Raw genomic sequence first — 72,089 nt, 5'->3', positions numbered from 1 at the left:
ATATATTTAATATATAATGTCGTGTTATTATATAAAAGGAGTCTATGACATCTCATTATAATAACGTGATGTGATTATATCAGTATTCTAAAAAGCCCGATTAAGTCCGCTTAAGCGCGCTTAAGCTTGAAACTCGATAAAAACGCCCCGCTTCAGAGAAAAGCGGTCAAACTGTAGTTTGACCGAATTAAACGTAATTAAGGTGTTTAATTAAGCGTGCTTAAGCACAATTAATCGCATCTGTTTATTTTTTAATTTTTTTAATTTTGAAGGTATGTCTTTTTATTTTAAAATAATAAATTAGGTTTATAATTTAGATGTTTATTTTTAAATTTTAATTATGATTAAGCGTGTCTGACAGTGATTTGACAAATATTTAGCATTTTTTAATGTGGTCTAGTTTCAAAAACAAATAAAGATTGTAATTTTGAGATTTTTTTGCTTTTATAAATATGAAAATTAATGCATTAGACTTAAATTTATCATATTTATGTATAATTTTGCCTATTTATTGTTTTGAGATAATTACAATTACACTAAAGATAAAAAANCCGTGATGTGATTATGAGAACATGAATGTTAATGAAAATCACTCAAAATGGCGTCACGAACCACCTACTAAAAAGATATCATGAGAACATGAATGTTAATGAAAATCACTCAAAACTATTTGAAAGTTTCTGTTTTAAATGCGACACCCCAGGACATTGGTCTCGTATTTCTCGAGCCCCCGAGCACCTTTGTAAGCTCTATAAAGAATCAATAAAGGGTAAAGAAAAATAGACCAACTTCACTGAATATAGTGACCGTTTTAGTAATTCAACTCATTTTGATGTTGCAATTTTTTTGAATGATTTCTCTGAAAATGATCAATATATTGGTGGAATAGAAATGTAAAATATTTTATTTTTCATGTTCTCATGTGCTAATGTTTTATTGTATAATTATGATATACATTATATTTTTCAATAAATTACATATGCATTGCCAGTAATTTTTTTCATTGCATATTTTTTTGAAATTCAAATATGGAAAATGTTATGAACAAAGCTAAACAATGAACTAATCCCATTTAATTTTGCATACCTGATAGTGGTACAACACACACTATTCTCGGAGATAAAAGATATTTCTTGGAATTAAAATCAACAAAAACAATGGTGAATACAATATCAAGTCATGTAGACTTGATTAAAGATTGTGGTAAAGTACATTTTTGTTACCTAATGGTACAAAGTTTTTTTTTAATAAATGATGCTTTGTATCTACCACAATCGAAAAAAAATTTGTTGAGTTTTAATGAGATATATTCTCATGGTTATGGTACTCAGACAATAAATGAAAAAAATGATAAATATATGTGTCTTACCACATATAAATCAGGAAAGAAATATGTAATTGAAAAACTATCAATACTCCATACTGGATTGCATTATACACATATAAGTCCAATTGAATCAAATATGGTAGTTGATAATTCTTCAATATTAATCAATTGACATGATCGATTAGGACATCCTGGTTCAACAATGATGCGAAGAATTATAGAAAATACATATGGTTATCCTCTGAAAGACCAGAAGATCTTTCAAAATAATAAGTTTTAATAGAAAGCATGTTCTCTTGGAAAACTTATTATAAGACCATCAACAACTAAAATCCAAACTGAATCACCCATGTTTTTTGAACGTATTCAGGGTGATATTTGTGGGCCAATTCATCCACCTTGTGGATCATTTAGATAATTTATGGTATTGATCTATGCTTTTAGCAGATGGTCACATATATATTTATTATCAACTCGTAATGTGGTATTTGCAAGATTACTTGCTCAAATAATAAAATTGCGGAATCAATTTCCCAATCATACAATAAAAAAAATTAGACTTGATAATGCTGCTGAATTTACTTCCCGGACTTTAAATGATTATTGTATGTCAATAAAATCATTGTTGAGCGTCTTGTTGCTCATGTACATACACAAAATGGATTAGCTGAATCATTGATTTAACATTTACAACTGATTGCTAGACCAATGATTATGAAAACAAAACTCCTTGTTTCTATATGGGGAGATGCAATTTTATATGTTGTTGCATTAATTCGCATCAGACCAAGTGCATATCATAAATATTCTCCATTGCAGCTTGCTTTTGCTAAAGAACTAGACATTTCTCATTTAAGAATTTTTGGATATATTGTATATGTGCCTATTGCACCGCCTCATCGAACAAAAATGAGACCTCAAAGAAAGATCGGAATTTATACCGGTTATGATAGCTCATCAATCATTCGATATCTTGAGCCTCAGACAAGCGACGTGTTTACAACTCGTTTTGTTGATTGTCATTTTAATGAGAAAATCTTCCCAATGTAAGGGAAGAAAAGAAATATATCGAAAATGAAATTACATGGTATACATCATCATTGTAACATCTGGATCCAAGAACTAAACAATGAGAAAAAGATGTACAACAAATTGTGTATTTTCAAAGAATAACAAATCAAATACCAGATGTATTTGCAGACACAAAAGGGATAATTAAATCTTATATACATGTTGTAAATGTCCCTGCTAGAATTGAAATTCCAATGAAAAAAATTTGAAGACACTCATGATGTCATAAAACGATTGAAGCGTGGAAGGCCAATCGGTTTCAAGGATAAAAATCCTCGGAAAAGAAAAAGCATAGAGAAACACGATGATCACAAAATAAAGAATGATATTCCGACAGAAATACATAATGATGAAAATGTTCTGTTAGAACCATAAACTGATGAGAATCGTGAAATCTCTATCAATTATATTAATACTGGAAAAATATGGAACCGAAAAGATATAAAAGAAATTGATGAGATATTTTCTTAAAATGTGGTATTTGACATCATAAATGACAATGAAGATCATGAACCAAAATCTTTTGGTGAATATAAAAATCGACAGGACTGGATAAAATGGAAAGACACCATCTAGGTTGAATTGAATTAACTAAATAAACATAACGTTTTTGGACCTATAGTCCTTACTCCTGAAGGTGTAAAACATGTTGGGTACAAATGGGTTTTTATTCGAAAGCGAAATGAGAAAAATGAAATAGTAAGATATTGATTGGCTCATTATAGTTTATATTTTTATTGTCATATCTCTTATTGTTACAACTATCAACGTGCTTAATTGACACATTTTTGTGTGATTTTATTGTAGAAGAAAGTTTTCTGCCCTTGTCATAAATCTGGGCTAAAAAAGGTGATTTTATATCACAATTAAAGTTGTCGATATGATCTTAGTGGAAGACGTGGAGCAGAAAAATTCAGAAGATGTTTTTGAATAAGGCGTGATCACGCTTTATGACGATTCCTTGGCTGCCTAGTGAGAAATAAAGAATTTTTATATCAAAAAAGATAATATCTTTTATTTTTTAATGATTAGGTTTACCTTTAAATATTTGGGCTTTTATATTCTTTTGGACCCAAAAATAAAAATAATCTCTTTTCTTTCCTACACTATTAAAAAACAAGAGCAAGGCGGGGGCAAAAAGGATTTTCTCCAATCCAATCACCACAACTCACGTGAAGAACAAGAAAAAAGGGCTCAAGGATTTTCTCTTTGATTTTCTCCACGGCTCTAGTACCTTTCTTTTCTTTATTTATTTTCATGGAGATTGTAAACCGAGCCATGCTTGGCTAATTTTCTAGTCTGATTTAAGGGTTGTTTTTTACTGTTTAATTTATCTATTTGAGGTATTTTTTCTTAGATTTAATATGCTTGTTATTCCAAGTATTTGTCGATTTATGATTTAATTATATGAATATTGTATATCGTTTAATCTTACAATTTAATTCGATGTATGATTTTCTACTGCTAACCATAAATTCAGTGATCCGTAATTGTCTTAAATGATTGGTACATGAGTAGCGATAGATTATGTGTGTTGTACTATCATATCATATTTAATCTAAATAAATCAATAAAACTTGATCTATAAATTATAGCTATATCGATTGTTAGATTTTAGGATTAACTTTTTTCACAAAACGAAAATGCTATTTTTAATTAATATGGAACGCTATCGTGCCCAGTTAGTTATTGATAAGTTTTGACGGGATGCTGGGTTCGGTCAATTAATTTAGGAAAACACAAGAATTTTAACGGCTATCCCTATAATTCTAAGGTTAATTGATTGGAACAACTTGAATAAATTATTTGTTAGCCGATGAACAATGATATAATTAAATAGTAGAACTCCATTGAATCAGATTTTTTCTCGTATTAAATTCTTCATTTTATTCTAGTTGATTAATTATCATTTAAATTTATTGTTTTCCGTTCTTGGAGAAATTTAGTTTAGCATTTTATTAAATTAATATCCCAAAATCTCATTTTTATTTACATTTTGCTCGAAATAAATAAATCTCTCGTTCCCTGTGAATTCGACCCTGCTGATCATTACACTAATTTTATTTAGAGAGTAGGAATTTAATTTTGATGGGTCAACGACAGCACACCAGATATAAAGCTCGAATTGTTGCACAAAGTTTTTCTCAAAGACCTGTAATTGATTATGAAGAAACGTATGCTCCTGTTATGGATGCAATTAAGTTTCGTTATTTGATTAGTTTGGTTGTATCTGAAAATTTAGAAATGCGTCTTATGGATGTTGTCACAGCTTACTTATATTTATATGAAAATCCCTGAAAGATTAAAAATGCATGAAGCACAAAGTTCAAAGTAGAAAGAATGTTATTATGTAAAATTGCAAATATCATTATATGGGTTAAAGCAATCCGGTCGAATGTGGTATAATCGGCTAAGTGAACCCTTAATTAAAAAGAATATATGTAAACAACTCAATATGCCCTTGCGTTTTCATTAAGAAAACAACATCCGCATGCGTAATTATTGTTGTATATGTTGATGATTTACATATCATTGGAACGAATAAAGAAATTCAAGAAGTTGTGTTGTATTTGAAGGAAGAATTTGAAATTAAGGACCTTGAAAAAACTAAGTATTGTCTGAGTTTGCAAATTGAACAAAAAGAATGTGGAATATTTTTTCACATGTCAAATTATACAGAAAATGTCCTTAAACGTTTTAATATGGATAAATCAAATCCTTTAAGTACTCCAATGGTTGTTAGATCATTAAACATAGAAATGGATCCATCGTCCATGCGAAGATGATGAAGTTATTCGTGGTCCAGAAGTAATGTATCTAAATGTTATTGGTGCCCTTATGTATCTTGCAAATTGTACAAGACCTGATATATCTTTTGCTGTAAATTTATTGGCAAGATTTAGTTCATATCCAATAAAGAGACACTGGAACAGAATTAAACATATATTTCTTTATCTACGAGAAACGACAGACTTGTGACTTCTGTATTCAAAAGATATCAGTCAAAGTATAATTAGTTATGCTGATGCTGGGTACTTATCTGATCCACACAAGACACGTTCCCAAACTGGATGTGTATTTACTCGTGGAGGCACTGCAATTTCTTGGCGTTCACAGAAACAAACACTCGTAACAACTTCATCAAATCACGACGAGATTATTGCATTACATGAATCAAGTCGTGAATGTCTGTGGCTAAAATCAATCACCCAATATATCCAAATCTCATGTGGATTATCATTCGACAAGAAGTCTGTGACACTATATGAAGATAATGCTGCATGTGTTGCTCAAATGAAAAAGGATACATAAAAAGCGATAGAACTAAACATATTTCTCCTAAGTTCTTCGCATTCAACCAAGNAGCATGTGTTGCTCAAATGAAATAAGGATACATAAAAAGAGATAGAACTAAACATATTTCTCCTAAGTTCTTCGCATTCAACCAAGAGCTTGAGAAGAATAAAGATATTGATATTCGTTACATTCAATCAAGTGAAAACTTATCAGATCTCTTCACAAAGACACTTTTTACGATAATATTCAGAAAGAATATATATAATATTGAGACGTTCAATCTACGAAATTTGTGAAGAATCGTTCGTGTTAACATGAGGGGGAGTTTACGTTACCGCACTCTTTTTTCCTCACTATGGTTTTTATCTCAATGAGTTTTTCCTAGTAAGGTTTTTAACAAGGTAGTATAAAAATACGTAATGAAGACAATCATTGTATCATGATCATCATCACGAGAGGTAGTGTTGAAAATAAGAGTTGAAATTATTGAATGTTGAAACTAAAAGTTGTAAATATTGAAAATTAGTGTGTGATAATGATGTATTTATTTTTGGATTATTTTCAAAGAAATTCTATAAANGGTCTCTCAATTTGTGAAATTTTTTTTATAAAGTGTGTAGTTTAATATATTTTGTGAGTTTGAGATTTTTACTTTTTACCGTAAGTTTTTAATTTTTACCAAAATTAATTAATAATTAAATTTATTTTCAAATTATATTAGTAATATTTAGTAACTATCAAAAGTTAAAATCTATCAATTTTTTTAATTAAAAATAAATTATCAATTTTTATTCAATTAATAATTGATAAAAAAATGTCAATCTTAAAATATGATAAAATAAAATTATAATTAAAATATTTATTATTAAATATAAGAAAAATTATAATTTTATTGGGTCAAGCCAAACTCGAGATCCGCTCCGCAATCGATTGGGACCCTAGACCCGCCCAGCCGTGATGGGTTTATTACTTAAATTCGGCACATTATCATCTCTAGATGCAAGTAAAATCTCAACATGGAAATGCTTGAGCAGCCGAACTCCTAGCAGAATTTACTGAGCCGAGCTCCTATCGGAGTTTACTGAGCCGAGCTCCTATCAGAGTTTACCTAGCCGAGCTTCTGACAACGTTTGTCGATTAACCGAACTGAAAGTACACTACCTGAACTCAAAACAATATGGCGGTGAATAAATTCTTATCCATATAAAACTATTGAATAAATCTTGTGATAAGGAAAGAATCTTAAGGAAATCGGTATATAACATTCAAATTTATAAATCACGAGGGAGCTCGACCAACTCAATTCATCAAGGAGTATTTTATTTGGCTCACCAGACCGAACCCAAGGTACGTAAATTTTTTATATCATTAATTGGCTTCGTCTGTGAGAACTTGAAGAAAAAAGATAAGATGGTATCAAAAAGAAACTGGAAAGATGGTTCATCGTCAAAGAGAACTTAGAAAATGATAATCGTGAGGATAAACACCACGAAGAGGAATACCATGAATAACATCTTCGTGAGAACCGAATCAGTCGAACAACTCATCCTGCTCTTCCACATAAGAGCAAATTCTGGAGTTCTTTGCAAGAGCTCATCTTAATAATCTTTGTAAGATCCGATCCTCTCCTATTTAGAAGAGCTAATTTTTATAATCTTTGGAAGAGCTCATCATGGTCGTCTTTGTAAGAGTCAATCCTGGTCATCCTTGGAAGAGCTAATTTTTGTCATCCTCGGAAAAGCTGATCATGGTCATCCTTAGAAGATTCAATTCGGGTCATCCTCGGAAGAGCTCGACCTGGTCTTCCTCCAAAAAACTCCTGCTCATCCACATAAGAGCATATTCTAGTCATCTTTGTAAGAGCCGATCTTGGACATATCCAGAAGAGCTAATTTTTGTAATCTCGTCATAGTCATCTTTGTAAAAGCCGATACTGGTCATCCTTGGAAGAGATAATTTTTGTCATCTTCGAAAAAGTTGATAATGGTCCTCCTTAGAAGATCCAATTCAGGTCATCCTTGGAAGAGTCGATTCTGGTAATACTTGGAAGAGCTCGCTCTGGTCTTCCTCCGAACAACTCCTTTGCTCTTCCACGTAAGAGCCTATTCTGGTCATCTTTGTAGGACCTGATCCTGGTGATCATCTTTGTAAGATCCGATCCTGGTCATAATCAAAAAAGATAATTTTTGTAATCTTTGTAAAAGTTCATCATATTCATATTTGTAAGAGCCGATCCTGCTAATCTTTGTAAGAACTCATCACGTCTTCTTTGGAAGAGAAGATTCTGGTCATGTCTGGAAGAGCTGATTCTGGTCATTCTCAAAAGATCTCATCATGGTCATTATCAAAATATTCAATTATTGTATTTATCAGAAGAGCACTTCCTGATTTTTCTCGGAAGAGAACATCCTGGTCTTCCACATAAGAGCACAACCTGAACTTCTTCGGAAGAGTACATCATGATCTTCCACGTGATAGCACATTCTTGACTTACTCAGAAGAGCATATCCTGGTCTTCCACATAAGAGCACATCATGCTCTTCCATGCAAGAGAACTTGCTAGTCTTCATCGCAAAAGCACATCCTTGTCTTTCTCGAAAGAGCTCATCATAGTCTCCTACATAATAGCAAATTATGGACTTCCTCGGAGGCTCACATCTTGGTCTTCTACATAAGAACACATTCTGCACTTCATCGGAATATCACATCCTGATTTTCCACGCAAGAGAACATCATCTTCGTCTACATAATAGCACATTCTGGACTTCCTCGGAAAAGAAAACATTGCTTTTCCATGCTATAGCACATTCTGGTCTTTCTCGCTAGAGGACATCCTGCTCTTCTACATAAAAGCACATTCTGGGCTTACTTGGAAGAGCATATCCTGGTCTTTCTCGAAAGAGCTCATCATGCCCATATTTGGAAGATCCGATCGAGGTAATTTTTAGAAGAGCTAATAGTAATCATCATTGGAATAACTCTTTGTGGTAGTCCTCGAAAGTGCTTTTCATGGTCATCCATGGAAGAGCCATCTTTGTCATATTTGGAAAAGCTGATCCTGATAATTCTCAAAAGATGCTGCTCCTAGGGAGCTCTTCTTTTATCAAGTTCGTCACTCTTGTTATATTTTTTAATTTGCATGAATTTTTTAAATTCTCCTCTTATTTATCTTCTACTATTATTTATCTTAACATACTTCCACTACAAGAAATTTTGCATACAACGTACATATGACAACGGTTTTTTAACAACGGTTTTATCGAAAACCGTTGTCTTTTGGGGGGCAAAGATAGCGGTTTTTAAAAACCGTTGTCTTTGGGGGGACAAAGACAACGGTTTTTAAAAATCGTTGTCTTTTTGGGGTCAAAAACAACGGTTTTTGGGATCATTACCGTCGCCAATAGCGACGTTTAACCAAAACCCGTCACAAACTGTCTATAAATATCTCCATTTTCGATCTATTTTCCTCCCCAACACTTCACAACACTTAAAAATTTTTCTTTTTTACACCATTTTATCACTTCACACAACACTTAAAATTTTTCTCACCACTTCACAACACTTAAAATTTTTCTCTCTTACACCATTTTATCACTTCACACAACACTTAAAATTTTTCTCTCTTACACAATTTTATCACTTCACACAACATTTAAAATTTTTCTCTCTTACAAAAATTTATCACTTTCACACAACACGTAAAATTTTTCTAACCACTTCATAACACTTAAAATTTTTCTCTTTTACACGATTTTACTACTTCACAACACTTAAAATTTTTTTCTTTTACACGATTTTAGTTTGGATTATTAGTTTCTTTTAGATTTATTAAATTATTAAAAGTATTTTTTTTATTTTTCGAAACAAATTAGCGACGGAAATCTTGATTACTGATCGTCGCTAATATTAGCGACGGACTTCATTGCTACCCGTCGCTAATTTAAGTCCGTCGCTAATTTAAATTAACGACGGTCGACTAAACCGTCGCTAATTTGAACTAGCGACTTGAATTAGCGACGGTTTTATTCAAACCCGTCGCTATTTTTATTTGCGACGGTTTTTAAAATCCGTCGCAAATTTGATCTACCACAACGGATAAAAACTGTTGTCGTTGAACGGACTTTCAACAACACCCTCAGTTACAACAGTTTTAAAATGGCTACGACAACGGATTTTATCCGTTGTCGTTTGCCGTTTTTGTAGTAGTGTTCCTGTTATTTTAATTGGGTCAGCAGTACACTTATTACATTGATCAGATAGATATTCGACAATATCTCTTAAATATCTGATGTAGTAAAGTTATTCAATACAACAGAATATAAGCCCAATGCTTGTTGACCATATCACAAAAACGCCTCAAGGCAGAAAACTTATACAAAATCCCGACCAACACAGCAACATAAAGTCCCCTGAAAAATTACTTAAATACCACAGAGCTGGGCAAAATTACTTAAGTCAAACGGAGCTTAGCAAAATTCCAAAGCCTAACCAGCTCGACAACCTAAAGCCCATCATAGCCTGAAAAAATTATTCAATTCCCACATAGCTGGACAAAATTACTTAAGTCCAAAGGAGTTTAACAAAATTACAAAGCCCGATCAGCTCGACATCCTAAAGCCCATCATAGTCTGACAAATTACTTAAGTCCCACAGAGCTGGGCAAAATTACTTATATCCAACGGAGCTAAGAAAAATTACAAAGCCCGACCATCTCGGCACTTTAAACATATCACAGTCTGACACATTACTTAAGCTTAGTTGAGCTTGGAAAATTACAAAAGCTCGACCAGTTCTGTACCCAAAATCCAAGCACAGCCTGACACATTACTTGAGTCCCACAAAACTTGGAAAATTACAAAAGCTCAACCAGCTCGACACTATAAAATCCAGCTCTGCTTGGCTGGTTATAAATCTCAGCTTTCTCTAGACGGTTACAAAGTCCATCACAGTCTGGCCGGTTTTAAAGTCCAGCATACCCTGACCAGTTATTCAAAGTCCAGAACAGTGTGGCCGATTATTCAAAGTCTAGTTCTATCTAGCTGATTTTAAAGTCCAGCACATCCTGGTCGATTTCAAAGTCTAGCACAGCCTGGTTATTTCAAAGTTCAGTACAAATTGGCTGATTATTCAAAGTTCAGCTTTGTCTAGCCGGATTCAAAGTCCATCATCATGGGAAGAGCAACATCATGGTAAGAGCAGAAGAGCCACACCATGGAAAAAACAGATCTAAGGAAAACAGAGACATAGCCGAGCATAATCATGGATAGCCGAGCCGAACCCATGTGAATCTGCGGTAAATATAGATAATAAACGTAAAGCACATGTAATACCTTCAATATAGCCAACCCGACCTGGTCCCACCCGAACTATTCTAGACCCGAGCCCATCTACAGAAATGTACTGCTCACAACTGATATAAGTAAACCAAATAGCCTAACAACTTGCACATAGTCTAGGCTATTCTTTACTTGGGAAAATGTCTGAAAATAGAAATGCCTGAGCATCCGAACTCCTAGCAGAGTTTACTGAGCCGAGCTCCTAATATAGTTTAACGAGTTGAGCTCCTGACAGCGTTTGTCGAATAATCGAACTGAAAATACACCGACTCGAATACAAAACAAATATGGCGGTGAATAAAATCGTATCCATATAAAACTTTTGAATAAATCTTGTCATAAGGAAAGAATCCCAAGAAAGTCAGGATATACTATTAAAATTTATAAATTACTAAAGATAAGATAAGATAATAAAAAATATTGTATTTTAGGAAACTTGCCTAACTAAAGTTCATTCCGTACAAGATATCTAGCTTCTCTCTCTATAAATTTGAGGTATGCTCTATGGTTTTACACATTCATATACGGCTATCACTAGCACTATTATTATCGCACCCTTAACTTTGATCCCAGTACTTACTTAAACATCGGAGGGGCTATTCCGGAAACACTACCCGTGCCCTCTAACCTCTGTTCTTCTGTGAAGATCCACACTGAATTTCTGCCCGACTCATACCTGACCAGGGCCAAGTCAATTCAGGAAGGAGTATTGTATACGGCTCACTAGATCGAACCCAAAATACGTGAAATTTTTGTTATCATCAAACTCTTTAGGCTAAAAGTACATATAATATGTATGTAACATTACAACATGAACAACTCCTAAATGTGTTTTTATAATGACAAAGTACTTGGAAGATCTCGCTCCTACGCTCTAACGCATATAAAGTCAGATCATTAAGTACTTGGCCTTCCCTCGATATTCTAATATGTTGAGTGTGTATATTAATACTGATATATATCCAACAATAATATGATCCATGAAAAATTATTGAAGGTGCTTCTCTCTATATTTCTATTGAAGATCAATGAGGAGTCAAAGCAAGAGAAAGCATTGTGTTAATATCTGAATCTCCTCCCTTCATGCAAGCCTTTTGATCCTTGCCATTATTTGTACTCAGGCTTAAACTTAGTTGTAAATCTGATCCTGCAGGCAACCTGTCTGTCCCCTTATTTCTCTTCTCCTCGTTCGTCTGTAAAAACAAAATTATACGTAGCTTATTTATCATAATCATACTATATTTCATCACAAAATCATGCACTTAATTCTCGTGTTATCTTTTTGGCAACAGATTATGCGTGTCGAGTTACATTGTTATAATATTATGTTATTTAAAACCAACTTACACTCCATAATTTTTCCAATGGACTAGGCTTATTTACACATGCAAAACGAGAGCTAGAGCAATTATTTTAAGAAAATAATTAATACAAATTGATAAAAGAATCCATTATCTAGTATAAGTGCATAACAAACCTTCTCATATATCTCCTATATATAGATTAAAAGACAGTGTGGGATATGAATCTTTAAACATAGGCATGATTGAATTACCTCATTAATTGGGAAGGAATGATCAAGATTACGAAACGGTAGCCTGGACTTTTCAGATACGAAGCTTGATTTCTGCTGGCAAATCCTAGTGCTGCTGTCAATGCAATTCCAGCTAGGTTGCGGTTTAAAATTTTGCGAAGCAGTACCAGCCCAAATGCTAGGGGTCTTTTGCTCTTTATATTGGGTTTTGAGGATCTCTTCTCGCTGAGGCCACCTTCTATCTTCAAGAAATTTGTTTGGCCTGAGTGGACCAGTTCGGTACCTTTCTTCCGTTGATTGAAGAATTGACTTATCCTGATTATTTACCTCCGAAATAACTCCAGAATTTATCCGGACTTTGGGTTCTTGATTATCGGAAGACCAGCGCTGGAATCTGCACCAATTGTCAATTAGAAGAACTACATCAGGCTGCGTTTTAATCAAGAAACAGTTTTTCTTTAATTTTCTTGATATGGCATTTATACTCCAATTACCTGGAAGCGAGGGATTTGATTTCAAGTGGATAGTAGGATTGTGAATTGTGGGAAAAATTCCTCGGGCGATCTCCCTGACTGGTTGTATCATGGGAAAGAACAATGCCACCATTCTCCAATCTCAAATGATGATAAAGAGGGCTGAATTTTCCGAATGTTGTTCCAGAAAGGTGGTATCTTCTTCCTGGAATACTGTAAAATCTATTTGGTTGACCTATCACTGCATGTCACATGGAACTAATTACTAGCAAAGCCCTAGCTAGGAAAAGTAGAAACTTAAGCAAGATATTTCTGGGAAGATTATAATTACCTTTCCCTGATTCATCTAGTTTCTTGCCCCGATACATCTGAAATGATCCAAGTAAATTAATAAGAGAAATGTAAAAAAAAAAAAACCTCTTTGTAAGATACATAACTAGAGCTAACATATTAATTTATACTTATAGTTTAAATGACCTGTAAGTGACTTTTGACATGAGAGATGCTGAGTCCTCTCACGTTCATCAATTGAAGCACTGATTTAGGTGTGGCCCCTGAAAGACAAGGCTAGCTAATTCATGTTCACAAGAAAATTGATCGCATGAAGATAACCTCTAAAAAATGATTAACTGAATTTATTAGAATTAAGTAATCGCCAACAAACTCATGTTAGGGCAACTAATTAAGTACATAGACTTACTTTCCTGCCCTCCAAGCCTTTCAATAGCATGGATGAATGAGAGATGAAGATCAGGAGTCCACCGTAGTCTAGGCATTTTGGTTCGAATATACTGCCTAACCGTACTCTTCATCTTCTCATCCCCTTCTGCTGATTTCAAGCTATCTTCATGTTTGATCTCTTGATCACCGTTGCTGGAAAACTCGATAGCTTGATCAATCGTGTTGCTTCCAGCTTCTTCATTTAAATCGATGGACGAAATATTTTCTGATGAATCAGATGATAACGTGTTTTGTTCCATTTCCATATTATCATCTCTTGATCCCGTGTTCATCTTTTCGTCAGCCATTAATGCCTTTGCTTATTGCTTACACCTAAAAATTGAAAATAGAAATTTTATTGTGAACCATGGTTAATATACTTTGTTTGCTAAAAGAATTTGATCATGGAAGATGAATTATCAAACTTGAAATCATCAGAAAAGAGAAGGGTTTACATCATATTGCAAAATAATCCAAGTTCAAGATTTTTAAGAAAAATAAGCTTTATGGTTCATTAAAGTTTCACTTTCATTCTGGGGACGTCACAATTAGCAAGAACGTAACCATATTTGTAAACACACACATGTATATTTCTGTGTGTGGGGTGTATGTATATTTAACATACACATGCTATCGTTAATATATAATAACTAATACAGATACACATTATTAATTTCAACTGCTGGGCTGTGGGATTTTAGTATTGATGCATCCTAACTGTATAAATTAACTGCTGAAGGCACACAATTTGGTGTTCATATATTTATAATTCTTTATATAAACTTTATCATATGATGATATTTTAAATGTATAATTGAGGTGGTTTCCATTTAAAGAACTCAAAACTGGGAAATACTAAAATTTCAAATAATTATTAATCATTTAATAATTAAAAACGAGTACATAAAAATAAGTAAATATATAAAAAAAATTGATGCTCAAAATTTTCTTCCCTTCCCTTACTTGATAAATAACAAATAAAGAAAACAATATGAAAGTTCAATGATAAAAATAATTAAATGATTGAAGCTGTGTGTTTTTTGAAAAGGAAAAAAAAGAAGCTTTACCTGCAGGGGAAAAAAAGGAAATCTTGTTATTGTAAACTAAACATATCCAAGTGGATCATCTTTCCAAATCAGACTCTTTTTGCAGATTTTTTTTTTTGCAAAAAGAAAAGTTAGTTAGATATAAAGAGTGGCATGTCCAAGTGTAGCAACACATAAACCCTAAAAAAAAGAAAAAAAAGTGTACCTGGAGAGTAGACATGCAACGATCATAAAAAACTGAACCTAAAAGATCTGATCCTTGAAATAATTTTCCATCCTTGATGAAAAAAACTTTAATTCATCTGGTTATTTTGAAGTTCGATTGGATTCAATATGTGCCGGTTTAGAACATCAAAAAACCACCGATCAATCAAGACCATCTCAATCAATACTTCTCAAAAAGATGGCAAAAAGAGAAGTTTCAAGTTTCAAGATGCTATACGGTTCATTCAAATTTACTTCAAAGGAAAGTAGAAGTGATCAAGGGCCATGATGGGGGTGAAACTAAAACTATAAAAAAAAATGAAGAATATATATAAATCGGATCTTGTAAGAATTGGATAAAGTAGTGACGGCTAGCTTTGATCACAGATACGAACCGCGGAAGTATACATTTCAAAGCCCTTGAATCATATATATCGAAAACGAATCGTCGTTTCTCACCTTGCATCCCTTCCGAGTAATCACCATGATCAAGTCTTGCAAACTGCAGGGATGAAGAAGATGGGAGGATAAAAAAAGAAGCTAAGGGAAGAGGAGGAAGAAAAGAAGGCTTCTCTTAATTTTGTGTCTTTTGATTGATTTTGAGAGGGTATTTTTTTCATTCATTCAACAGAGGAATTAAATCCCAATGCGATTATTCGTCAGGATCAGATTTTTACCAAGACTTTCATGCAGTTGGTTGCACTTTCTTAATTAGAAAATATAGAAATTCAAGGCGGTCGGGCAATCCACTTGTTCTTTTTCGTAATAATGCAATAATTCTTGAATTATAGATACAGATGAGCCTGGCCCCATTGGCTGTTGAAAATCATGTGACTTCCCAAACTTTCCTCTCTCTTTTTCCCCTTTAAAACCCTTTCCTTTGACAGTTGTCCCGGTAAAATTTGTGGTACTAAACTGTAATTAAAGTATGATAATTATGTATATACAATTATTCATTTATTTTGACCAAAAATTGGATCTTTAAATATGATTCTCTGCGGGTAACTTTTTTAGCCGAATGTTGAGTCCTGTAGGCTTCTCAAAATTTCTTTATCTTCTTAATATTAAAGTATCATACATATATATAATATTGTTTATCTTAATTATATAATTTGACCTCTGCCACAGACTCTTCCGACTTTATAAGTTATGCGTTATTAAAAAATTATCCTGAAATAACATTGAAAAAAGGGTTCCTTTCGGACAACTTATACCACCTAAACAAAGACTTTCTTAGTTCATAATAAATTAATGGGAGACTCCAGAATTTAGTTGTTAGCTAATGAAATGATTTAATTAATATATGTTTAAAATGTACTAAACTTACATATTTAAAAGGCATTATTCTTTCATTAAAGGGTTGCTTATATCATTTTATTTGGAGATGTCGCGTAAATTTGATTATCCATCCCAAATGATTTGTTTTATTAATTTATCATGTGCTTATTGAAATGTTGTTAATTCGTGTTCAATTAGGCGGGTCACCCTACCAGTTTATTAAGTAAAAATAGGAGATTATGGCTCTCCAAAAGTACCATGAAGGCAGTGAATTCTGGTTAAGGTTGAGTTTGTGAGATTTTTTGGTCTCAAGTTCGAGTCCCGTTGACTTTAGGTAGTTTTTCTAATTTCTTTAGGTAGATTTAGTTTTTTATTTATATTTTCTTTGTCCGAGATAAACAAGTTTTGGGTCCACACACAAGTCTCGTCAGTAACGCGGGTAATTACATATATTATATCTTTGTAGTCTGAAATAATATCATATTTGTACTATAAAAAATAAGGTGAATTCGAATATAAGATAAATCCAATCTGCTAGGACAAAAAAAGGTTTAAAAAAATATACTCGATTCAATGACACGGACTAATAGAATTTTTGGCGTTGAGTAGGAGTGCATTTCATTGCTGATGGACTCTGATAATAAAAAAAAATATATACAAAGTCAATTTTGGTGGGAATTTTTGCATTCAAATCACTATAAGTTAAATTCTTTACGTTACTCTACCATGATAAGCAATTTTGTCCTCGTTCGTTCGGCAACTTTCTTTCCATAATACTGTTTTCACGACAATATATATANACACTAGTTTTTAAATTTTTTTTACAACTGCAGACATAATGCAAGATACATTAACATGTTCTGCTGACATACATCACCTCGGTGAAAAGTACTAAAAGCCAAAAAAAAAAAAAGTTCAAAATTATTAAATTAAAACCAAACTTTGAAAAATTAATTGGATATCAAAACCCAAAATATAGTTCAAGTTCATGGACAAAAGACGACTCCTAAACAACTTCCTTGATATTGTCGAATTCCTGTTCAATGTACCTTGTAAAAAAAATATGGATTAAGAAATTTAATTAATTTCAATCAATATTTTCATGTTCTTGGAAAGAAGAGCCGTATATTTTCAAAGAAGTAGGTGGCATAAAAGGACATCCGCAACTGGCTCTACATGGATAAATAGTTATAAATATGTTCATATTCACATAACCACGGATTTAATATACTGAATTTTCGGATGGCACGCAGAGAATTTTATTTTAATGAGAATTTTCTGTACAGTATGACTATTGGACTTAAGCCACTTATAAAATTTTAAATTGTAATTATAATAATTTTTTAGGCAAATTTTTTTTTAATCAGAAATGTGAAACCCTACAAGAATATATAAACAAGATTATTTCTTGTCTTCTATTTTGCATGGATAGTTGACATTCCCTGAATTGAGGTCATCGGATTCTTTCAGGAATTATTATTATTTTAAACAGCATATTATTTTTTCCCCGGATGTTGACGTGCAACCTAGCTAAGCATATATACAATATTATATATATATAAAAATACAATAAAATTCATGCAATTTATTTATGGTAGGTAAATAGAACGAGTCAATGACCATATTCAATTACAGATATATAATAATATAAATTTAAACTAGCTAAATAACACATGAATATCTTGCATGTACAGTGTATACTATATCAACAAAAAAAATTACAAACAAAGTTTCATAACTTTTAATTAAATATTTTTAATAAGTGATGTAAAACTCACTTGGCAGAAATGTATGGTACGGTGTTCAAGAAGCTGTTAGGATCATGGTAAGACACTTACTGGAGCAGAGATGGATAATTGAAACTAATTCAATTACGGTTGTTAATGTAATCCATAACTATAAGAACTCCTCTTATGCTCTTGAAGCACCACCGGTATCCGAAACTCGCTATGCTATCGAGCAAGGACAGATGATAAGATTCAACATTGCTATCGAGCTGCGACAGCCATTGGTACACGCATTGGAAAAAGAAGGATGATGATGAGCGGGTAAATCGGGTGAGTTGGGTGAGCGATTCACCGGGCTCGGTAAGTTCTCCTTGGACACATTGGAGACCGGACAGATGGTACTCGGGCTGAAGAATATGCACACTTTAAAAGCAAAGAACGTTAGTGGGGCGCCAGAAAGTTTTCCGGACTGGCCACCTCGACGTTCAAGTCAGTCAAGGGTTTTTCACAAAGAAAAATGCAATATAGAGAATGCATATTGAGTACTTGTGCAAAAATGTTAAGTGAATTGATTGTTTTATGATCAAGTAAACCTGAGTATTTATAGGTGAGAAGTCAATAATGATATTGTTTTTAATGTCCTGTTACTCCGCATGGCAGGAAGATTGCACATGTCCTGCCCCTGACACTGTTAAAACTGATAACTCATATTGTTTCTGGTCTTGTCACATCACCCCTACATGCGTTGAATGATATGCTAATGATTTCGAAATATGGTCCTCCATACCTGTGGGCCCAGGATTGACGCATGTTACGAAGTGCTTGGGAAGTGATCTCAGAAAGAAATATTATATATATATATATATGCATCTCTCTCACTTGTTAAGGGCGTTAGCTTTTATTTGTTCACTGGTATTTATTTTTGGAAACTGCTAAGTTTTCAAGTGAATCATTTTGCACTGAGGTATCGTACAAATATAAATACTTGTGAATGATATATTATTCTTATTTTATTCATTAAAGTTTATTTGTATGTTTAATTAATATATTTCATTGCATGTTGTGAATAGGTGTTACAACACCTGTACATAAATCTGATACACACAGTATTAGTATTTTTGTACTTTTATGTTAAACAATTCTTTCAATTGGCATCAAGAACGACAGTTGACATTTACTAAGTGAGATTCTGTGTTTTTTTGTTAAACATGTAAAAGTACAATGGATGTGTTATCTGTCAACATTGCTCACTACAAGAAAAATTAAAATCAACAAAGCACCTACGACAACGGTTTTAGTAAAAACCGTTGTCGTATGCTTTTTAACAACGGTTTTAGTGAAAACCGTTGTCGTAGGTGCGTTTTTTAAGCAAAAGACAACGGTTTTATGAAAACCGTTGTTTTGGGGGGGTCAAAGACAACGGTTTTTAAGGTCAATGACAATGGTTCTATAAAACCGTTGTCTTTGAGCGTTTTTTAGGGTTAAAGACAACGGTTTATAGAACTGTTGTCTATTAGCGTGTTTTTTTTGACAATCGACAACGTTTTTAAAAAACCGTTGTTGAAAGGTGTGATTTACAACGTATTTAGCGACGGGTTTGATGAAATCGTCGCTAAATGTTTTTTTAACACTGTCGCTAATTTAAATATAGCGACGATTTAGCTTGAAACTGTCGCTAAATTTAGCGACGATATATTATCTGTCGCTTTATATAGCGACGATTTTGCTTAAATCCGTCGCACGTTTTAAATTTCGCGACGGTTTGTTAAAATCATCGCTAAATTTAGTGACGGTAGTATCAAACCCGTCGCTACATATAGCGACGGTTATAAAAAGCTGTCGCAAATTTTAAAAATGCGACGGTGCTTGGTTGAACTGTCACTAGTAGCGACGGTTTATTTAAAAACCGTCGCAAATTATCTATAAATACCTCTCATTCGGTCCATTTTAGCACACACCATTTCAAAACACTTAAAATCTTTCTTCTTACACGATTTTATTTTCGATTTAAGGTAAATATTTTCGCTTTATTTTTTGAAATTTTTTTAAGTTTTAGTTAAGATCATGAATATTGTTATTCTATTCAAATTATAAGTTTTTTTAAATTTATTAAATTATTAAAAGTAAATTTTTTTATTTTACTAAAAATATTAGCGACGGAAATTATGAAATAACCGTAGCTAAAATTAGCGACGGAATTCATGAACTAACTGTCGCGAATATTAGTGACGATTTTTTAAACTGTCGCTAACTAGCGACGGTTTTACACAAATCCGTCGCTAAATTTATTTGCGACGGTTTTTGAAAAACCGTCGCAAAATGTGGCTACAAAAACGGATAAAAACCGTTGTCTTTGAGCACCTTTTAACCACAAGAGCTCTAACAGCGTTTTTAAAATGGATACAACAACGGTTTTTAACCGTTGTCGTTTGGATTTTTTTTTTAGTGGCTTTTCGACCACCGATTTTGGATGGATCCAATTATGCTCTTTGGAAAGTCAAGATGAGGGTTTACATCAAATCCATCGAAGAAAGAGAATGACAACATGTTTTGGATGGTTGGTCTCCTCCAAGAACTGCGGATACAGATGGTGACAGTCGCATCAAACCAGAGAGTGCATGGACAACTGATGAAGTTCAAACCTCGAATTTCAACTGAAAAGCACTCAATGAAATTTTCACTTCGGTCGACATCTACATGTTTAGTTTGATAACTAATTACATTTCTGCCAAATATGCATGAGAAATTATTCAAAAACGCTGTAAAGAATATGAGAGTGTGTGCAGAACCAAGCTAAGGATGCTAACCTCTAAATTTGAAAGCTTGATGATAGAATAAAATGAGACAATCGTTGAATATGATCATAGGCTGCGTGATATTGCAAATGAAGCTTTTTGTCTTGGAAACTCAATATCAAATGAAATACTGGTCAGCAAGAGCTTAAGAACGCTTCCAAAACGGTTCAACATCAAGATATGTGCTATTGATGAAGCTAAAGACACTTCCACGCTTAGTTCGGAGGATTTGATAAGCCTTCATAACTTTTGAGATGAATCTGGTTTACAGAATAAGGACAAAGGGAAGACTATTGCGCTGCAATTTTCTGATGACTCCTTCAATGACTTAATTCAAATGTGTCAGGAAGTTAACGAGTCTGATTTATGTGAAGATTCCATCTCGTTGATTACAAAGAAATTTGGTGATTATCTAAAAAGGATGAGAGACAAGAAGAAATTCGTTCAACCACCGAAACTACCACCTTTTGTCCCTGAGAAACATAAAAGTTTTGCACTTATTCAAGGACGATTTAGACCAATGAATGAATTGATGATTCAACAAGATGTCAAAAAATTAGAATCGATTCAGTGCAGAGAATGTTTTGGATTCAGTCACTATGCGAATGAATGTGTCAACAGACTTCAAAGGAACAAAAGTATGTCAGTCTCCATAAGTGATGAAGAATAGAGGGAATCCAACAAAAGAGAAAATCACACCTCTCTACTGCTTTGAAAAAAAATACTGGTTGCAAGTCAATCCACTAGGTGTTACCTCTGGTGTTGCAAACCTAGTCACAACATCTCTTCGTGTGGCTCAATGCAAAAACTCTCGGTGATTCGAGTAATCTAGAAAACCAAGAAGTCGATGAAGATGAAATCACCCTACAGAAAATGCAGACAGCGTATGAAGAATTATACTAGGATTGGATTCAAAGAAACAAGATACATTCAATCTTCTCAAAAGATAATAAAGAACTGAAAGAGTGTGTGTCAAGACTTGAAGTAATTTTGAGCAAGAAGGACCTTGAATTGTACAAAGTCAAAGATGATCTCGAAAGGGAATCAAAGATACTGACAAAGTTTAACTCGAGCTCAACAAAACTTGACTCAATTTTAATGATGAGAAAAGACAGTGAGTCTAGTCTAGGATTCAAAATAGTGTGTTTGAGTGAGAGATTCTTCTGAGTGAGAGATTTTTCTACTCCGGGTCACAACCTGCTGTTTTTGTGAATGAAAGCAAAGATACTTCAAATTTTTCAAGAGACACTTTTTCTGTCAAAGTTTCACTAACCAAGAAGCAAGATTCCGCTCAAATGCCAATGCAAAGAAAACGACGTTTCATTTGTCACTAATGTTGTAAGTCGTGCCACATCAAACATTTTTGCTTCAAGCTGAGAGATTATTATATGAGCTTAGAAGCAAACCAGATGTTTCACAAGGTGTTATCCAACACCAAGTGCAACGTTGTCAACAGGAAACCTCCAGTAAATAAATTTTGTGTACCTTAGGCTGAAATTTGATGTACTCTTATTTAAACATCCTTGAAAACTAACATTCAGGTATTTGGTATTTCGACAGCAGGAGCTTGTGCCACATGATAGGGTCTCGGAACCACCTCGTTGACTATGTTGAATTAAGAAGTAGATGTGTGACTTTTGGAGGTGGTGCAAAAGGGACAATTGTTGGTAAAAGGACTTTGAATGTAGATAAACTTCATAATGTGCTCTATGTTGAGGGACTCGACTCAAACTTAATAAGCATTAGCCAACTTTGTGATGATGATTTGCATGTTAAGTTTAATAAAAATAATTGTGAAGTTTTTGACAAAGCTAATGTCTGTGTCATGTCACGTACAAGATATGCTAATAATTGCTATTAATTGGGTGAAGATCATGCTTGCCGACATACAAAAGTAAGTGAATTGGACTTGTGGAACATACTACTGATGATAAGTCAGAATATAGTGATGGTGAAGAAAGTGATTCTATTGATGATGTCACTGATGTTGTTGATGTTGCTACCGATGTTGAGACTGATGTGGTCAACGCCAAAGACAACATTGACTTTGTGGACTATGATGTGAGCAAGTCCTTCTTAACGAAGTTATACTCTGAAGCTGCTTTAGTTTTGTCACCACTGTACATCAATAAGGAATTATTGATGAAAATAATATTGATATGGATGCCTACGGATAGCAGAATCTGACTGTTTTATTCAAAGATCAAATAATGTTTGCTATTGTGAGCTCTGTGACTCCCTATGCCAGAAGACCTATTCTAAAATTTTACTGCAACCTCCCATCTAGTGTTGGAGATGAAAGATCAGTGAAGTTTGGCAGGGTGTTTGCACATGACATAATTTTCAAATCTAACTCAGGGGGAGTTATTATACAAGCGGAGATAATGCGTATCAGAAAGATAATACTATTTTTGGATGTTTTGTCCAGAAAGACAAAAAAGTGAAGATTGAGAGGAATATTTTATTCCTTAATTAATTTTTCCTTGTTGATAATATTATGATATTAACATATGCAATTTTCTTTTTATAGACTAAGATTTTTTGAGAATATTGATATCTATGATAATATTTTCTAGAACATTGATATTTATAATTCTTGTTTCCATATTTGTGTAGGACTTTTATACAAATAATAAAATCTAGGGTAAATGAAGTATATAAATAAAATATCGTTGATGTTGTGCTTGTGTGATTTTTGGAGTTGAAGGAGAGCAATGAAACGCCGCAGGAAGAGCAATGAATTACATCAGTGAATTAATAAAGAGCTCAAGCCAAGATATTGAAGTGCTATCATGAAGTATCGAGAACATTCGATTATAACACGTAATCACTATTTTGATTATTGTGCCGTTTATTCGGGAACTTTGGCTTCACGTTTGTTGCATCACTAGTTTTGATTATACGGTTTGAAATATATTTGGATGTACTTTGCTCCCTTACTTATTAATGGAGTTAGATTTTATTTGTTCACTAGTATTGATTTTTGTAAACTAACAAGTTTTCTAATTAATCGTTTTTCCTGAGGCACGACACAAGTATTTATACTTGTGCATTATTTATTCTGTCTTATTTATTAATTAACATTTATTTGTGTGCTTAATTAATATATTATGCTTCATGTTATGAATAAGTATTACAACACTTGAATACATCTAAGTATGATACACAATATTAGTATTTTTATACTTTTATATTAAACAATTTTTTCAATCTCGATGTGAGGATACAGACAAAGTCCCTGATTCACTAATTCTTCTTATAATATTCGAGCTAGGCTGAGAGGTCGGCTCAGGCTTGTTTGTGATCAGCTTCCCTGATTGTTGCGAACCAAATGATGACTTATAAAAGAGACACTCCTTCTCCCGAGTTGATTCTTATCCCGACTTCTCTTGTCTTTTTGATTCATACCTGAACCGAGTCTAGAATGATATGAGGGTCCCGGGGTATCACCAAAGGACTTTATAATGGCATTACTGTTTCTTTTACAGACTTTCTTTTTATGTATGTCAGTTCTTTTGTAAAACATGATATGTGAAGTCAATTGAATGTTGAATTTAAAAAAAAAATTATTTACCAAATTATTCCTTCGTACACATATAATATGAAAAATTATAAAAATAATTATGAAAATTAACATGGTTTGATTTGGTCCCTTAAGAAAATAAAATTTGTCCTTATTTCAATAAATTAGTGTTTTTGTTCGTTTTTAGTTATTTTTTCATTGTAATGATGTGTCGTACCAAATATGCGAGCAATGTTCATGTTAACAATTTACAACGCCTTAACAACAATGTTCAATATCATATTAGTAACATTCGACGTAGCTATGTCGGCATTCTGGCCAAGAAAATAATAAAAGCAGGAAACTCAACTAATTGGATTGAAATTAAATTTTGACTAAAATGTTTTTGCATACATAAAATATTTTAAATAATGATAGGATCGGTTATTAAAGATGATGAATAAATAGCTATGAATTTGATGTATTTTAAAAATTATTTCAGTATATATATCCATTCGATGCCTTTTATTTGCAAAGAGACGTCTCTGTATCTATATATTTATTTATTATTAATTTTGAAAGAAGTACCGCTTTAATTTTGGTCCCCTCCTATTCGCACTAGTTCACTTATGAAACATGAATTCGAACCAGCGAACTTTTGGCTCATGATAACCGGCCTAAGATTAAAATATATTAATATTTCACGTCCGTTAAATTAAATTTTTGACAGTTGTATATATAGATTTAGACAATTCTCTCTTATTGAGCTAGCTTTGAAGATTGAATTAAGTACAAGTATCAATCTTAACATGATATCAGAGCACAAACCCACTGTTATGTGTTGAACTGTTCTATGGCCATCGGATAATATCTCGTAATTCACGCTCTAGATGTCAATTCCTGGGCGTGAGGAGAGTTCGTCAAGTGTCCCACATCGGTTGCATTAAATCGTTGAGAGTTGTATATATGAACTTGGACATTTTTCTGTTGTGCTAACTTTTGAGGTTGAGTTAGGTCTAAATCCCAATCTTAACATGGTATTAGAACATAAGCCCACCATTATATGTTGAAGTACTATCTTATGAAGCACCACATAATGTCTTGTAAACTTCACGCTCAATAGCTCTAGTTATTCATTTCAGGCCGTGAGGATGTGTGTTAAATGTCTAACGTTGGTTAGATTAATTCATTAAGAGTTGTATATATGGACTTAGATAATCATGTCCCTTTAACTAGCTTTAACGTTAAATTAAGTTCAAGTCTCAATCTTAACGAGAAATATATAAACTAATAATTTTCAGTTGAATTCGAATATAGAAATGATAAGTGCTAATTAAAGTATAATTTTACTGATCGGTTAAAACTAATATTTAATAATATTATTACATTTGTATGATATATTTAAATTTCATTCTCATATATATCATTTCAATTTTTATTGTTACATATAAATTCTTGTTTATAATACTATATATTAAAATAAGATGTCTAAATAAAACAAAACTACTTACTTTTTTTCATTGTTGAATATACATTGGAGATCAATAGCTAGAAGGTATAATTATAATTATACATTTAAATTATATATAATGCATTATTAACAAAATTGAATATACATCGGAGATGTCAATTCCTGGGCGTGAGGAGAGTTCGTCAAATTGTAATAACTAATTTGGATATGGTGATATATTTTTTATAACAAAAAATATTATCTTTATCTTTACTTTTTAAACTTTTAAATCATCGTATCATTCATAAGATAAGAAAATTAATATATGTTGGGTGCAATAATTATCCCTTCTTGGTAGAGCGATCGAACCGTGGTGTTTGAGCTGCTGTGCAGTTTAAAAGATTTTAGTTGCACCATTACCACCAGCTATAGCTTTTAGTAAAGCGGTAAGCACTCGGTACTTTAATATAAAAAAAACATTTCATATTTAATAAAAATAAATAAATTTTAAATTAAATGTGAAGAAATCATCACATTTTCACAATCACAAATGTACAAATAGCTGATTAAAAATTCCAAGCTTCAGTCAAGCAATCATTGTCTTAAAATCAAATAATTAGTAAATTATTGTTGTTGACCGTCTGAAGAGGCTGAAGTCAAACAATTGATAAAATATGCTTAATTACCTCTCTATTTTAATAGGGTAAGATAATAATATCTCTACTCTATATTAAATGTTCACTATAGGCCTTGTAATTGGCTCGTCATCAGCACTTCACAGGTCTATATATGTAATTACCAAGCTATTCATAAAAAAAGCAAAAAAAATTCTAAACTACGCTTATATATACACACATATATATGGCAGTCGAAAAATATTTTATTTTATATTATATCCTCTATTATTCACATATGTAATTGGATATTTTTATTGTATTTCTTGTATAAATTATGCAAAAAAAAAAATCTATTTTTAATATGATATATGCTTTCCGAAAATTAAATTATTAAATGAAAAAATTATATATATAAGTACTAGCTGTAAAACTATAGGTTTGATTTTTTAGTTAATGATTAATTTATCAAACCCTATCTTCATCACGTACAGGGGAAATTTTGGGAAAAAAATGTTATTTTGATATGTAGATTTAATGTCTGTCACTTTATCTAAAGTTATAATAAATTGTAATAGTAAAATTCTAAATTTAAAACTGTACAGCAATCCAAGTGCACGAGTCGACCACTTTCGTAAAATTATTGCACCAAATAATTTGCACTCTTTGCAATACATGAGAATTGAACACGCGAACTTTACTATGATATCAATTGTAAGATGAAGTGATTGGTGCTTTACCAAAAGCTGTAAGGTATCATTAGTATCGGTGCAACTATAATATTTTAAATTGTACAAAAGCTCAAGCGTCATATATCGATCGCTTTACTAATATGGACAATTATTGCTGCCTAAATTCACAACTTGTCATCCGAAGATTTTTTATTTGAGAACAGACTCTCTTTTGTGCCAAAGGGAGTTAGAATGCGCTTTGGTTCACATGTTGGGTGTTTGCTTGCTTGTTTCATGTTCTATCATAAAGTTGGGTCGAATTTGACAAATCTTCCAATAGTTAACCAAAATCATCATTAATTGAAATAGAGTACGAAGCAATAGAAACACACTCCGTGTTCCAAGCAATAAAAATCTCGTTTAAATCACAATCGTAGAGACTGAGAAGAAGTAAAAACTAATAGACAAACAAGGATTGAACGTGTCTCTCTTAAATAGTTGTACAAATAAAATAACTCATTTATACATAATGTTAGGCATATATGTCGAATAGATTCACAATAAACGATCATCAAACCCGATTGAAAAAAAAAAAAAAGAAAAAGAAAAGGTGGCTTACAGGTGTTGAATAGAAATACAAACATTGATAATTTTGTCATAATCCAATTGTTTTCGAATGAATCCATTTAACTATATAAAATATCAGAATGTCATAAAAGAATCAATTAGGAAGGAAAAAAGAGAAAATTGATCCTAATCCGAGAGAACTATGACATTTTTTTTATATTGAAAATACAATAAATGGGCTTGTTATGATAATATTTTTCCTACATCATGTAGCATATGGGTAAGTTTGATGCTACCCTGGCACATTGTCTTACGGTACATTTAATGATAGACATTTATTATCATGTATGGGAGTAGAGTAAAAAAAAGAAAATATAATCAATAAATTACAAGATTAAAATGAGAAACAACTATATTTTTGTCGGTTTTTTTCTAAAATTTATTTTTATATCTCACAATATGATCATGTTTTCACTTCAATTTTTTGTCTCTCTAAAAAAATACCAAATATTTTATTCTATTGTTATATGACATATTATTTTTTTTTACAACATTTAACTATTCTTATAATTTTTAAAAATCAATTACCAGATAAAATAATTTACACTACTAGATCACTATGATAATTTAATTTTTTTAAAAAAGTTCAAGTAAATCATGTTTTTAAACAAATCTTCGTAAATGCTGGAAAAAAAAACAAAATATTTTATTGTAGTGACCGGACACCACTATCCCGCGATCATTACTCATATGACTTCTTCAGCCCAGACACTGGAGTTTTTACCTTTCCAAGATTCGAACCTAAGACCTCCTCGACATATAGGTCTTGCCAAAGCAATCATGGATTCTTCTTAAATATTTGTCACAAATGTGTGAGACTGACTTAGACGACAGATTATGGCCCAAATAAAAAATGTTATCAGCCCAAATATCTTTAGCCAGGCCCAACATATTTCATTTGTTTGAAGTGAATCCGATCTGGTATAATCACACGACCTAAATCTAGGTTATAAATATATATATATTGATCCGATTTTACGATACGAATTAATTTTTACGAAAATATCATATTTATTTATATAAATAATATTTTTTCATTTAATTTACTCGTAACTACAATATCTAATACACTTTAAAAAATTCACATATTATCTCTATAAATCATATATTTAATATAATTGTTATTCTTATGCAAATAAAAATTAAAAATAATAACAAAATTTTATAAATCAACTCAATTTATTAATTATCATAATTATTCATATATGTAATAACTATTATTTTATGATTTGCAATTAGAGTCAAGATTGAATTTGATTTGCAGTAATATCAAAATATTTGAGATTTTAAGATTATTCAAGCATGAACGAAGATTGAATTGAATTCGAATACGAGCTAAAAAAATTGATATAAATGAAAGACAATGGAATGACTGATTGTTGTTTAATTTTTTTTATATTTTTGACATACTATAACAAGATAGAATATTAACTTGATTAATATTATAAATTAGAAAATAAATATATATTATATCTTGAATTCATGTTCAACTCGAAGTACGTGAGCGCAAAAACTTAAGAATTGCTCCCTCCAGCTTAAAGTACCAAGTTTGAAGTTTCCCCATATTTCTAAATCAGAAAAACTATGATGAGAAAATCTCAAGAGTCAATTTTGTGATATATATATTTTAAAGTCACTTATGAAAAATATTAGTTTCTATATCAAAAACATTACTTCTTATTATAAATATAAATATAATTGATCTATTTCATGAATAAAGATTCATATGATCATCTCACAAGACATCGATTTCTCAATCCAATTCCAAGCAATCAAATTTTTTTTTTCAATTTTTATGTTACTACACAAATTATTACATTTTAAAGTTGGTGACTGACAATGATTTAATTTAAGGGGGAAAAAACACCATTTTATGGTATCTAAAAAATTAATGATAGAGGATAACAGGCATGCACGAAGCAGAGAAAGAGTGGGACCCAGTCAACGGATGTGAGAGCGCCCGTTTAGTACGGATCGGAGGCTTCGGGCCACCCCATTTCAAGAACCGCTGCATGCACACCTCGCCGGCGGCGTACCGTTGCCAAATCCTTGGGGGGTTAACATATTGTTTTAGTATGTCTTTGAAATATTTTTCCTTCTTTTTGTCAAAATAAAACTAGCGATCTTTGTTTTATGTGCCGTAAAAAATAATAGAAAAAATAAAGGGAAAAAAAACAAGAGAAAGAGGCGCCTAGAAGGCCCCCGAGAGTTTTTTCCCCCTCTTTCCCTTCTTTCAGAGAGAGATGGTCGAAGAGAGTTTCCACCTCTGAGATCATCCCGAAAAGGGCAGTCAAAAAATTCTAATAGGAATTCTTCTACATTTAAACGTTTATCAGTTATTAACCATTCTTTTATCTGTTAACGGTTTCCAAGCTGCCATTTTGAATCCCAAAGAGCAAATTTTTCATATAATTTTTCAACGTTATTACCACCGTGTGTGACCCTTTTTCCTGCTCTCTGCATTTTCTTGGGAACAATCTGTCTAACTGTATCATAATTGAATGTCCTTTTGTTCCTCCTTATCATATTGGTGAGTTTTTACCTTGCATTGCTTTACGTTTTCATGTTTTGCTTTCTCAAGAGATTGCTTATTACAAAGGTTATTCTTTTCTGGCTCTTATTTACTTTTGTACTTTAGGCCTTTGTTGCTTTCTGTTATTCTGTAAAGGGTTATGGAATACTCTTGTTTCTGTGCCATTTAACCCCTTTTAAGAACCGATATTTTGTGATATTTGACATTTTTTTTGGCATTCTCCAGTTGAGATTTGATTCTTGGAGATAGTTCGTTCGGGCAGATTCTGCAATTCTTCATGAAAGCGGAAGTACTTTAGCGAAAACTACGAGATAGTTGAAGATGAGAGACCCCAATTCGGTTGATTGGTTCAAGAGGGCTAATGGAGATTCTTTTATTTGTTATGTTGTTTGTGTCTGCTAGGGAATCTGTGTACATACGTATCTGAATTCTGTGCTGTATTGTTGGTAGTTTGTCCGAGTAATCGTATATTGCTCGGAGGGTTATTTACACCATAAAGCTGGCGATATTGTGTCGCATGGTGTCTAGAGTCCTGGCTGTTGGTGTAAATCCAAACCGCCTCCGCCACTGTGACGAATGGTTCGACGAGAGATGGATGTTAGTTGGACTGTTTATGGGACTCAATTGGCATCTTTAGCGTTTTTTGTTCTTCTTTTGGAAATTCATGGATGTTGGTCCCTCGATTCTGAAGGTAATAAAGGATTATTCATATTGAATTCTCTGTAGTAGCTGGTTTTGAGTTTGTTGCTTGTTTTGACTTTGTTTACTTGGGTAAACGGAAATTCAGGATTAGCATTGTTGCAATTTCGAGCAAAGGTGGAGTTTGACCCGTTTGGAGTTTTGACAAATTGGAATCCTGATGACTGTGACCCGTGCATGTGGTCAGGCGTTCATTGTCTCGATGGGAAAGTGTTTACATTGTGAGTCATTGATGTACTCTAAACTTTCATGATAATGAAGTGCGAGTCTGAGGGAATTTAGTCACATTATGGTGAAATTTTTTAATGTTGATTGAAGTTCTTGTACGTTCTTTAATTCATTAAAGATTACTTGTTGCATAGAGATCTCAATGGGCATGACTTGAAGGGCGTGTTGGGACCAGAGCTTGGAAGTCTTACTAATTTAAGATTTCTGTGAGTTTTGATTCTGTTTCTATACTGTTATTCCAATCTTGGAGTTCATATTTGCATGTGTGAACTATGGTGACTTCATTTAATCTCTTTTGCTTCTTACAGACCAAGTTACCTGTTAACTTGACATTTTTTAATCTTTAATTGGTTCTGCATGTTACTATGATTTTAGTAGATCAATATGTTGTGCATTACATTTCTATAAAAGTTTTGCTTTCAAACTCTGTGATATCCTTGGTTAATTTTTTCCAACTGCGTCACCAGTGGCCTATCCAAGAACCGTTTCTCTGGCACAGTCCCGCATGAGTTTGGAAGGCTTATGGATCTCGAAATTTTGGACTTGAGGCATAATAACTTGACTGGAACCATTCCTGCAGAATTAGGAGGGTTACATAAACTAAGAAGCTTGTAAGCATAATCTTTTGATTTCATTTCATCTTCGGCCTCCTCAACATAATTAATTATCTCAAGTTTTCGGCAAACTTCACTTCATTGTTCTAGGTTGTTATGTGATAATAAATTTGAAGGAAGCATTCCTGTGGAGATTGGGAAGCTTAGTTTGCTTACTGATGTACAATTTGACGAAAACCTTACAATTGATGCTTCTGGAATTGGATGTATTAACAGAAAAATCGGGCTCTGGTGAGATATTTACTACAACATTGTCACCCTAACATATCATCGTCTGTTATGTGATGTATTGTCCCCTGTTTTCGAACTGTATTTCTGATGTATAAGTAGAATGATAACTATATTATTAACTCATATGTGATTCCAGTCCAATTTATGGACCCCATTCTTTTTAATGGTTTTTTTAGGAGTCTTTTGAATGTTTTCTTGATAACATTTTGGTGCACATATTGAGCAGCATGTGGCAGAGTGTTGCAAAACACTTGCATGAATCAGATTCCTTCCAGCTACAAATTAAAGGGACCATTATACGTTACCTCAATCAGTTCCCACTGTAAGCAGTCATCTTTTGTGGTCATTATGCTATTTTTTCCTAATTCTTTTTGCATCTTATTAACGGAGAAGTATTGCCATTTATCAAGGTTCAAGTTCAGAAGCGAGCGGCTCGATCATGCTGATGACAGTTGTGACGATCTAACAAGTAAGTGACAGTGTTTTTTCTTACTCGGCATTAGCAATTCCCCAATGAAACATGTTCATATTTGTTCTTTTGTTTTCTAGGTTCATGTAAGTCAGGTGTAGTCCATAATTTCAAGGGCCAGGAAAATAATATACGTCGAAGACTAGCCGAACAGCCAAGTAATCTTGCTGCTATTCCACCCAATATTGGAACACCAGCCTTTTTGGACCCAGGCATTACTCTCCCGAGCAGAAGTAGTGGGTCGTTTCCAGCTATTCCAAATAGGAAGAAACTTTCTCCTCCTCCCACATCCTCACCAACTGTACGTCAAGAACACGCGCCGTCCGACCCAATTAATCCTAGTGCTGTTAGTCAATCAACCAACAAAAAGTCTTCAACTGATGGAAAATTCGAAACTTCATTTAAGCTTCTGATTGGAATTTCATGCGCTGTTTTTTTGCTCATGGTGGTTGTGGCCTTATTTTTCATCTGCAAAAGCAGAGCAGCAAGAAATATTGGTCCTTGGAAGACTGGATTGAGTGGGCAATTGCAGAAAGCTTTCATTACAGGTATGCTTATCCAGTTTAGATTTGCTGATTTTAAGATTCAGTAATACTTTTATGTATTATAGTTGGAAGTGATAACCATTGTTTAAAATCCATTATTTCTATCAACTTTAGTGTGCATTCAAGTGAATTTTCTTCATTTTTAGGGGTCCCTAAGCTGAACAGAGCTGAGCTTGAAACTGCATGTGAAGATTTCAGCAACATCATTATTACTTATGAAGGAAGCGCAATTATATATAAGGGTACACTCTCCAGTGGGGTGGAAATTGCTGTTGTTTCGACTGTTATACAATCTTTAAAAGACTGGTCGAAGCATTCAGAATTGGCATTCAGAAAGAAGGTCATTTACATTTTATTGCATTAATACGACAGTTATCAGTGTTAAACTGTGACTATCATCTTCAATTCATTACTGTCCTAAATTATTCGGTGTTTTTTTAATTTGTTTCGCCATGACTACAAGATCGATAGCTCGTCACGAGTGAACCACAAGAATTTCGTTAATCTAATCGGGTACTGTGAGGAGGACGAACCCTTTACTAGAATGATGGTCTTCGAGTATGCTCCAAATGGCAGGCTTTTCGAGCATCTGCATGGTAATACTAGTCTTCTGCATATGTATTTTACCTTATATCACAAGCAGTTCTGAACTTGTACTTTCTTTAATCAGTTGAAGAAGTAGAACACCTCGACTGGAATACGAGGATGCGAGTAATCATGGGGACTGCGTATTGCCTTCAGTACATGCACGACCTCAAACCACCAATAGTTCATTACAACCTGAATTCGAGTGAAATACTTTTGACAGATGATTATGCAGCTAAAGTATGTTTCATTCTTTTCAAATCATATGCATTATTCTTGAGATAGTACAAGCAAGCAGCATTTGAACGTGAAACCAATTCGTTTCTTAACCAGAAAAGAAAATCTAATTGTGGCAGATTGCCGATATCAGTTTCTGGGCAGAACTTGTAGCCAAGTCGATGAACCATGACGAAAATGAAACGGAGCATTCCCTACTGCCACCACCTGCCGATGTGGGAACAAACATACAAAGTTTTGGAATCTTATTGCTCGAAATAATATCTGGGAAGCTCCCTCACTCTGAAGAGCAAGGACATCTTGAAAACTGGGTTAGTAGTATCTTTATAACTCTGTTAGTGTCTCTTATCCAACTCCATGCAGATCTAAAGCCTCCCTGAAATCATCCCTCCACTAAATTCCAACTGCATTTCTATATATATCTCTTCCCCTATGCCGTTTTGTTGGATTTTTATATCAATAGAAACACATTGTTTTAGTAGTTCAGCAAAGAAGGTCCAGATCTATAAAGCAGTGCCTTCGTCCAGAGCTAAAACTATGTTAATCTTTCTTGGTTCAGATTACAAACAATCGCAACCCTTCATATAGATGAAAATATGTAGAGACTAAAATGATAGGACTATTTATCCTAAAATAAATCATCATTAAACGATATTAAAAGTAGGGAAAATTGCAATTTTAGTAAGGTGGTCTAATTTGGTTTTAGATCCTGCAATTTGTGAAAGTTTGGTTTTATTCACTAACTCTAATTTTATTTTACTTTATTTTTTTATTAGAAACCACTAACTCCGTTGACATTGATTCTCTTCAACGAGTCTTATGTGACAAGAATAAAAACATATCAAGCACGTAAACAAAAATTATTGGAGACAACAAATTTTTTTCTCATTTTTAATTATTTTTCTCATGTATGTGTCATCAGTACAAATTAAACCTCCAGTAGTTTCGGGGGGGAAAAAGAATAAAACAATAAAAAATTAAATTATTGTATGAAAACTTAACTTTAACATATTATACGACTAAAACCCAAAACACGCCAACTTTCAAGACTAAAATTACCTTTTTTTTCTTGTAAATATATCATAAGCAATACTTAATAACAATAATCTGATCTCTTATGTTCTTATATTTCTTTAACTTCGATATTTTGCATAAAAATGTTTTCAGGCTGCTCAATACTTGAACGACAAGAAAACAATCAGCTACTTGATCGATCCAACCCTGAAGGCATTCAAAGATGAGGAGCTCAATGTCGTGTGCGAAGTAATACAAAGCTGCATCCAACAAGATTCGAGGGAACGACCTTGTATGAAAGAACTGATTCAGAAACTGCGACAAGCAATCGATATATCACCGGAAGCAGCAACTCCAAGGCTTTCTCCTCTTTGGTGGGCTGAGCTTGAGATTTTATCTGCAGAAGCAGCTTGATTTCACACATGGATTATTTTAATTTACAGCATTCATTTGTGTGTGTGTGTGTATTTACAATTTACAGTGTCTTGGTTGCTTCAGATAAGGGGTCTAGTAAAGAAAAATATTCCATTCCTACGATTGTTCTTTGCGATTCATATTAGTTTTTCTTTGACAGAAATGGTTATAAATGTCCATTTATACTATTTCTTTGGAATCTTCGAAGTTTTTTCAGGTACTGTTTCTTTTATTCTTATATTTCCAGAAACGTACGTGTGTCGTGTAATTGTGTTATCCATTTCAAATATATCGCTGTTGTAATATTTTACGATGTATACTTTGTTATTTATTAAATATTAAAGATATATACTTCTGTCAATTAAAATTGTGAATTAAATTATATAAATTGATTTGAACACTTTTTGAGTCATATAGAATTGAGAATTGTGCGTGGAAATGAAAAAGAGAATCCATGCAGATTTTGAAATTGGTGAAAACGGTTTTACTCCTAATTTCAATTGGGAAACGTCTACTCGAAAATTAAGAGAATGTAATGAAAAATCCGAATAGAATGATACGACGTACAAATTTCCAATAAATGGAATATATTTTTTCTTTTGAAATGCTTTATTATTAACCAGTATTCCAAAAAATTTGTGTGTAAATTAGTTGAAGAAATATATATTTTAACGAAAATAAAATAAAATTATGAATATTGGATTATTATAAATAATTTTAAAAATAATTAATAATTTTCCGTCCTTAATAATGGAATGGATGTTTCNGTTAGTTGAGAAAAAATAAAAATAAATTGATAAAAAAAAATGTTGAAATTAAAAACAAGACTAAAAAATGAAATCTTTCATATCAAATGTAATATTCGGGCAAAATCACGTGATACGTACATATAGATTAGAGCATTTTTATATTAAACTAGGATAACATATATATAAATTGATGAGGGATATTATGCTAATTTGTGAACTTGGCCACGCCATATTGTGACATGCATCAATTGTCTGTCTCATGGTCTAAGCTTTAATATATTACCAATTCAGAGAACGATTAAAAAATGTCATGACCCAAAGTATTGTCTCTGTCGTACTCAAATGTTATAATATGTGCATAAAAATTTAAATTTTTAGAATATATAGTTTTGCTAGTAGTTATTGAATAAAACTATATAAATAATATTATCACAGATTTATTGGTTCACATTATATTATATTATTAAACTTGAAAGCTAAATATTCCATAGACTGTTAATATTCCATAGCAACGGTAGAGCACTAAACCTATGCTTATTGAGTCCAACGTAACTACCACCTATCATCGCACATAACTAAACTCTCCTTCTTTATCCCCCATTTCCTCGTCTGGATCTGAAGCATGGACATAGCAGCCAAAAGATCTACGCACTGCCTCGGGGTCAACACGTCCAAAACCCCTTTCAGTGTCTTCAGCCTCACGCAATCAGCCATTTTCATCACCTTTTCCAGCCCCTCCAGCATCCCTTTCAGCGCTAACTCCACCAACTCATTCACCTTTTCCACTGCCTCCACGCCACCATTCTTCTTGGCCTGAATCTCTAGCTTCACCAGCTCCACCATCTTCCTGTCTGCCACCGAAACCTGCTGCCTCTCCATCTCCCTTTCCACCCTCTCTTCCTCCACCCCGATCTTAACCCTTAAATCCTCGACCATCTTTAACTGATCATCCGTCATCCCATGTAAACTCCCCGCAGACTGTCGCTCCGCCTTACGTAGAGTGTCAACTAAACGAAAAGCCATCGAAGGCTTCCACCCGGTGATCCATAGATATGCATTCTCAAGTGGGCTCAACCAAACTGGATTGAAGAAAGCCAGTACATCTTCGTGAGCCAGCGCCCATTTGATCATGTAGAGTTCCTTGTGGTGTGCCGTAAATTTATTCACTATAGCTTCATAACCTGTTTCTTGATGACGGTCCCTCGACACCAGAAGAAGAATTTTTAGGTCATCTTCAAGTTGGCGCATCCATTTCTCGTAGTAATCTGAGAACTTATTTGCAACCTGGATACTCATCTTCTGATTAAAACGACGCACGTAGACAATACGATACGGAGTAGAAGCTAGGAAAGTTTTATCGTTTCGTTTGTCGTTCGGTTCAAGTGTATATGTATCTTTACACAAAGGTGCGTTGTTCGGGGAATAGAGTAACCAGATGTAGCGTGGAGAATTAAGCCACGACGCAAATGAGTAGCTTTGCAGGTTGGCGTGGCTTGTGCATGGCTGACGCTCACTAATTAATTAAACCAACGTCCCTTCACAAACACGAAGGGTTACGTGATTTGCAATAAATAACTTGTCATTAATTCGAACAGCCGAACAGGGACAGATAATAATAACTAGTTATTTTTGGTATTTTTTTATAATTAATTTGATTTATTATTTAAATAAAAATAATATGTATAAATTAATGAATAAGATACTATAATTTAAAATAATTATATATTGTAATTTGCATAAATTTTTATATTTAAATAAGACTCACATTGTCATTTTAAAAATTAATGAGAGATTAAATTATAATTTTAATATGATAAAAAAAAACAAAAGAAAATAAACAAAATAAATCATGACACTGATTGTTCAGTCTCTATTGTATCCACACATAATACTAATAATAATTGTATAAGTATATAATAAAATATGAGAAGTTGATATTTATATTTCATTTTTTTTATTATTTGTACTTCATTTATTAATAAATTTGAATACATTTTATATATTAAATAGAGTGTAAATAACATAAAATAGAATGTAAATATCAATTCTTTAAATTATATTGCATTATATCATGTGTTGTGTGTGTTAATATGTTATATGATTGGTTAATATATTTAAAACAGTTCTATTCCATTAAAATAGAGATTCTTATCATAATAATTTTTCATAAAAATTAATATTTTAATATTGATCACGTCACCTATATTAATATAGATACTAAATCTGGATAAGATAATTTGGACCGAAACAGATGATAATATTTGTATGACAACATAATATATAATATTCGACACTAAGGCCATCCCCCAACGTATCATCATATTTTGATGTAAATTTTGCATCAAATATTAAAAGGTAGTATTCGTGTTTGGATGACATTTAAAGATCAACTTCATGAAAATCTTATATTCATTGAAGAGGTTCTACCACGTGGACACGCTTTTTAATGGAACTTTAACTGTAGCGGTTTGTGATCATATAGAACCATCTCTTTATCTTATTTTTCTATCACTGTTAAGAAAAAATATGGCGCATTAACTGAACGAGCCCAATGCAAAAAAAAATGCATGTTTGGTCCATGAATGATAAATCATAGATCGAACCATAGAATCGAAAAAAATTGGATACTATCATATAGCTTTGTATCGGCTACGTTCATGTTGGAGACCAACGAACTCGATCCGCTGACATCCGTAGCAGCGTAAACCACCGCCTCTCGTGCCCCCGTCTGATTTTACCATAGAGGCCAACGATAGACAGTAACTCCCCACCGAACATAGCTTACTTTTCATCGTATTGTGCTCTCCAAAAAATCCGATTCGTGCAAATTCTTTCCCCGACTAACGAAGAGATCTTGGTAGAAGTCTCTTGTAAGACGGTCTTACGGCTCTTTATTCGCTATACAGGTAACTCTTCCTATATTTACAATAAAAAGTAATACTTTTGATATAAAAATAAAATATTTCATGAGTGACCCAAATAGAATATTTATCTCCCAAAATTGACTGTGAGACCGTATCACATGAGTTTTTATACAAGTACAATAATCATCTCTAATTCATTTACTTAAATATTACTTTTGGTTAACAGTAGTTTTTATCATTTATTGTATATTTATTTATAGATTTAATAACATAATTGCCATTAAATTTTTTATAAATATCATATTATTAAAAATATAATTATAATGATCTTTAAATGGTTTATTTAAATTCTATATCATACTAATTAATACACATAAAATTTTCAATTGTGTGTGAATGTATAAATATTTTTTGATAAATTTGTATGTTTGAATGTTTAATGAGAAATTTTTTAATTAGGATATAATAAAATAAATGTTGAGTTTTTACGACAAACCAAAACATTTATCTAAAATACCCTTATTATATAGTTTAACATAATGTTTAAGTACATGTAGAAGTGGGTCTTTTTTTTAAAATAATATAATTTTAAAAAGTATATAATAAAATATTGCAAATCTGGTAGGTTAGTAAAAATATGACAATCCGCGACTCAAAAATCCAGATTCAAATTTTTTTAAAATAAATTAATAAAGTCACTGAATTGTGTCACGGATTCTCACGGATTCAGAATCCGTGACAGTCTGTCACGGATTCTCATATTCTTAGAATCCGTGACTTCCTTCTTCTATAAATTGAACTGAGCTTACATTTCGAATTGCACCGAGCTTACCTTTCGAACTCTTCGGCATTTCTTCTAATTCATTAGGGCAACATTTGATTTTTTGTTTCGCTTCGTTTTTTCGCGACATTTTCTGTTAGCTATATTTCTTCTGGTCGGACGTTTTGTTCATAATTTTTTTGTTATGGAGAATTGTCAGGTATTAATTTATTTTATTATTATTATTTAATTAATGTTGTTTTATATTATATTTTTTATATGAATGTTTTAACATTGACAGATTATTATATTGTTCGTTGATTTTATCATTTATTTCGTATGAGGGAATCTTAAGAGGTAACATTATTTTTTTTTGTTAATTATTTTTATTATTGTTCGTTGATTTATTGAACTAAATTTGATTGACTGAATTTTATTATTGAAACAATTAATATTATGAAAATTAGCTTAATTTAATAATAACAACATATTTTGTACTAAAAAAATCCATCGGAGCATCCTTCATCACTCATTCATCCTTAACATACGTTTTTATTAAAAATTTACATTAGTAATAATAATGACAGTAATTTAAATATTTTTATTTATAGTTATTAAATTTAGATAATAAGATAGTAATATTATTAATTGTGTACTAATTTTTGCATCCACGCTTAAACAAATTTAGAATTCAACGGAGAATATTAATGTATTATGATATTAATGATTTCACTAATCATTTTTTTAGATTAATAATGGTCTTAAATCTTCCTTCAAAAAAAAATAATAATGGTCTTAAATCATAGTAGTTTTAAATAATAACAATAGTAATAATAATAACTATAATTATTTTAATTACAATAATTATAATAATTACAATATTAATTGTAATATTAGAATTAAAATATTTATAGTTATTATTATTACTATTGTTATTATTATAATTCTTGTAATTAAAATGTGTTGAACTTTGCACATCTGTGAAATAAATTCGCGGGTAAGCGGAGTGAACTAACTCGTTTGTCCCAAATTTTGGAATTTTTTAATAAAAAAATAATCTTTTTTAAAAAAAATTATTTTAAATAAAAAATAAATATTATTCAATCAATATCAAATCCGGGAAATGGTGATGCGGATTCTGTAGAATCCGCAGCAGCATTCTACAGATTGTAGTAATTTTACAAAAATTTTCAACTTGTGATATTTTTATAATTATTTTATTTTTTTTATATTATTTAAAAAAAACAGGTATTTTTGAAACCTCCCAAGATTTTTGTAAATGCATTTTTAAACTTTACTCACGTTTTAAAGTGTTCTTGTAATATATAATATACATAGCATATCAAAAAATACAAGCTGGAGCAATTATTTTTTGTACATTTTCCTATGAGAGAGTACTCAACATTTGCTGTCTGTACGTGTATCATTAATTTATACAATGAAAATATAATTAATTTTTACACATTAATTTCTTATATTAACAATTTTAACAATTAAGCACTTTGAAATAATTATTGCAACTCATTTGTAATATTATAATTATTTTATTTTTAAAAGGTAAATGCTGCATTGTCTTTTTTTTAAAAAAAAAATATTTAAGCCAATTTTGTACACATAATACGTCGGTTTCAATTTCATTTTACTTTTAATTTTTCTATTAGAAAAATATAAAATATAATAATGCGTTAGAAATTATTAATATTGTAATTTTTTTAACTTTTAATATATATGTGTACGTTTCGTCATTACACTGACCGAGACGTCAAGTTTTTTTTTTCCAAATATAGCAAACTCATGTCTTAGATTTTGAAACTATACGTGACGTCATTCAAGAGTTGTATGGCTCAGGGGTGAGGCCAATCAACCAACCAGAGTTTCAGAAACCGAAAAAGACACAGGAGCTAGGTGCTAATTTTCCATTCAGGAGCAAAGAGCTGGACTTTAAAGATGACAAGAGAAACAATATGTTAATGGTCGGACAAATGGATTTGATTATAAGAAGAGTCAGTACTTAGGTTAAAAAATTCTACAAAATCAAAATCATTAGGGATATCTGTTGAAGACCTACAAATGTGAGTTAATGTCAATGAAAGGACTTTGCTTATTGTTGAGAGCTTAATAAGTATTAAAGAAATACCTAGGAGCATAAATAAGTGAGACATCCATAGGAGAAACAAAGGTCTGCTTAGACACCGAGAATCAAGATCACTAGTCATTCCCACAATAAACGGAGAATAAGGCAAATGCTGAACTAAGTCATGAATTTCATATCCTAATTGCATCGATGGAATTATGTTATCATGGAAAATGTAGCAAAGTTTGTTCATAAATTCACTACATGGCAGTCAAGACAACAAGTTTAAACACGTGATTCAATCAATTTCAATGGAAGAGTCCAAAGTCTACCTATTTGTGGGAAGTTTGCAACCAAAGAGGAAGAAGCTGAGGTGTGATTGTCTCGAGCAAGAATAGTGTTTTTGATTTCCCAATTGATGGGGTGAGCTGCGATGATTAGAAGCAAATATGGAGAACAAAGAAGACCAAGGGAGTTTCGGACCAGAGGAACTTACGACATGCAACCACGGGAAACCATCGAAGTAAACTTACAGCAGGTTGATCAAATAAAATGAGGGACGAAATTAAAATAAATAATATACTACTATTACTTTATTTATTAAGAATCTCTGGTGCCATTGTGATTTTTTGTTTTTTGTTTTTTTTATTTAAATTGCAATTTAATCTCATATTAACTTTTACAGTTATAGTATGATCCATATTAACCTTGAACTTAGTTGGGAGTCGGCTTAGATTTGGAAAATCGCTAGATATTTGTTTATTTTAATTAAAAGTGGAATTCGTATATAAATCACAAAAAGAAGAATTGAAATGCATAGCCATGGCGGTGGTGGTGTATGAAACCAGATCAAAGAGAACGTGTCAGCTATGCGACCTCTACTGTTGGTGTTTGCTTCATCCACCAACGATCTCAACATGCTCAGTTTGTGTTTATATAATATTATAATATTGTTGAGGTGATGTTCACCTAGTAAACGTTATGAAATATATCAAAATTTTACATTCATTAAGTGAGTATCACATCAACGATAGAGACCGATAGATATAGTTGGTAGAAATCATAAAAAAATTGTGTGTGTGTGTGTATATATATATTGAAATGATCCATGTTTGATAATTTGTGACTAGTTAATTTCATATATATTGAAATGATCCATGTTTGATATTTGTGACTAGTTAATTTCATCCTCGTGTATTTATGTTCAAGATTAGTATATATTAATTATTTTAATTATGCTTCCCAATTTAAGGTCCACATTTGAAATATGAAATAAATTGTTGAGTCCAAAGTCTATAGAGCTCAAATTTTGCAAAGCCTTTGGTAAAAGAAGTCTATTAAATGTGATAACTCAATTTTACAAGTTTGTAAAGAAGTCAGTTGGTTTGCACGATCGAAAGAGTTGATCGACGATCCATGATTGATGATCGTGGAAGGCGACTGCAACTGTTCGGAGGAATTGAACAAAAACCAACAGCAAGGATCAGAAAAAGCCTCTTGCAAACTCATCATCAAAAAGCTATAACAACGAAGCTCTGCAAATTTTCTTAATTAATTGTTTGCTTATTTCCATTTTCAGTTGTTGAATTCTTTGAGTTTTTCAGCATGGTCATCTAGTTTTCTTGTAAAAATATTTCTCAAATTCATAATAGAATAATTAAATTTGATGTTTTTCATGGACCATTTCTGCAATTTTCACTATATTCCTTGGCCAAATTCTTAGCTTTGAAGTCATATCGAAGGAATTGTAACGAATGGTCGAATTGGGAAACACAAAGTTTGATCATAGAAGTCAGATTATCACAAATTTGGCACGATCACGTTCTTGACACGCCCCATAATTTTTTGTGCAAACAGATTTTGGCACGTACGGTGGGACCGAATACCTTCAAATTGTACTGAAAAGCATGAAAAAATTCCCCAGTCTCGGGAGAAGGACCATCGTTCGCAAGTAGAAGATACTGATGGTGACGGAAGATCAATCAAGCAACTTGTACACAAGTTCAAGTAGGAAGATGTGAAAGAAGGAGTTACATCTTCTGTTAACCAGAAAATTCTCGAGAATATTATGATGTCTCTGGAGAAAAACATACACAGGGAACTTAGAGGAATTACTTATGCTTTTACTACTATGATGACAAAAATTTTATGGTAGAGATGGGATAGTGGAAGGGATCCCGAGAGGAAGAGGATAAATCATCAGTGGATGACAAACTAAAATACGTTGATGCTAAGCAGTTCGTGGATCAGGGTCTGGTATACTCTTCCCCACAAGAGAGAGGATGAGTCGTGGACAAGGCACCAAAACCTCAATATTGATAAACAAACGATCAGTCAAGTTTTTGTTGTGACATATCCTAATATGCATCCTGAAATGTATGAAGATATAAGAATGCGAGGAATGTTAGTGCCGAATTCGAGGATTAATAGCAGGATATCCTCTACATCCACTAAGGCACTCATGTCTTAGATTTTGAAATTGTATGTGGCGTCATTCAAGAGTTGTATGGCCCATGGGTGAGGTCAATCAAGCAACCAGAGTTTCACGAATCGATAAAGACTCGAATTTAGAGTACTCTACGAGAGATGCTACTTTGCGATTCAGGAGCAAACAGATGGACTTTAAAGATGACAAGTGAAACAATATGTTAATAGTTGGACAAAAGGATTTGATTATAAGAAGAGTCGATACTTAATTTTTTTTTTATAAAATCAAAATTATCAAGGATATCTGAGGAAGACCTGCAAATGTGAGCTAATATCAATAAAAGGACTTTGTTTATTGTCGAGAGCTAAATAAATATTAAAGACACACGTAGGAGTAGAAATAAGTGTGGCAGCCATAGGGAAACAAAGGTCTGATTGGGAATAGAGACATCGAGAATGAGGATCACTAGTCATTCCTACAATAAACGTAGAATAAGTTGTAAAAATTCAGACAAGGTGATTTAGCAAGCCAAATAATAGATATTAAGTAAGAAACATCACGCAAATAACTAGCCATTGAGCATATTTTATCTTTCATACCAATAAGATACCTTGTGGTTTCCAAAATCTACACAAAAATGACCTTAATACAAAAGCAAAAACCACATGGCACGAGGATCACATGAAATGGCCAACAAAAGGTCATGGAATGCCAAATTTCAGGTCAAATTTGACCCATGATTAGAGCTTTGTGTGAATGTGAGTCTACAAAGAACACAAATATAACTGCAATGGAACAAAAGGCGAATGGCCGAACTAAGTCATGAATTTCACATCATAATCGCATCAATGGAATTATGCATGGACTATGTAGCAAAGTTTGTCCACAGATTCACCACATGGCAGTCAAGACAACAAGTTTAAACACATGATTCAATCAATTTCAATGGAAGAGGCTGAATTCTACCTATATGTGGGAAGTTTATGACCAAATAGGAAGAAGATGAGGTGGTTGTCTTGAGCAAGAATAGTGGTTTGATTGCCCAGTTGATGGGGTGAGCTGCGGTGATTGGGAGCATAGATGCTGAACGAAGAAGAGCAAAATTACGGCAAAAAACCACGAGAAACCATCAGAGTAAACAATGGGTAAGATGGAGACGGCGCGACGAGGGACGTGGGTAATATATTTCCGAAACAGCAGGAGTCTGTGTTGGTGCTAAGGTCAAGGAAGGTGGTACAATGTAAGTTAAGGTGCTTAAACACTGAAAGCCATTGTAATGGAGACGCAATAGCATTGCCGGTGAATCGGACGATGGTCGAGCGTGAGGATAATGGAGTGTAGGGTTAAGGAATTTTTTGAGGATAACAGAGTTTTTGGGGTAAGATGAAGAATTTGAAAATGTGATTGTGAAAAACAAGGATTCTCACAGCAAATAGGTTGCACTGATGAACCTTAGGTTGAGAAAAACTAGAAGAAACAAGATGATTAGGAATCACACGTTTTAATTTAATATTTTGAGATGGAGGAACATATGTCTCAGTGATCAATTCCTCCCCATGTTTGTAGAACAACTCCTCCCAACCATCAAAATTTACCATGAACCTCATTTGTGGATCACTGGGAAATTGAACATAGGCTTACATATACCCAAATTGCTACAAAGCCAACCAACAATAGAAGTTCATTAACTGTGAGAACCCAATTTCACAAACCCGTAAAAAAGTCAGTTGGTTTTTACGATCGAATGAGTTGATCCACGATCCATGATTGATGATCGTGGAAGGTGACTGGAACTACTTGGAGGAGTTGAACAAAAACCAACAGCAAAGATCAGAAGAAGCCTATCGCAAACTCATCATAAAAAAACTACAACAACAAAGCTCTGCAAATTTTCTCAATTAATTGTTCATTTATTTCCATTTTTAGTAGTTGAATTCTTTGAGCTTTTTCAACATAATCTTCTAGCTTTCTTGTAAAAATGTTGCTCAAATTCATAATAGCATATTTAAATTTGATGTTGTTCATAGATATTTTATGCAATTTTCACAATATTCATCAGCCAAATTTTTAACTTAATTTGAAGTCTTACTTAAGAAACTATAACGAACGATCAAATCATGACACACAGTGTTTGATCATAAAAGTTAGATTAATCGCAAACTTTGTACGATTACGTGCCTAGAACCCCCACAATTTTTTGTGCAAACACTAACCAAAGAATTATTGTGTGCTCAGTGATTTTTATATTTTCTTCCTCAGAGAAAGAACAAAAATAAGTAATTAATAAAAGAGAAAATGGTAATTAATATTTTATTTTTGTCTTTTTGTGATTTCGATGTTCTACTTTGATAAATTTCAGTTTTACTTGTGTTTTTTTTTAAAAAAAAAAATTTGGAAATTCTAGTCCATAGTATTTATATAACACCTAATAGATAAACATCACATTAGTGTCATGTCAGTATCAAGCGAAAAAAAATAAAATAGCAAAACATGAATTGCATTATACTAAAATTAAAATTTAATAATATATAAAACCGAAATCGTAAGGATGCAAGCAAATACATTGACCAAACATTGCAGTTTTATACACCAGGGCAGTATCCGTTCAAAGGAAAATCAGTAAATATTGGGCTGGTTTCCAACCTAAACTAGCCCACAAATAGAAATTGAAGCACATCAAACAAGCCCAAATATTTTGGACATTTTGAAACGAGGCCCTTCTCGCGCGAATTTTCCACAATTGAGGGTGGATGCATTTTAATTAGGGTTTAACAGATTTGTGATCGCTGTAAATATTCTTTCGGTGATTTCCATTTTTGTTTCGACAATTCGGTAAACACACTTTGCTTTCTGTTCTTGCTCAAATTTTACGTTTATATCTTTGGAATTGTGGACCGAATTATGCAACTTTAATTCAACATATTGTCAAGATTTTGCCTTGTAATGCGACAGATGAATCGTTTTTCTTGATTGATTACGATCCCTCTGAGCTCCTCGTTTCCATAATTGAACATGCATGATTGTTTTAAATTAAACGCTTTACGTTCTTAGGTGCTTGCTTTCCTTTGGCCGCGGAGGTTTCTTGTTTTCTTGGGGGAAAAATGTTTTGCTTTTGAAGTACCGATGTTAAGCATTTGTCAGATGCGATGCTAGTATATTTATTGCGAACTCTTGCGTCTCTGCAATTATAGGTTTACTAATCCCAAATTTTGATCCCTCTCTTGTAGATTTTGATTATCCTGTTGATAAATGATGGAAAACAGCCATGTTCCAGAAAAATCTCTCTCTGAAGGAGAGAATGCACCCAAATCTTGTGTGATTAGTATACTAAGCAACGATATATCAGGCAAGGTAGTGATTAATGATGGTAGCACGATGAATTATATGAATGATGTGAAGCAAGTTCCTGATGAGGGACATTACATTGGGAAGTACCAGCATGATGAAGAGGAAGAAGATGACGAAGAAGATGGTGATGATTTTTCAGAAGAAGAACTGTTGGCTCAGATGGGCTATAGTAAATCGGAACCTGAGAAATTGATAAAGGAGGAACACCAAAAGCAATATTATGATGATGACGACGACAACGAAGAGTATGAAAATATATTAGAAGAATCGTTATTAGAACAAATGGGCTATCTAAAGAGAGAACCGCCGAAACATGAACCAGACGCTACACCAACTGCTGCTTTGAAACTTGTTTCTGCCTTGAAAGGGAGTCGTGAGAAAGAAGGCAAGCAAACTGGGGAATGCCGCGTTTCGTGGGCACCGGATGTGTATGATCCTCCATCCGCTGAGCATTTTTCTACAACCAGCAATCAGAGGCATAAGAATGAATATAAGGTGAAAGGTCTAGCTGGGAAAAACAGGCAAAAAATGGGTGGCAAAGGGACGGTAGGACTTGAAGATGGAGGAGGGGGAGGGGGAGGCAGCGGCAGCAAGGGGAGTAAAGTTGGAGGAAGCAAAGGGACTGTGGGAGGAGGGGGGAAGGCGGAGGTGAAATATAAAGATAGGAAACAGGTTAAGAAGAAACATGGTGGAAGAGCTAGCAAGTATTCTAGTCTTGATGACTGTTGATTCTTGTTTTTTTTTTTTTTTAATCCTCACAACGTGATCCTATACAGTTTTTCAAATCCTCTTGAAGTGACTCGAACTCTTAGCTGTGAGATCGTGTGTATGACAGATTTTTACCAACATACACTACATTATCCTTGTGTATTTGTCTTGGGATATATTTGGTCTTGTGGTAGAATTCGTTGCGTTCTCTTTAGGATCATGTGTAACTTGTACAAACATGTGATTAAGAAAGGTTAATCTTTGTTTTGTTGGTTTGTTTTTCCAACATTGTTACCCAAAACCTCGCATTTATCACCAAGCTATGATTTCCTACAATTGGTTTATAAACATATGAATTGACTGTTTTCGGAATTGAATGCCATGAATATCCTTTAATGGGACAAAATGGACTAAAGGTTTCTCCTAGGAAAAACCATTTATTTGTATCGGAAACCACAGCAAAAGAGCGACAAATGACGCAACTCTGATGTCAATTGTGCTGAGAGAGAGAATTGAACCATGGGCGGACTGTCAAGAGTTTTGTATCGCAAGTTGGGTTAGCATGATATGTTACGTGTGAAGACCCTGTAAAATCCATGCAATTCCATAACATAACTCATATTTGTAACAACAAAGCAATCAGTAATAATGGAGTGCAACAGACAAATAATTGATGTTAATGGCTGATATCTCAGATTTTTCAACCCTATAAATATATATCTGAAATTCCTGAGAGAGATTCAAAAAGCTAGAAAATTATTGTTCAAGCAGCTGGTGGCAGCAGACTAGATCCAGCTGAAGAAATTCTCATTCCAAACAGATTCGAAACTATCGAAATTATTTAAGCTTTCATCGGTAAATGAGCGTATTGCTTTAAAAGCAACAGATGTTCCAACCTTATTTCTAGGAGGGTTAATTCTAGACAACTGAAATCTATAGTCATGAAGAACTTAGAGGATTTGTTAGCCCCGAACCCGGGTCACGACATCGAGAACATCTTCAAAATTTGTGGTTAAACTTTTGAAAACATTTAAGCCTCAAAGGTATAAAAATTCTAGAAAATGGGTATATTTTATTACAAAATTTATGTCTTTACAATAACATAAGAAGCATCATGTAATAGAAATAAGCTAAATAAAATGTAACGAAAAACCTGAAGTCATCTCGACAGAATTCTACCATCTCCGAAACTTCGTTTGTTCATGATCTTTTTCTTCGCTCTCTCTTTTATTCTATAGAAGTGAATGATTGGATGACTGATATAGTCGTCATTCAGCAAGTGAGAATAAAATCATGTCTTGTAATTTAAAAAATATATATTTTACATTAATACCGAAATATTAATGTATGAACAACAATCTAATAATAAACATAGATGATAGCTTATATCAAATATCAAGTGCATTGAACTAGATTATGTTCCTCGTGGCTTAACTTATATAAGTTATCATTGTCCCAGTTTGATTTCGAACATGTCCTGCCGGGGCCGGAGCCAATGGAAGAACTTACTGAGCCGCAAGTAGAAGTAGAAGTTCCCACTTACCCAATCACCAATCTGGCCGTTGAACATGATGGATGATGATATCTCTCCTCAAACATTGACCGGTAAAGAACTGGCGATTCAAACTGTTTCTCTAGAGCCCCAGCCAGTACCTCTCCGAGACTTAAGCTACTTCTTCTCAGTCTCCTCATAATTTGTCTGAGCCAGATGACCTCGCTGAAGAATATTTTTTGTTGTAACAATGTAATTTTATTCGCTCAATAAAATACATTATTTTCTCACTATGTTTGATATTGAACTGCTAATATGTATCTGTTGTACTTAGTCTAGCAGCAGTTTTGTAGCCGTGTCAAAAATAAAACCGACCTGTCAACCTGACCCGAAAAATCAGATTAGGGTGGGAGATTTTTGGGTTTGGGTCAAATTAGATTGGACCTGAAATCTGACTAGAAATCTAAGAACATAATTATTTATGAATAATATACTGTTTAAAATTTATATATCACGAAATTTGTTATTTTTGAATTTTTATTTAGAAGCACCGGTTGGGATGACATTATCAAAACATATTTAATTGTAGTATTTAATTAACAATTCCACATCCAACACAAATTTAAATAATTATAAGTTCAGGTTATTTTTTAAATAAAAAAAATCCAGAAAATGGTTTAAGAAGAAAAAGGCATTTTGCCTTTATCCACTCCAGTCTAATCTCAGTGATCAGCACGGGGGTTTCAAATCTCCGCAGAAAAGGTTTGATTGAAGATTCTGTCTTCTTTGTAGTGAGAACATAAATTTGTTCCATTTTGTGAGCTTTCTGATTTTAGATTTCTTCGCGAACAAGACTTTAACTACTTGGTTTATAAACAGGGGAAAATGATTTTTTTTATATTAATTTTTAAAATTTTGGGTTTTAGTTCATTAAGTTTTAGGATTGATATATTAATTTTTATTTTCTAATAATTTTTTTCTGTTTTTTGTTGACAATTTTTTTTATGTCAAAACAACATTTACAGAATATTTTAATACTCCGGTAAAATAAAGTTGATAAAAACTTGTGTGAGATGGTTTCACGGGTCGTATTTGTGAACGGATCTATTATTTGGGTCATCCATGAAAAAAAATTACTTTTTATGCTAAGAGTATAACTTTTTAATGTGAATATCGGTAGGATTGACCCGTCTCACAGATAAAGATTCGTGAAATCGTCTCACAATAGACCTACTCAAATAAGTTTGAGTTCAAAAAATTAAAAAAAATGTACTAAATCAAAATTTAAAAATCTTATAGATCAAATTCAAAATAAGCAAAATTGAAACACCGAACAGATTTATTTTTCCTTTATAAATAAGATACAACCGCATCCACATTTAAATACATCAGCTCAAATTGCAGAACTAAACTCCATTTCATCAATGGCAACAAGTGATCAAAACAAAGAAGCTTGCTTCTACCAAGAATGGATGACTCTCCAAGAACAAGAACTTTCGGAACTCAACCAAGTCATTGCCCAGACCACAAACGGCGCTACTAATGCTGAATTAAGCCAATTGATCGAGAAAATCATGGATAATTTCCAAGATTACAACCACAAACGAAGCCTCATGGCGCGAGCCGACGTCTCCCCCTATTTCGCTCCGACCTGGTGTACTTCTCTGGAGAGATCACTCCTATGGATAGGCGGCTGCAGACCCTCATCTTATATCCGACTGATTTATGCGTTATGCGGCCTGGAAATCGAATCCCAATTGGCCGAGTTCCTCAGGGGCGCAAGAATCGGGAACCTGGGTGAGCTGTCGGCCAGGCAAATATCCATGGTGGACAAGCTGCAAAGAAACACGATCGGTGAAGAAAGAAAGCTATCGAGCCGTCTGGCGAGTTTGCAGGAAGATGTTCTGGACCAGCCGCTGGCGGCAATAGCTGTGAAATCAGGCTGCCAGTACAATAGCAAGGTGGACGAGGCGCTGGATAAGCATGGCAGCGCTATGGCGGGTATATTGGAGGAAGCTGATCATTTGAGACTCAACACAATGAGGGAGCTAGTCAGGATACTCACGCCGAGACAGGGAGTGGATTTTCTTGCTGCTGGGAAGAAGCTTCGTCTATGCATGCAGGATTGGGGTAAGAAGAGAGATCTTGATCATGGTAGGAATTAAATAACTCGAGAAAATTAATGAGAAGTCTGTTTCCGTGAAAAGTTTGTGGATCGTGAAATCAGGTTTGATTTCTCAGTTTGTATAAACTCGGGCATGATTTTAGTTTCGTACGTTTTTTTTATTTCTGGAAATCAGCAACATAGAGACCGGGTGAATGTTTGCGCCCGACTATTATGTTAATGACGTTGATTTTTTTAATCAATCTGTTCCTCACGTTCCGTGAATAACCGAGACATTGAAAAATATCCAAAAAAAACATTTCGAAAATCAATCTGATTTTATCTCTGTTCCGTTGCCAAGATATATAATTTATATCACAATAATATTATTATTATTACACCTTTAGCTTTTGTACTAAAAACCACACGTAATAAGCATAAGTTTGAACTAACTCAAGAATGAGTTTATGCTCATAGGAACACTTCTTCTTTATTTTAATATATCTTTTAATAGGCTTCATATTTTTTAATGTAGATAATCGATTTAATATAATGTTTAAAATATAAAAAGAATATTATTCCAACCACATTAAATGGTATAATAAAATAATGAAACATGCATTTGTCCCTACCTTATAACCAGTAATTGACTTTGCCTCTCAGATAGTGATAACCATGAGCAAGGTTTACCCTAATTGTTTCAAAACAATATATATTTTTGTGTGTGATTTAATTTTTTATATTTTTCAGATTTATATACAGAACATAAATTGTTTCAAGACAGTAGATTAATATATGTTTGATTTTAATTAAAACAATCTTAACATAATATTTTTTCTAATATTTATGTTTTCTAAAAGTATGAGGAAAGTTTATAAAAAATAAAATATATTTAATATAATATAATAATAATAATTTATTTCCAGGAGTTATAAAAATTTAAATTGAAAACGATGAGTTTATTAAAAAATGTAAATACAAGTTTTAAATAAAGAAGAAAAAATATATCATGAGATGGTATTGATGTTGGCATTTTTACAAATTATATAAGGACAAAAAATAAAATAACCAAGGTATTTATTTACCGATGAAATTAAATAGGTACAGTTTCTGAGGCAATCGAAGTGGTGAGCTAAATTGGATGTTTACATATGTTAAATTCTTCTTTTGTTTTTTTCTGGGATATTTTCCTCGACAATTCTTTTATTTCCAGATCATTAATTACTTACAAGCTATTGTTTAATTTATATCCTGATAATTGCATCGATCGTCGTAACCTATGAAAGACATTTTAATATGGTGATAAGTTTTTAGATTATTTTATTAAAGTTTATAAAATAATTTAATTCTGATTAAGATGGTGATTTATCGTATGTCAATAATTATTATAAGATTTGAATATCAAGTTTCTTTATGATAGTCGGGGAACAACTATAAATAACGACATACAAGTTCTTTAAATCAATGAAGTTATACAATTGCACAAATGTTTAAAATATTCATGTTATTTATGTGTTCGTTAAATATCTTGTAAGATGGAGTCTCAATTTTCAACATCAATGGCTAGATATTAGAATTTGTTTATATCATTATTTTTTCGCATATAAATCTTTATGCGTTATGTTGTGCTTTCAATAAACAAATAGAGTGAGTCTCATGTGAGACCGTCTCACGGATCTTAATATGTGAGACGGGTCAACCCTACCAATATTCACAATAAAAAGTAATACTCTTAGCATAAAAAGTAATACTTTTTCATGGGTAACCCAAATAAAGATCCGTCTCACAAAATACGACCTGTGAGATCGTCTCACACAAGTTTTTGCCAAATAACAATTAGTGCCTCACACTAACTCCAATAGTTTAATTTGTGAGATAAATGAAAAGATGAAAATATCATAATTATTTTTAACTCTTAAAAGAAACTTGTGTTTTGTTTTGCAAGATATAAATTTATTATTATTATTTTTTCGAATTGATAAGATTTTATTTATTAGTTTTGTTTTTATGAGACTATTGACTAATTAAAAGAGTTGCTCTTATATGTTAAAAATAATTGATTTTCTTTAATCAAACAATAATAATAAATGATTTCCTAATAAAATGTTCTGATTCCTATCAATGCTATAACACCTCTATATATATACATGTGAAATATTGCTGCACACGAGACGAGAATATACTTGTGTATAATTATTTATGAAATATTTTAATTAAATTAATTATTTGTGTATTTTATTATTTTAATGCGTGATGGGTGTTGTCATAAGTTGTTATGATATCTGAGACCAGGGGCGGAGCCATATGTTTGTTAGTCCGGGTGTCTTATTTTTTTTAAAAAAAAATTATATGTAAATTTTGTATAATTTTGGAATAATATGATATTAGTTTGGGTAAATCAATTTAAAATATTAAAAGATTTTAGATTTTAAAATTTCAGTACGAACAAAACTATATTTCTGGCTCCGCCACTGTCTGAGACAACATTTATAATATGATACACACAATTATATTAGCACGTTCATGTTAAACAGGATACTTTCAAGCTCCAATTATTATAAAACTTTAATCGGCCTGTACATTGAATCTCATCTTGTTGCATCAATGGAATCCAACAATCGGTTCACCGATGGAATCCGGGTGGTTCAACAAGAACTGAAAAAGAAACAGTAAATATAGCATTCCTTCGCATAATCAACGGATAAAAGTGTTCATAATTTGGAACAACACATAATTAACAGGATAGTATGATTAAGCAAATTGAAACACTGACACAGATCCTGGAATCCATATCCATGGCCATAAGAAACATATATCACACATAAAACTAGTTGAAATTTATTGACATCATATCCTAAATTCAGTGCCTTCCATGCTCATGATCCCTCATCCTACCCCATTCATGAAGACAAAGATGAAGCTTCTTCCCCGCGGCAAGAAATACCACAGCCTGAGACGGTGTCAGTATGCTGATCACTTCCTTCATCGTACTCAACCTTAGATTATCGGCTTCTTCCAGCAAATTCAACATCGACTCGTCGTGCTTATTCAACGCTCCATTCACCTCCCTGTTCGGTACCCCATCGGCGTAGGATTCCTGGGCCATTGAAGCAATCGGCTGATCCGCCATATCTTCTTGCAAACTTGCCAATTCGCTGGACAGCTTATCCTCTACACTAACTGTCTTGAGATGTAAACTGTTTATCGACCGAATCTGACTCGCTGATAAATCAAGCCCACCATTAATTCTCCTGCCTTGAAGATATTCGCGAAGATTCAACTCGAATTCTCTCCCGGAGAGGGCATAAACAAGCCTGATGAAGATAGATGGCCTGCAGCCTCCCACCCACAACATGGATCCCTCCAACGATGAGCACCAGGACGGCGAAAAGTAAGAAGATACGTCTTCCCGGGCCAGGCTATGGCGCATGGTTGCGTATTCTTGAAAGTGCATTACGTTCTTTTCTGCAAGATGCTTTAGTTCTACTGTATGATGATCACCTCCATCTGCGTTTAGATCAAGTGCTTGTTGGAGCTCCAAGAGGTCTTCTTGTTGGAGATCCATCCATTGGCGAAAGCAACTGGATTGAGAACCCCGGTCATTATTTTCCATTGTGTGGTAATGCTCTCCGTTTTTTAACAATATATATTTTCAGAATGCAATTTATATGAGAAATATTAATAAGAACTCGAGCTCACGTTAATCAAGGGGATCGAAGCTTAGTTTGTAAAGATGGATAAGACTCTACTTAAACAACAGTTTTGAATTTATAAAATAGTTTTTTTCTGATGAGTCGGCCAGGTGCATGTTCTGAATTTACAAGACGGTTTTTTATGATACAAGATGACAAAGTCTTCAATTTAAATATATGTTCTATTTATCCTATAATTTTCCAACGTAATACCGAAAACTGATTCTCCAAATTAATCATTCTTGTTATGTTCCTACTTCACAAAAAATACGTGTCAACTAGAAGATACCAAGGTGCGTCTCTGATTATTTTTTCAATATGGGGCGCAGATTCTCTGAAAGGTATGCGTGATGAAAGAGATGACATATATTCACCCTGATATCAAGAAAACATGCATCCGTTTTCAGGCTGGGAAGCAGCATCCTGTATTTTGTTTTCTTGTATGCGTTGATGCAATGTGTGACAAAAATGTTGTTGGTGGGAAATTATATCTTGAAACTTACTGGACAGTGTACTACGGATGAGTTACAGCATCGTGAGAGGCTGAGAGCAACTTGTAAAATCTTGATACTGATCGAAAAAGGGATTTGGCTATAATGCTAATCCAACAACATTAGACGGACATCAACCTGTTTGAATGGACATATGATCTGACAGTTGGGGTAACTGTTTTTGTAAAGCTTAGTGTCATCTCTTCGTGGCGCTTTCTATCTTTTTTTCCCCTGTTTTTTTTACACAAAAAGACAATTAAAGGAAAAGAGCTGATCAACTAGGTGTGATGAGACAGGGTACAAGACGATAAAGTCTCCAGTTTATAACCTAAAGCATCAGTGAATGATGCGTAGAATCTAGCCTTTCGTGTCATTTGAAGTTCACGTGTTTTCCCCGCGTATATGAAATTTGGCTGGTAGCAACCATTTTTTATGTAGCGGAAACATATATTAACAAAGATTTCGTGTTTATTTTGAAGACAGAAACGAATAACTTGGCCTAAAATCGAAATGAAGAAATTCGCCTAAAATCTTGTCTGTAACAACCATAAATTTTGTTCGTTAGCTCATTTATGATCAAAGTTGCCTTTTTTTTTTCCAATCCGATATCGTCTAAAATCCGCTAATTTCAGGAACTATGTATAGAGAAAAAATTTAGCTGAATAGTAGAAGATTCCAACTACTGAGAAAGATAAATATTCAAACTTTCATCTGAATAAAACCCAATTAGTCCAGCACACTTTCAAAAAGTATTATATCTGATCATTTAGATAATTAAGTGTTGTAATTTATTACATTCGAATAACATTTTGTATATTATCTATTATCAGCAGATATATACTAGGAGTTTCAGTTTGACATTGTTTAAGTCCAAATTGAACCGGGATCTTGCAAATCACTTGTATAATGCAAAGTCTTCTAGTGTGAGCCTTCCGAACGGAAGAAAATGTGACGTATGAGCTTGAGTCTCTAAACATCCAGAAACATACGTGTGAATTGTTTACACTTCAATATACCTTTTAATTCACTTAGCCAACAATGTTGATGATTTGTTCTAATCTGTCACTTTGGTTTTTTTCCACACTTATTTGTTAGTCAACTGACATCGACACTGAAAAATATATATAGTTTAGTTGCTAACCCAACTAAATTAGCTAGAAGAAACAAAATTGTATCAAGTTTTTATTCAACCCACTTATGAATACTTCGCCAGATCCTACAACTATTGAAAAGAGTGTAGTCGTAAATTTTTGATATATTGATTGTCTGTAAATTGCTATTAATATTATTAGAACTTTAATATAAATATTTTTTTATCATGTTTTCAAAAATTATTAAAAATTTTAATCATCTAATAAATGGCAAAAAAATTTCATTTTTTGAAAAATATTTATTTATTCTTTAAAATTTTGATAGACAAAATAATATATGATTTTTAAAATATTTTTTTCATTCTTTTTATTTGTAAAAGAGTTTCACTCAATCAAAATAAAAAAGTCAATTTGAAAAATACAAAATTTTTATTTTCATTTAATAGTTGTCTCAAATGACATAAACATTTTTGATATAATAATTTTTTATAATAATATTTAAATTTTAAATATATTCTTTATATTATTTCAAAATTTTTAAATAATTATTCCAACATCAATATTTATTAATTTTAATAATTAATTACATAAAATAACATTGTGTATCACACGGGTGTGGAATATTAGTTTTTTAAAAAACTTGACTATCTTTATAAATTATTTGCTTGTGATTCGAGTAAGGAAATTTGGCCTTACATGATAAAAATTGTTAACGCAGAAGGTTGTGATTCACCTCTTCCATTACCTACACTGCAACAGATCGACGACTACTTCGCTTAACGCTCCTATTACATCACTACCTTCAATTACAAGTTCAATATTGACTTCAGAAAAAGGGAGCTTGGAGAGTTTTTAAAGATAAACCTCCAAGAAAGTTCTGTACAGTCCCCCTAGCCGAAATGGTTTGTTTCACGCCATAAGTTCGAAAACGTGATGTCTGCATGCTCTCGAAAGTTATGAAAGATAAGCCTCCAAGAACTGCATACATTTATCTGCCTCTTATTCCACAAAAAAATCTATATGCATTACAACCGAAAACAGAATTCACACTGCGTATCAAGATCTGGACTCAATGAGAAATATGGTTTCCCACTCTACAAGGGTGGAGTAGCTATTATTACTCCACCACATCCGATGATAGAAATCAAATACAGATTTGAAACCCGTTCAGTGTTGATTGAAAAGCGTTCTTACATAATAATATCAGAAACTCAACTCTTAAAACATAAAATTAAGTTCGTCCGCTTTTAATAATGAAAACAAAATTTGCACAATATCATATATATCAGTGGCTGATACGATTTTCAAAGAAACATTCGCCCACTTGTCCCCTTATCCACCAACTTCTGAAGCTAAATATAGGAAAGAAAGGAACAGTACGTAATTTGTTTAGTTTTGCATGATCCCTCAAATTCCAACCACACAATTCTGATTCTTAACTAATTTATCAAGCTAGCCTACATTTAGCTCAGATAAAAAAAACCGTGTGGACGTTGTTTTTTTACTTGTTATAACTTGCAAGTTTTACTCGGCCTCCCTTTAATCTAGGCAAAGAATACACGGATGATGGAACCTCCATGTTCTCATAGTATTCGTCCCATCCTTAGGCCATCGTTTCATTAATTTACTGCAAGGGGATTTCTTTCACCTTGCCCGTAAGGCAAGGTTTTAACAACCTTTAAAGGCTTAATTTTTCTTTCCAGTATCTTCGAACTTCTCACTATCTTTTTTTTAAACCAAGATTTGAGTTTTAATGGGTTATAAAACTGTAACGACTTTTTTTAATCTTACTGGGATCCTTTGATTTTCTGAAATTTGGTGGTTTTATCAGAGGGTGCCTTAAAAATGGAGAAAAGAACCAATATTTTGATGCACAGATACGAAATGGGGAAATTGCTTGGGAAGGGTACATTTGCAAAAGTTTATCATGCAAGAAACCTGAAAACGGGCGAGAGCGTAGCGATCAAAATCATCGACAAAGAGAAGATCGTTAAGGTAGGTTTGATAGATCAAATTAAGCGCGAGATCTCCGTGATGCGGCGCATCAAACACCCAAATGTGGTACAGCTGTACGAGGTTATGGCGAGCAAATCTAAGATTTATTTTGCGATCGAGTATGTTAAGGGTGGCGAGCTTTTCAACAAGGTGGCGAAAGGGCGGCTCAAAGAAGACGCTGCAAGGAAGTATTTCCAGCAACTGATCGCTGCTGTCGATTTCTGTCACAGCCGTGGCGTGTATCATCGTGATCTGAAGCCAGAAAATCTACTCCTTGATGAATCAGGGAATTTGAAGGTGTCGGATTTTGGGTTAAGCGCCTTGGTTGAATCGAAAAGACAGGACGGACTTCTGCACACGGCATGCGGAACACCGGCTTATGTTGCTCCGGAGGTCATCAGCAAGCGAGGATACGATGGAGAAAAGGCTGATATTTGGTCATGTGGAGTAATTCTGTTTGTTTTATTGGCGGGCTATCTCCCATTCCAAGATCCCAATCTCGTGGAAATGTATAGAAAGATCAGTAGAGGGGAATTCAAATGCCCGAACTGGTTTCCCCCGGAGGTCAAGAAACTTCTTTCCAGAATACTTGACCCGAACCCCTACTCAAGAATCAGCGTCTCAAGCCTGATGGAAAATTACTGGTTCAGAAAAGGGTTCAAGCGGGTGGAATCCGCTAGTTTTGATGTAAACAAGGAGGATTCTCCGCGCAGCATTCTGGAAGTGGATTCGGATTCAGAATCCTGCTCCGGGAAGAAAGATGAGGCGCAGCCAACCTGTTCGATGAAACGACTACCCAGCTTCAACGCTTTTGACATCATATCCAATATTTCCCAGGGATTTGATCTCTCAGGACTGTTCGAAGAGGACATGAACAACAGCAAGGCGGAAGCGTGGTTTACGACCCAAAAGCCACTATCAATGGTGGTTTCGAAGCTGGAGGAAGTGGCATTAATGGAGAGTTTCAAGATCAAAAAGCTAGATGGAGTGGTGAAAATGCAAGGGAGCAAAGAGGGAAGAAAAGGGCAGTTGGGCATTGACGCAGAGATATTCGAGGTTACACCGTCGTTTCATGTGGTGGAGGTCAAGAAAACTGCGGGCGACACCATGGAGTACCGCAAGTTTTATGACCAAGATTTGAAGCCTTCCTTGAAGGACATAGTGTGGAGTTGGCAAGGTAGTCGGGACAATTTACAGCAGCAAGAAGGCGATTTTAATTAATTACTGTTTATTATAAAAACATATTCATCATTTCGATTTTGTTGATTTTATTATCCATTCGACTTAGATTTATGCATAATTCTTTTACAAACTTCAGTCGTTTTTTTTTATTTTATTAAAAAAAAGAGAGGATTTCACTCACAATCAGACGACGAGTACAAAAAAATCTTTATGTACAATTGTTTGCAAAAAAATATTGGAATCAAATCCTTATACAAAATCAATAGAGATTGTACACACTCCATTAGACATAGCTTGATCGCTATTTGCGTAGTTATGTTCTTGACAAAAACTTGTGTGAGACGGTCTCACTAGTCGTATTTTATGAGACGGATCTCTTATTTGGGTCATCCATGAAAAAGTATTACTTTTTATGCTAAGAGTATTACTTTATATTGTGAATATCGGTAGGATTGACTCGTCTCACAGATAAAGATTCGTGAGACCGTCTCACAAGAGACCTGCTCTATGTTCTTAATCCATTTTCTTCCATTCCCAATTTGAGTCGTTTAGTATTGAATGGGTAAATCAAATGAATCTTCTTTTTCGGTCCCCAAAAGTGTTCTAATTTTGTGGCAAAAAAATTATAGCTTTCTTACCCAATTTGAGCCACTTGATACATTATATATGTAAATTTGTACCATAATTTCGACAATATAGACATATATTTGTTCTAATTTCCACGTCTTATATATTTCATAAATAATATATAGTCAACTAGAGTTTATGGATGTTAATAATTTTTACATTTATGTCACAATTTCAATTACATATCCCTAGTTTTCGCTTGAAAAAAAAAATTAGAGGGCTGAAATGATAAAAACATATGCGCCAGAATATTTGTCGTTGGATTGAATCATATGTTGCCCTAAATATTAATTATCCCCACATTAATCTCGTTACTTATCTTTTGTGATGAAGAAATACTGAATCGATTTATTCTACAAATGTATCAAGTTTTTTGTTCGAGATCATTAAAAATTGGAATTGCTTCGGTCGCGTATTGTCACAAATTAAGCATTCACTTTGGCAAATCTGATTGATGGATGAAATTAATCATAAACTGAAAACAATCCAATATTTAAAAAAAAAAAAAAACAATCCAATATTTAAAAAAAAAACATGTCCGTTCGGTTCTTTAATCGTTACAATTTTTAAAAAATGAAATTAATAATAATTCGATGAACATATATTTATTATGTCACCCCACGATTTAAATATATTAAATATGTACTTATTTTAAATAAAATCAATCAAACACGTTTTGTTATATAAAATCAAATCAAACACGTTTTGAAATAACAAAACGTACACGTCTCAAAAATTTCCGAAGCACCGACTTTATTTCCGAAGCACCGACTTTTTCAAAAGGAGGGAAAACAAATTAAAAATCGTATGTCCATATAAGTTGCAATCACAACGTGTGGGGACCAACCCCCAACATGACATCCATCAGAGTGTAAAAAAACACCAACAATGGTCCCATGTTATTGTAGGAATTGAGGTCTCCAACCGTTTTAGTTTATGTTATATTAAGAAAGTTTTTCTTTTTACTATGAAACTTTTACATTTTGATGGAAATTGATATATATTGATTATTCAAGTACTAACATTTAACTAAATGAACGAGGAAAAAATACTTCAAATATGTCATTGAATAATTCGTTGTTTCACAATGTCCACGATGATCTCCATTTGAAAATGGACCCAAAAATGTCAGAAAATGATGAGAATAATTGCCTACCACGTTTATCCTAAATTCAACAAAAAGAATATTCAACCATTGTAACAACGAGTATAATATATGGGAGTTTTATGTTTTGATATTACTTCACCCAACCTAATACCATTACAAGATTATGTGCACATAGAAGAAAATCAAGAAAACAAATGTAACTTAATACATGCAAAAGCACAAAATGTACCGAAAAAGCTGAGCGGCCAATCAAGACGAGGTTGTTTCTTTCTTTATGTACGTATGTCTTAAAACTTGCCGTAAACGAACAAGAAGTTTGGGAAATATGGAAAAAGTAAAAGAAGAAGACCTGAAACAAAGAAATTATCAGATCAAGGCCATGTTTAGAGGTAATATTTGCTGCCAAACGGAAAAGCACTGCATTATAAGCATAGATTTATTGCTGCGCACCGCAAAAAAGGAATGCCTTTGCAGCGAAGAACGGCATAACAGATATTGATTCCAACTAGTATGTACAAAAAGTAGTGAATAATAAGATATTTTCCATCAGATTAAAGGCTATCAGTCGTATTTCATTTAATATTAGAGATTTTACCAAACCTTAGTCCTCAAGTGACCAGTGAGGTTACATTTCTATCAACTCTAATCAAAGACATATTGTTTAGTTCGATGCAACTCATGCAAGAAGTTCAATTGTTCCACGAGGATCTAAAGTAGTGAAGCACACAAGAGACCAATGGTGCCTCCGAATAAAGCAGTAACCGAATGACAGAGTAACCAATTTTTGTTCCACACAACCAGAAATCTGTGAAACGTTTCAAACTGATCATCTTTACAATCACAAATCAATATTGCATTGTTTTCAAGAAAGAGCCCGGCAGAGAGCCGTTCAACAAATAACTAGTAAACGTAAAAGTGTCGTTCAAAGAGAGAACTTTTCCCTAAACCATTGCAGTTTATGCAGCATTAGAAACATTTTCAATCTTGTGGTATGCAAGAGAGATGCATAGCAAGAATTGGACTATTCCATTAAAGAGTAAAAGGGAGCATGGTCACAACTCATAATCAATAACAAGGTAGCTTTATTTATTTACTTGATACGAGGGATCTTAAAATATTCATCAAGATACTGATACAGTGGTAAATTAATCTTCTAGAGGGTTTAACACGACCAGCCGTAGCACTAAAAGAAAAGGAAAAATCTAACAACAGATAAGGAAAGATTTTATCTTTATTCAGCTAGCACGTACAGAAGTGTAACTAAAGGTAAAAAAAAAAAACCAAAAGCAACAGAATGTAAAAGAAAGGAGGAAAAAGAAAAGTAGAATCTTCTCCCTTCTCCATCATCTATTCGGTATCTGAGGGCAAGTAAGAAGAATCAGAAACATTTCCATGCACAAGGCTTTGCAATCCCGGCTTCAAGTCACGGTTACAGAAATCCTCATATTCCGTTCCATCCCCTCCTTTTTTCCTTACCTCTACCACTCTCAACAATGGTGTCAATTCGAATATCTCTGCGGCAATCGTTAAGGGTCCCTTTGCACCATCCCGGGATCCTTCAAGACTCACTCGACAATCCTTTTTGCGGACGGTGAAACTCACTATTTTCGCAATTTCCTCCAATTTTGATATGATTTTCGACACCGGTGCCCCTGATACAAATCTTGCTCCTCCATCTGATCCTTCTTCAAACAAACCTGACAGGTTAAAACCCTGCGAAAATGAAATGATATCGAAAGCATTCAAGCTAGCAGGCCTCGGAAGACACTTGATCTTCCTTCGGGTCTCCAACTCGGAATCAGATTCGGACAAAGACTGATCCGATAAACACTCAACATCGTTGTTATTAGTATCATCGTTAACAGTACATAATTTATCATCATCAATGAAAAATTTCACATTCTTAAACCCCTTCTTGAACCACTTATTATCCATGATCTCCGGAATCGTGATCCGGGTTTCAGGATTCGTGTACAGCAAACGCGTCAAAAATCGAATCAACTCGGGAGAAAACCACCTCGGACACCTGAATTCACCTTTGTAAATCTTCTTATACATAGACATAACATTCTGATCGTGGAATGGCAAGTAACCCGCCATCAAAACAAACAGAATCACACCGCAACTCCAAATATCAACCTTGGCCGCATTATAGCCCTTTCTAGCCAACACCTCCGGCGCCACATAGGCCGGCGTGCCACAAAAAGTATGAAAAAGGCCATCTTGTTTTATCTGCTCGGAAATAGCACTCAGCCCAAAATCAGACACTTTAAGATTCCCATCCTCATCAAGCAAAATATTTTCGGGCTTCAAATCGCGATGATAGACGCCGCGGGCGTGGCAGAAGGCTACGGCAGAAATCAGTTGCTGGAAATACTTTCTGGCAACTTCCTCTTTAAGCCTGCCCTTGGCAACCTTGTTGAATAACTCACCACCCTTGACATATTCCATGACAAAGAAGATCTTAGACTTGGTTGCCATGACTTCGAACAACTGCACAATGTTGGGGTGGCGAACCCTTCTCAAAATGGAGATCTCGCGCTTGATGTGAGCGATCAACCCAACTTTCAAGATCTTCTCTTTATCGATCACCTTAATCGCAACACCTTCCCCGGTTTTCAAGTTCTTGGCGTGATATACTTTGGCGAACGTTCCGTGCCCCAGAAGTTTACAGATTTCGTATCGGCCCAACAGAAAGCCGCTCATTTCCTTCTGCTTCCCAACCTTCGTGGCGGTGGAGGTGGAGGGTACGGCGGCGGCCATGGAAACCCAATTGGGATTGAGAGTATCTAAAGGCCTATTTAATGTTAGTGGTGGATGATTGTGGTGGATTTCGCCATTGTGTATGAGGTTGTGAGCTGGGGGTTTGTTTGGATTTCTGTGTTCTGTTTTGTTGTCCCTTTGCTGACTGACTTGTAAGGCCTATAATTTTGAAAGAAATGTTTGTTTCATTTCACGGAAAGCTCTTCCGCCAGCATTCACGCTTATTTATATTTTATTAAATAATAATAATGAAATTAAACTACAATATAATGTGATATAAACATATAAACTAAACAATTTAAGTTTCCTACTTAGATCGAGACGACGTTTTTTAGAACACTGATATTATATCTTGATCCATATCTTAAATTATATCAATAAATAATAATAATTTCAGTCTTTTAAAATTAAAAGGTGGGTGTAAAATTTGAACTTTTAAAATTTATTGGCTACCTCATCATCATCATTATTATTAAAATTTGAACTTTTAAAAAATAGAGAGTATGCAAATATAAACTTGTATTCTTCAGTTTTTCTGTTTGGATTGGATCCGAAATTAATTAGACTAGGTTTTTTTAAAAACGATTTTACAGATTTTTTTCGTAAGACGAGTCAATTTTATCTATATTTATATTGAAAAGTAATATTTTAATATAAAAAGTTATAAATTTGACATAAAAATAATATTTTTTCATTTATAATCCAAATATCTCACAAAATCATCCTTAGAGTAATTTGTGAATTAATATTGGGGTTGGACTTTGTGTAAGACGGTCTCACGGATCGTATTTTATGAGACGAATATCTTATTTAGATTATCCACGAAAAAGTATTATTTTTTATGCTGAATATCGGGATGGTTGACCCGTCTCACAGATAAAGATTCGTGAGACCGTCTCACAAGAGACTTACTCACAATTGTGGTGGTCACGCGTATGGTAATTTGGAAAAATGAATTTTTCATCATGTAATTTTATTTTTAATTCTGTTACCAAATAAATTATATTTGTAGTTCTCCGACTTGCATTTTTTTCATTTTTATATTTTTTTGCAAATATAAAATTTACTCCTATGTAAGAAGGTTTATTGAAAGTCCTGAAATGAAAATTTTGATCAATTGTTATGGTATGCTTTTATTATTTCTGATTTTGTGAGATTAGTTATATTGTGATTGGAAATAAATGGGTAATGTATCGACATTTTGGTCAAAAGATATGACGATTAATTTATTTTACGAAAGAATGAAAAAAATAAATAAAAATACAAAACATGTATAAAATCCGATTGGACGAAAAAGGGTCAGAAGTTGAAAAATAGGGGGATTATTTTGGAATAATTAAAAGATGAGAGACTAGATCAAAAATTGATGGAAAATAGAGGACCAAATTGGGGAATTAAATTTTACTCAATAAATAATTATTAAAATTGAGGAGAACTTGGTGATGAGTCACGCCTCATTTGCCGACGTCTGTTCGTGAGTCACGCGTGTACATAGTCAAGTCAACCCATTTGGGGAAATGTGAGGGTTTGATTTAAATAATTAAATCCCAAAAGTATATCTTATCAAATACCATAAATGCACATTTGATAATTAAAAAAAAAAAACGGGAAATAAGTCTTCATTTCTCCGTCGTCGATTTTTTTTGTGTTCAGTCACTGGATACTTTTTTAGTACCACATTTTCACATGAAGTGTACCACATTTTGTATGACATAGTACCACAATTTTCTGGGTAGGAAGTGAACCCAAAGAAATATTTTGATTGGGGATTTTTCACCAACTTCCCAAAAAAAAAAACCCATAATAATTTGGGTTCTTGAGGTGTATTTTCTTAAAATGCGGTTCAATTTCCAGTTTAAAAATTTTGGTTATACCTAAATTTCAATTCTTCCTCTACCGATTTTCGAAATTTTCTTTTTGAATTTTTTTTAGTTTAGGTTGTGGTAGTAGTATGTAGCCTAATTAACTAATGAATTATCATTGATTAAAATATATCGAGTTTATGTTTGATTATTCATAAACTTTATATTCAATAGTGGTCATTAGATTTATCACGAGAATAATGTTCTCGAATAAGTTGAATTAAACCGTATTTGATACGCATTGCCGGTTACATATATTCTCACAAAACTTGTAATCAAGGTACACAGGAAAAAAAGAGGCAAATTTAAGAGTTATTTCCAAGATTTCTCTTGGCTCCTATGATAAAGGAATCATTATATATTAATTCTTAAGAAAATATTAAAATGATTATTTATTTGTATAAAGTTTTAAAATAACTTAAAAGAATTGGAAAAAGTACACAGTTAATATATTTAGATCGAAAGGGTGTAATAAATTAAATAAATATTTCTGAACGGACTTAAATTTAGGCAACTATATATGTTGAACTGTTGACTAGAATTGTTTATCTTACTTGATAATAAATTATATTAAGCATTTTCCTTGAAATAACTAACTTAAGAAGAAATTTCTCGACCAAATGATCAAATCTTTTCTTAATCAAAACATCGTATCTTTCAAAGTATTCTCGTTAGATATGAAATGTGTTTCATTACGAATCTAGACAATTTTGTTAATATATATAGAGTAGGTTTTTTGTGAGACCGTCTCACGAATCTTTATTTGTAAGACAGGTCAACCCTACTTATATTCACAATAAAAAGTAAAGTAATGTTTTTTCATGGATGACCCAAATAAGATATCTGTCTCACAAAATACGATCCGTGACAAATTTTTTTCATATATTAAGTAATTAATAACGTAGATATTTAATAAAACATTACTATTAAGTAATTAAAAACGTGGATAAATTTGTGTCGTGTGGTGTGAGATCAAGTATACTTGAAACTTCAAAATTCTACTGAGAAACGTTTTAATTGAACAATTAGATGGAAGTGAATATCACGTCTCATATTTTACCAAATCTATAAGTTTCAACTATATGATTCTAAGATCAACGGTTCCAATTTTAACGGATTGTGGAACCAAAAACAAATTCTTGGATACGGTTTTGATTTTTTTTTTTTTTTCCTTTTGTGTGGTTCTGGTTCGGCTACAATTTGAACTGAAAGTCATTTTTTAAATTTTTAATTAGTATTTTACATATGTGATATAGTAACTGTATATCATGTATATTGATTAAAAATTAGATAATATGAAATTTTTGGCTATGCAAACAAAAACTAATTTCACAGTCACTAATATATTTAACATGAGGAAAAAATATTATTACAAATTATGAAAAATTTCTTCAAATACAATATTTGTCGTTGAGTTTTCTTGACTACCATCTATATCATATGTTAAAATTTTGAGACCTTTAGGATTTGCAACTTTGAATACAGAAACGTGTAGCAAGCCATGACTGAAAACGAGTTTCTTAAAATAAAAAAAAAAGTATAACATATGATCATGATTATCTACGACTTTTGTTAATTGTCATTGCATACGAAACAATTAGGAGAAATTATCTCCGTTTAAACTTGAAATAAAATATTGGATTATATATGGTCGATGACATTCTTGGAATAAAGATTTTGTGACCCGCGTTACTTCTGGTAAGAACTTTTCTTTTCAAAATACGATTCTCGGATAAAAAAATCTAGTTTCATTGCATAATCCAAGATATTAATCTATGTTCCGTAACAACATAACATGAGTTTCAACCTTCAAATTTAGTTCGTGTTTCGGAACTCCAATACATCTAATTCCATTTAAAAATTCGGGTGTATGCACATTGTGCAATAGATCAATATTTATATCTGAATCACACGCCGAATCAGAACTTAAATATAATCTTCCCACCGAATTTTTTTATTGATATGATGTATTCATTTATTGACTGAACAATATCGGATATCAGTGATAATATAGCTCTTTATTGGAAGTATGTCGTATCACTTACCATACGACCAAACAATAGATATGTAACTTCTATGATTGTTGCTGGGGTAATTAACAACTAATGGGCCAAACTCTTGAAATATGGGTTTTACGACTAGGTCCATTTGATCAATAAAAGCCCATTGTGCGCGAAGCTAGATATGCCAACAAAAGGACCAAGACACTCAGGTCAGTTGGCCTTCATTCCACTGGGGTTAGGTGAAAAATTATTCCAAAATAGATTTAGTTATTCATTAAGCGGATTACTTTAGCCGATAACCGTGTGTAAGAGTTAACGGTGGAAACGAATCGAATTGAGTCGAATAATAATAAAAAATTAAAGCTCGAATTAAGTATGTTCGATTTCGAACTTAGTCTGAAACTCGTCGAAAATTTAAAACAAATTGGCTTGATTTCAGCACGAAATGAAGTTCGAGTTTGGTTCGAAATATTCGAACTTATTCGTGAAACATTCGAAATATTGTTCGGATATTATGGTTCGAGAACTTTGGTCGAAAGTTCGAAATGTATATATATTTATTATATCAGTATATTATATTAATAAAATATTAAATCTCGTTAGCGATCGAAAAAAATAATTTTAGCTCGAGTTCGGCTAGAAAAAAATTCGAACAAGTTCGAGTTCGAATCAAGTTCAATAACTTCGAATACAAATCAAATATTTATTGAGTCGACTCCAAAACTCGTGAATCAGCTTGATTTGTTTATGGCCTTAGTTAAAATAATGACCAAACCCATATGGAGCAAGTCGTCTGCTAGCTAGCTTCCAAATCCATTGACAACGAATTAGGGTATACCCACCTAGTCTCCTCTATTTACTATTTAAATTAAATTAAATTGGAGCCTAAAAATTTAAGAATAACTTCGAGATTTAATATATNTAAACATAATATAATAAGTATAAAAAATTCCTAGGATATATTATATGCCAAGATCGTCATTATATTTGGCTGCCGATGAAATCTAGTGTGTGAATATTCTCGTTGAATCCAGCGTCATTAAAGCACGTCACTTTTCACTACAAAAGCCTTAATTGACTAAAGGGCCGATTCCAAAAATTAATGAATCAATCAATAAAGCAATGCATTTTGCATAATTAACCAATTATTAACATCTTTATGCAAACATCTTTTTTTTTTTAATTATTATTATTACAAAGATCCGTGATTGTTTATCCAATCTTGCGACACAAACCGTAACGAAGGAGAAATAATACCTAATTAGATGAGCTCATATCAATGATAAAAAAAAAAAATGATTTAAGAAAAAACAAGAAGATCGTGTTGGATGGAAGGATTTAGATTAGGACCGTAAACGAATTGAGTTACTCAGCGAACTTTTCAAGTTGAGTCAATGAATTTTGATTCGTATTTGAATTTATCGAACTTGAGCTGAACACGAACATGTTCTTAATTTTTTCGAGTCGAACTCGATAGATAATTAGTGTGTTCGATAGTTTGCGAGCCTCTTACCAGACTTAATATTTTATTAATATAATATAATTATATATTAATAATATATATTTTGAGCATTTCAGATGTTTCGAGCTTTCAAGCCTTACTATCTGAATAATAGTTTGAATAGCTCGCGCAAATAGGTTCGAAGATTTCGATTCAAACTCGAACTCGAAATTGCTTCGAGCATAACTCGAGCTAAAAATTTAAAAAAATTTGAGTTTCGAATCGAAATCAAATATATATAATTTGAGACAAATTGGAAGTTCAAATTTTTACTAATAGTCAAATCGATTCAGTTCATTTTCACTTTTAATTTGGATATTTGGAGGATTTCAAACGAAGTTTTTTGAAATGTATTGATTTTTGTTGCACGAATTATTGTCGCAAGTGTACGGTATCAAGTTTTAATATTAGATTAAGTACGTATATCGTCTCATAGAGTGTATATGTAAATTTATATTAAGTACCGTAATTAGTATAGCCGAACTTTATGTAGATAATTTAAGAAGGATCTTGATTATTTACTAGCAACTAAGTGCAAAAAATCAGTGATAGAAAGAATCTAGAGGTGAGATTTCACTTAATCTTCGTTATATTTAATTATTATTGACATCTATATTCATAAATTCAACATATTTACTAACCAAGAATTCTTACTTCTTCCAACTCTCTTTCCCAAGTGATAAGTAGAAACTAATTATCTAATATCGATTTAGTATCTCTAAAGAATCAAATATCAAATAATATAAATAACAAAATAATTATTTGAATGACTTCAATGGAGTTATAGGCCTCCCAAATTTTATAAACATCAATGATGTATTTTTCTACGGTCCTATTCAAAATCACATATCTGGAATGATAGATTTAAAATAAATATAACAATTCAATTAGTGATCAAGTAATTGAACACAATAAATTCAAGAAAACACAAATAAATTAAGGAGCAAATTGAATATCTAAACCAAATATTCAAAAATATAGTTCGACCAAGCTACATCGTCCTCTAGACAAATTAGTTAGTTCATGAATAAATAACTAAGACAATAATTCATGGTTTTCAACATCAAACCAATCGACAAAAGAACTAAAAAAAATAGAAAGAGAAAGATCGATCTGAATAAACGACTCTGCTCTCAAAAAATGCATACTTAGACTCCGCTATGCTGCGTGTTGTGTCCTGTTCTGTTGCTTCTGATTCGTCTTAGGCACTCCGGGGCGCGACTGCACATGGATCTCACGCAGCTACGTGCTTGTTGTTGTCTTGCACCTTTATTCTTACAGCTTGGACTTCATTTCATTTCCTAGGCTCATCGTTTTCATTTCATTTCACTCCCTTTTGGTCGCAAGTTATGTGGTAAAGCTTAATTACTGCAAACGACACAAACGACTACCAAAAACACATAAATTTGCTCTAAAATTATTACATCAGTACGAATACGGACGATAATATTAGTGCAAATATTAGACTTATCCATTTCCAGTAAGTACGTTGGAGAATGAATTTGAAATTCAAGAAAAACATATAATGTAACAACACAACAGATTTCAAGTTCTTTGTTATAATTTTGAGTCAAATAGATATAATAGATTTGAGAATTTAAAATCAAATCTACTCAAATTATATGATTAAAATTTATGCTCAATCCATATCCTTTTATGTTAAGGATATCACAAGAAATTTGTTAAATATTACCTGTCACAAATAATCCCGATCAACCATTTTCAAAATTTGTGGCTACGAATTTTTCTTAACTATATAATTAATATATAAATTAGCATACTTTTTATTTATCAATTGAAAGCCCCACCCAACTATCCATTCATAGTCTAAGCTGGATAGTTTATTTTCCCATTTACAATTTGAAAATTGAGAGAAAAAAACAAAATAAATAAATTATATGGGAAGAAACCTAAACCTCGAGGAGCCGACAAGAAGTAGTAAACACCAAAAACACTAGCATGCATGGGATAATTTCTCAGTGGATGTCACGTGTAACTGTGGAAGG

General features: G+C 32.9%; 8 protein-coding genes across 10 annotated transcripts; 4 read left to right on the top strand and 4 right to left on the bottom strand.

Moving 5' to 3' along the window:
• Nucleotides 1-11,951: 11,951 nt before the first annotated feature.
• Nucleotides 11,952-15,721, bottom strand: LOC140979560 (uncharacterized). 2 transcript variants are annotated; one of them, XM_073445009.1, is made up of 7 exons: nucleotides 15,468-15,721; nucleotides 13,739-14,091; nucleotides 13,516-13,592; nucleotides 13,370-13,406; nucleotides 13,060-13,279; nucleotides 12,587-12,959; nucleotides 11,952-12,224 (listed from the first exon to the last, which is right to left on the bottom strand). In XM_073445009.1, the coding sequence occupies exons 2-7, from the start codon at nucleotides 14,064-14,066 to the stop codon at nucleotides 12,057-12,059; spliced, it is 1,203 nt and encodes a 400-aa protein (XP_073301110.1). In that variant the 5' UTR covers nucleotides 14,067-14,091; nucleotides 15,468-15,721; the 3' UTR covers nucleotides 11,952-12,056. The 2 variants fall into 2 exon arrangements, with proteins under 2 accessions (XP_073301110.1, XP_073301119.1); XM_073445018.1 differs by lacking the exon at nucleotides 15,468-15,721 and adding an exon at nucleotides 15,010-15,144.
• Nucleotides 15,722-29,596: 13,875 nt separating this feature from the next.
• LOC140979413 (protein MALE DISCOVERER 2-like) lies at nucleotides 29,597-35,429 on the top strand. 2 transcript variants are annotated; one of them, XM_073444809.1, is made up of 14 exons: nucleotides 29,597-29,745; nucleotides 30,431-30,896; nucleotides 30,993-31,125; nucleotides 31,267-31,338; nucleotides 31,600-31,743; nucleotides 31,837-31,977; nucleotides 32,204-32,299; nucleotides 32,388-32,446; nucleotides 32,527-32,994; nucleotides 33,138-33,331; nucleotides 33,455-33,587; nucleotides 33,662-33,816; nucleotides 33,933-34,124; nucleotides 34,981-35,429. In XM_073444809.1, exons 2-14 carry the CDS (start codon nucleotides 30,782-30,784, stop codon nucleotides 35,239-35,241), a joined length of 2,163 nt encoding a protein of 720 aa, XP_073300910.1. In that variant the 5' UTR covers nucleotides 29,597-29,745; nucleotides 30,431-30,781; the 3' UTR covers nucleotides 35,242-35,429. The 2 variants fall into 2 exon arrangements, with proteins under 2 accessions (XP_073300910.1, XP_073300903.1); XM_073444802.1 differs by lacking the exon at nucleotides 29,597-29,745 and adding an exon at nucleotides 29,802-30,202.
• A 1,089-nt stretch (nucleotides 35,430-36,518) lies between these two features.
• LOC140979503 (protein DOG1-like 4) lies at nucleotides 36,519-37,379 on the bottom strand. Its single transcript, XM_073444924.1, has one exon. It carries the CDS (start codon nucleotides 37,284-37,286, stop codon nucleotides 36,543-36,545), a length of 744 nt encoding a protein of 247 aa, XP_073301025.1. The 5' UTR covers nucleotides 37,287-37,379; the 3' UTR covers nucleotides 36,519-36,542.
• Nucleotides 37,380-46,810: 9,431 nt separating this feature from the next.
• On the top strand, nucleotides 46,811-48,446 carry LOC140979489 (uncharacterized). The gene is made up of 2 exons (XM_073444901.1): nucleotides 46,811-46,948; nucleotides 47,344-48,446. The coding sequence occupies exon 2, from the start codon at nucleotides 47,366-47,368 to the stop codon at nucleotides 48,191-48,193; it is 828 nt and encodes a 275-aa protein (XP_073301002.1). The 5' UTR covers nucleotides 46,811-46,948; nucleotides 47,344-47,365; the 3' UTR covers nucleotides 48,194-48,446.
• A 2,591-nt stretch (nucleotides 48,447-51,037) lies between these two features.
• On the top strand, nucleotides 51,038-51,997 carry LOC140979511 (protein DELAY OF GERMINATION 1-like). Its single transcript, XM_073444936.1, has one exon. It carries the CDS (start codon nucleotides 51,089-51,091, stop codon nucleotides 51,827-51,829), a length of 741 nt encoding a protein of 246 aa, XP_073301037.1. The 5' UTR covers nucleotides 51,038-51,088; the 3' UTR covers nucleotides 51,830-51,997.
• Nucleotides 51,998-54,457: 2,460 nt separating this feature from the next.
• LOC140979495 (protein DOG1-like 3) lies at nucleotides 54,458-55,562 on the bottom strand. The gene has a single exon (XM_073444913.1). The coding sequence runs from the start codon at nucleotides 55,379-55,381 to the stop codon at nucleotides 54,629-54,631; it is 753 nt and encodes a 250-aa protein (XP_073301014.1). The 5' UTR covers nucleotides 55,382-55,562; the 3' UTR covers nucleotides 54,458-54,628.
• A 3,004-nt stretch (nucleotides 55,563-58,566) lies between these two features.
• On the top strand, nucleotides 58,567-60,382 carry LOC140979471 (CBL-interacting serine/threonine-protein kinase 20). The gene has a single exon (XM_073444879.1). It carries the CDS (start codon nucleotides 58,888-58,890, stop codon nucleotides 60,256-60,258), a length of 1,371 nt encoding a protein of 456 aa, XP_073300980.1. The 5' UTR covers nucleotides 58,567-58,887; the 3' UTR covers nucleotides 60,259-60,382.
• A 2,634-nt stretch (nucleotides 60,383-63,016) lies between these two features.
• LOC140979461 (CBL-interacting serine/threonine-protein kinase 12-like) lies at nucleotides 63,017-64,854 on the bottom strand. The gene has a single exon (XM_073444869.1). It carries the CDS (start codon nucleotides 64,715-64,717, stop codon nucleotides 63,302-63,304), a length of 1,416 nt encoding a protein of 471 aa, XP_073300970.1. The 5' UTR covers nucleotides 64,718-64,854; the 3' UTR covers nucleotides 63,017-63,301.
• Between the last annotated feature and the right edge of the window lie 7,235 nt (nucleotides 64,855-72,089).

Source organism: Primulina huaijiensis, chromosome 1 (genome assembly GCF_012295235.1).
Source record: "Primulina huaijiensis isolate GDHJ02 chromosome 1, ASM1229523v2, whole genome shotgun sequence".
Lineage (NCBI taxonomy): Eukaryota > Viridiplantae > Streptophyta > Magnoliopsida > Lamiales > Gesneriaceae > Primulina > Primulina huaijiensis.
The sequence above is the reverse complement of the archived record's forward strand: the minus strand, read 5'-3'. Positions and strand labels throughout refer to the sequence as shown.

Bases quoted from the DNA above. Each gene is read 5' to 3' on its own strand.
- LOC140979503 (XM_073444924.1), bottom strand. From the start codon at position 37,286: ATGAGTATCCAGGTTGCAAATAAGTTCTCAGATTACTACGAGAAATGG.
- LOC140979560 (XM_073445009.1), bottom strand. From the start codon at position 14,066: ATGGCTGACGAAAAGATGAACACGGGATCAAGAGATGATAATATGGAA. The intron at 12,960-13,059 runs GTAATTGGAGTA...CAATTGGTGCAG, and splicing joins ATCAAATCCCTCGCTTCCAG to ATTCCAGCGCTGGTCTTCCG. The intron at 12,225-12,586 runs GTAATTCAATCA...TTGTTTTTACAG, and splicing joins ATTCCTTCCCAATTAATGAG to ACGAACGAGGAGAAGAGAAA.
- LOC140979413 (XM_073444809.1), top strand. From the start codon at position 30,782: ATGGTTCGACGAGAGATGGATGTTAGTTGGACTGTTTATGGGACTCAA. The intron at 31,339-31,599 runs GTGAGTTTTGAT...CTGCGTCACCAG, and splicing joins CTTACTAATTTAAGATTTCT to TGGCCTATCCAAGAACCGTT. The intron at 32,447-32,526 runs GTAAGTGACAGT...TTTGTTTTCTAG, and splicing joins CAGTTGTGACGATCTAACAA to GTTCATGTAAGTCAGGTGTA.
- LOC140979495 (XM_073444913.1), bottom strand. From the start codon at position 55,381: ATGGAAAATAATGACCGGGGTTCTCAATCCAGTTGCTTTCGCCAATGG.
- LOC140979471 (XM_073444879.1), top strand. From the start codon at position 58,888: ATGGAGAAAAGAACCAATATTTTGATGCACAGATACGAAATGGGGAAA.
- LOC140979461 (XM_073444869.1), bottom strand. From the start codon at position 64,717: ATGGCCGCCGCCGTACCCTCCACCTCCACCGCCACGAAGGTTGGGAAG.
- LOC140979489 (XM_073444901.1), top strand. From the start codon at position 47,366: ATGATGGAAAACAGCCATGTTCCAGAAAAATCTCTCTCTGAAGGAGAG.
- LOC140979511 (XM_073444936.1), top strand. From the start codon at position 51,089: ATGGCAACAAGTGATCAAAACAAAGAAGCTTGCTTCTACCAAGAATGG.